The following is a 72089-nucleotide window of genomic DNA, read 5'->3' on the forward strand; positions in this document are numbered from 1 at the left end:
AAGTAGTAGGAAAGTTTATCAAACAAACTCTACATATGAGCTCTATCTATTTTACAATACGTGTAATATGTATTCACAAAATGTCCATTTTCTATATGTGTGAACTTCACATCTTTTTTTTTTTTAGTAAGTTTTAGTGCATGATGAGGTGGTGTTTACCTATAGGATCCACCATCTCTTGGACTGGGCACCATTGATGGTATTTATTGGGCCCCACGTTCTTAAGTAAATCTCAATATTGCTTCAAAAAGGTAGCTATGCATATACAGTTTACAGACAGAATGTTAACATATTAAGCAAGAGTGTGACAACTTATCAGTGCTAAATGTGCCATAAAAAAACCCAGCATGTAAAATTCTTAGCTTTGACAAGTGACAACATACCTGGCAAAATGCATTGTAAACCAAATGTAATTTTTAGCTGCAGTAAATTTTAGACAATCAAAATGATGTTAAAATGTGTGTGTTTCTTACAGTCTAGAGGCTGCTTATTCTGATGGAGGAAAACACTGACAGCATCCTTCATGATCACTGAAAGAACTGTTCTCCTTTCTCCTGCCCCACACTGATCTATCTGATCGGTGCAGTGCAGGGGAGAAAGTCACCAGGACTTGCACGGATGTTGCGCATCCTGTGTAGCTGAAAAAACTTCTGCAAGACTAGCCCTTGGACCTCTTTATGAAAAGAAGAACGACACTCCTGATATGTGAGGTGGCATGGATAGGGTCCCAATCAAACAAAGTTGTTGATTAGCCATTGAACCTTTCAGGTCATGTGATCAGTCACATTCCTGGAAGGAATTTCAAGATGTGGTAATGTATACGATGGATGAGTGTACATATATATATATATAAGTGTTTGTGTGTGTGGAGCTGCATGAGTATATAAGAGAGCTGTTGGTGTATGTAAGAAAGCTGTGTACAAGTATGTAGCAAAACAGTGCGTGTATGTAACAGAGGTGTGAGTGCATACTTCAAAGCTGTAGAAAAGCTATATGTGTTAGAACTGTGTTTGTGTATGGAGGAGAGTTGTGTGTGTATTTCGGAAAATTGCGTGTGTGATAGTAGTAGAGTTGTGTGTATGCAGGAGAGATGTGTGTATGTAGGAAAGAGGGTGGAAACTTATCAATGCTATAGGACCTATGCAAGAACCTAACATGATCAAATTTGACTCATGACAATACAGCTTTAAAAAATGCATTGGCAGCAATTGTACCGATCATCTACTTTCAATGAATTATCAGCAAATTGGTGAAAGTACACCTATTAAAAAACAAATAACAGCCTCCTCCATATCCCCTCTAGCTGTCCTGTCCATCACCAAGATAGGTGCGTTTTCTGCCATTTTAGGTAGAAGTAATGTTCAACCAATTTGCTTCTAATTTAGACAAAGTAGTAGGAAAGTTTATCAAACAAACTCTACATATGAGCTCTATCTATTTTACAATACGTGTAATATGTATTCACAAAATGTCCATTTTCTATATGTGTGAACTTCACATCTTTTTTTTTTTTAGTAAGTTTTAGTGCATGATGAGGTGGTGTTTACCTATAGGATCCACCATCTCTTGGACTGGGCACCATTGATGGTATTTATTGGGCCCCACGTTCTTAAGTAAATCTCAATATTGCTTCAAAAAGGTAGCTATGCATATACAGTTTACAGACAGAATGTTAACATATTAAGCAAGAGTGTGACAACTTATCAGTGCTAAATGTGCCATAAAAAAACCCAGCATGTAAAATTCTTAGCTTTGACAAGTGACAACATACCTGGCAAAATGCATTGTAAACCAAATGTAATTTTTAGCTGCAGTAAATTTTAGACAATCAAAATGATGTTAAAATGTGTGTGTTTCTTACAGTCTAGAGGCTGCTTATTCTGATGGAGGAAAACACTGACAGCATCCTTCATGATCACTGAAAGAACTGTTCTCCTTTCTCCTGCCCCACACTGATCTATCTGATCGGTGCAGTGCAGGGGAGAAAGTCACCAGGACTTGCACGGATGTTGCGCATCCTGTGTAGCTGAAAAAACTTCTGCAAGACTAGCCCTTGGACCTCTTTATGAAAAGAAGAACGACACTCCTGATATGTGAGGTGGCATGGATAGGGTCCCAATCAAACAAAGTTGTTGATTAGCCATTGAACCTTTCAGGTCATGTGATCAGTCACATTCCTGGAAGGAATTTCAAGATGTGGTAATGTATACGATGGATGAGTGTACATATATATATATATATATATATATAAGTGTTTGTGTGTGTGGAGCTGCATGAGTATATAAGAGAGCTGTTGGTGTATGTAAGAAAGCTGTGTACAAGTATGTAGCAAAACAGTGCGTGTATGTAACAGAGGTGTGAGTGCATACTTCAAAGCTGTAGAAAAGCTATATGTGTTAGAACTGTGTTTGTGTATGGAGGAGAGTTGTGTGTGTATTTCGGAAAATTGCGTGTGTGATAGTAGTAGAGTTGTGTGTATGCAGGAGAGATGTGTGTATGTAGGAAAGAGGGTGGAAACTTATCAATGCTATAGGACCTATGCAAGAACCTAACATGATCAAATTTGACTCATGACAATACAGCTTTAAAAAATGCATTGGCAGCAATTGTACCGATCATCTACTTTCAATGAATTATCAGCAAATTGGTGAAAGTACACCTATTAAAAAACAAATAACAGCCTCCTCCATATCCCCTCTAGCTGTCCTGTCCATCACCAAGATAGGTGCGTTTTCTGCCATTTTAGGTAGAAGTAATGTTCAACCAATTTGCTTCTAATTTAGACAAAGTAGTAGGAAAGTTTATCAAACAAACTCTACATATGAGCTCTATCTATTTTACAATACGTGTAATATGTATTCACAAAATGTCCATTTTCTATATGTGTGAACTTCACATCTTTTTTTTTTTTAGTAAGTTTTAGTGCATGATGAGGTGGTGTTTACCTATAGGATCCACCATCTCTTGGACTGGGCACCATTGGTGGTATTTATTGGGCCCCACATTCTTAAGTAAATCTCAATATTGCTTCAAAAAGGTAGCTATGCATATACAGTTTACAGACAGAATGTTAACATATTAAGCAAGAGTGTGACAACTTATCAGTGCTAAATGTGCCATAAAAAAACCCAGCATGTAAAATTCTTAGCTTTGACAAGTGACAACATACCTGGCAAAATGCATTGTAAACCAAATGTAATTTTTAGCTGCAGTAAATTTTAGACAATCAAAATGATGTTAAAATGTGTGTGTTTCTTACAGTCTAGAGGCTGCTTATTCTGATGGAGGAAAACACTGACAGCATCCTTCATGATCACTGAAAGAACTGTTCTCCTTTCTCCTGCCCCACACTGATCTATCTGATCGGTGCAGTGCAGGGGAGAAAGTCACCAGGACTTGCACGGATGTTGCGCATCCTGTGTAGCTGAAAAAACTTCTGCAAGACTAGCCCTTGGACCTCTTTATGAAAAGAAGAATGACACTCCTGATATGTGAGGTGGCATGGATAGGGTCCCAATCAAACAAAGTTGTTGATTAGCCATTGAACCTTTCAGGTCATGTGATCAGTCACATTCCTGGAAGGAATTTCAAGATGTGGTAATGTATACGATGGATGAGTGTACATATATATATATATATATATATATAAGTGTTTGTGTGTGTGGAGCTGCATGAGTATATAAGAGAGCTGTTGGTGTATGTAAGAAAGCTGTGTACAAGTATGTAGCAAAACAGTGCGTGTATGTAACAGAGGTGTGAGTGCATACTTCAAAGCTGTAGAAAAGCTATATGTGTTAGAACTGTGTTTGTGTATGGAGGAGAGTTGTGTGTGTATTTTGGAAAATTGCGTGTGTGATAGTAGTAGAGTTGTGTGTATGCAGGAGAGATGTGTGTATGTAGGAAAGAGGGTGGAAACTTATCAATGCTATAGGACCTATGCAAGAACCTAACATGATCAAATTTGACTCATGACAATACAGCTTTAAAAAATGCATTGGCAGCAATTGTACCGATCATCTACTTTCAATGAATTATCAGCAAATTGGTGAAAGTACACCTATTAAAAAAAAAATAACAGCCTCCTCCATATCCCCTCTAGCTGTCCTGTCCATCACCAAGATAGGTGCGTTTTCTGCCATTTTAGGTAGAAGTAATGTTCAACCAATTTGCTTCTAATTTAGACAAAGTAGTAGGAAAGTTTATCAAACAAACTCTACATATGAGCTCTATCTATTTTACAATACGTGTAATATGTATTCACAAAATGTCCATTTTCTATATGTGTGAACTTCACATCTTTTTTTTTTTTAGTAAGTTTTAGTGCATGATGAGGTGGTGTTTACCTATAGGATCCACCATCTCTTGGACTGGGCACCATTGGTGGTATTTATTGGGCCCCACATTCTTAAGTAAATCTCAATATTGCTTCAAAAAGGTAGCTATGCATATACAGTTTACAGACAGAATGTTAACATATTAAGCAAGAGTGTGACAACTTATCAGTGCTAAATGTGCCATAAAAAAACCCAGCATGTAAAATTCTTAGCTTTGACAAGTGACAACATACCTGGCAAAATGCATTGTAAACCAAATGTAATTTTTAGCTGCAGTAAATTTTAGACAATCAAAATGATGTTAAAATGTGTGTGTTTCTTACAGTCTAGAGGCTGCTTATTCTGATGGAGGAAAACACTGACAGCATCCTTCATGATCACTGAAAGAACTGTTCTCCTTTCTCCTGCCCCACACTGATCTATCTGATCGGTGCAGTGCAGGGGAGAAAGTCACCAGGACTTGCACGGATGTTGCGCATCCTGTGTAGCTGAAAAAACTTCTGCAAGACTAGCCCTTGGACCTCTTTATGAAAAGAAGAACGACACTCCTGATATGTGAGGTGGCATGGATAGGGTCCCAATCAAACAAAGTTGTTGATTAGCCATTGAACCTTTCAGGTCATGTGATCAGTCACATTCCTGGAAGGAATTTCAAGATGTGGTAATGTATACGATGGATGAGTGTACATATATATATATATATATATATATAAGTGTTTGTGTGTGTGGAGCTGCATGAGTATATAAGAGAGCTGTTGGTGTATGTAAGAAAGCTGTGTACAAGTATGTAGCAAAACAGTGCGTGTATGTAACAGAGGTGTGAGTGCATACTTCAAAGCTGTAGAAAAGCTATATGTGTTAGAACTGTGTTTGTGTATGGAGGAGAGTTGTGTGTGTATTTTGGAAAATTGCGTGTGTGATAGTAGTAGAGTTGTGTGTATGCAGGAGAGATGTGTGTATGTAGGAAAGAGGGTGGAAACTTATCAATGCTATAGGACCTATGCAAGAACCTAACATGATCAAATTTGACTCATGACAATACAGCTTTAAAAAATGCATTGGCAGCAATTGTACCGATCATCTACTTTCAATGAATTATCAGCAAATTGGTGAAAGTACACCTATTAAAAAAAAAATAACAGCCTCCTCCATATCCCCTCTAGCTGTCCTGTCCATCACCAAGATAGGTGCGTTTTCTGCCATTTTAGGTAGAAGTAATGTTCAACCAATTTGCTTCTAATTTAGACAAAGTAGTAGGAAAGTTTATCAAACAAACTCTACATATGAGCTCTATCTATTTTACAATACGTGTAATATGTATTCACAAAATGTCCATTTTCTATATGTGTGAACTTCACATCTTTTTTTTTTTTAGTAAGTTTTAGTGCATGATGAGGTGGTGTTTACCTATAGGATCCACCATCTCTTGGACTGGGCACCATTGGTGGTATTTATTGGGCCCCACATTCTTAAGTAAATCTCAATATTGCTTCAAAAAGGTAGCTATGCATATACAGTTTACAGACAGAATGTTAACATATTAAGCAAGAGTGTGACAACTTATCAGTGCTAAATGTGCCATAAAAAAACCCAGCATGTAAAATTCTTAGCTTTGACAAGTGACAACATACCTGGCAAAATGCATTGTAAACCAAATGTAATTTTTAGCTGCAGTAAATTTTAGACAATCAAAATGATGTTAAAATGTGTGTGTTTCTTACAGTCTAGAGGCTGCTTATTCTGATGGAGGAAAACACTGACAGCATCCTTCATGATCACTGAAAGAACTGTTCTCCTTTCTCCTGCCCCACACTGATCTATCTGATCGGTGCAGTGCAGGGGAGAAAGTCACCAGGACTTGCACGGATGTTGCGCATCCTGTGTAGCTGAAAAAACTTCTGCAAGACTAGCCCTTGGACCTCTTTATGAAAAGAAGAACGACACTCCTGATATGTGAGGTGGCATGGATAGGGTCCCAATCAAACAAAGTTGTTGATTAGCCATTGAACCTTTCAGGTCATGTGATCAGTCACATTCCTGGAAGGAATTTCAAGATGTGGTAATGTATACGATGGATGAGTGTACATATATATATATATATATATATATAAGTGTTTGTGTGTGTGGAGCTGCATGAGTATATAAGAGAGCTGTTGGTGTATGTAAGAAAGCTGTGTACAAGTATGTAGCAAAACAGTGCGTGTATGTAACAGAGGTGTGAGTGCATACTTCAAAGCTGTAGAAAAGCTATATGTGTTAGAACTGTGTTTGTGTATGGAGGAGAGTTGTGTGTGTATTTTGGAAAATTGCGTGTGTGATAGTAGTAGAGTTGTGTGTATGCAGGAGAGATGTGTGTATGTAGGAAAGAGGGTGGAAACTTATCAATGCTATAGGACCTATGCAAGAACCTAACATGATCAAATTTGACTCATGACAATACAGCTTTAAAAAATGCATTGGCAGCAATTGTACCGATCATCTACTTTCAATGAATTATCAGCAAATTGGTGAAAGTACACCTATTAAAAAAAAAATAACAGCCTCCTCCATATCCCCTCTAGCTGTCCTGTCCATCACCAAGATAGGTGCGTTTTCTGCCATTTTAGGTAGAAGTAATGTTCAACCAATTTGCTTCTAATTTAGACAAAGTAGTAGGAAAGTTTATCAAACAAACTCTACATATGAGCTCTATCTATTTTACAATACGTGTAATATGTATTCACAAAATGTCCATTTTCTATATGTGTGAACTTCACATCTTTTTTTTTTTTAGTAAGTTTTAGTGCATGATGAGGTGGTGTTTACCTATAGGATCCACCATCTCTTGGACTGGGCACCATTGGTGGTATTTATTGGGCCCCACATTCTTAAGTAAATCTCAATATTGCTTCAAAAAGGTAGCTATGCATATACAGTTTACAGACAGAATGTTAACATATTAAGCAAGAGTGTGACAACTTATCAGTGCTAAATGTGCCATAAAAAAACCCAGCATGTAAAATTCTTAGCTTTGACAAGTGACAACATACCTGGCAAAATGCATTGTAAACCAAATGTAATTTTTAGCTGCAGTAAATTTTAGACAATCAAAATGATGTTAAAATGTGTGTGTTTCTTACAGTCTAGAGGCTGCTTATTCTGATGGAGGAAAACACTGACAGCATCCTTCATGATCACTGAAAGAACTGTTCTCCTTTCTCCTGCCCCACACTGATCTATCTGATCGGTGCAGTGCAGGGGAGAAAGTCACCAGGACTTGCACGGATGTTGCGCATCCTGTGTAGCTGAAAAAACTTCTGCAAGACTAGCCCTTGGACCTCTTTATGAAAAGAAGAACGACACTCCTGATATGTGAGGTGGCATGGATAGGGTCCCAATCAAACAAAGTTGTTGATTAGCCATTGAACCTTTCAGGTCATGTGATCAGTCACATTCCTGGAAGGAATTTCAAGATGTGGTAATGTATACGATGGATGAGTGTACATATATATATATATATATATATATATATATAAGTGTTTGTGTGTGTGGAGCTGCATGAGTATATAAGAGAGCTGTTGGTGTATGTAAGAAAGCTGTGTACAAGTATGTAGCAAAACAGTGCGTGTATGTAACAGAGGTGTGAGTGCATACTTCAAAGCTGTAGAAAAGCTATATGTGTTAGAACTGTGTTTGTGTATGGAGGAGAGTTGTGTGTGTATTTTGGAAAATTGCGTGTGTGATAGTAGTAGAGTTGTGTGTATGCAGGAGAGATGTGTGTATGTAGGAAAGAGGGTGGAAACTTATCAATGCTATAGGACCTATGCAAGAACCTAACATGATCAAATTTGACTCATGACAATACAGCTTTAAAAAATGCATTGGCAGCAATTGTACCGATCATCTACTTTCAATGAATTATCAGCAAATTGGTGAAAGTACACCTATTAAAAAAAAAATAACAGCCTCCTCCATATCCCCTCTAGCTGTCCTGTCCATCACCAAGATAGGTGCGTTTTCTGCCATTTTAGGTAGAAGTAATGTTCAACCAATTTGCTTCTAATTTAGACAAAGTAGTAGGAAAGTTTATCAAACAAACTCTACATATGAGCTCTATCTATTTTACAATACGTGTAATATGTATTCACAAAATGTCCATTTTCTATATGTGTGAACTTCACATCTTTTTTTTTTTTTAGTAAGTTTTAGTGCATGATGAGGTGGTGTTTACCTATAGGATCCACCATCTCTTGGACTGGGCACCATTGATGGTATTTATTGGGCCCCACGTTCTTAAGTAAATCTCAATATTGCTTCAAAAAGGTAGCTATGCATATACAGTTTACAGACAGAATGTTAACATATTAAGCAAGAGTGTGACAACTTATCAGTGCTAAATGTGCCATAAAAAAACCCAGCATGTAAAATTCTTAGCTTTGACAAGTGACAACATATCTGGCAAAATGCATTGTAAACCAAATGTAATTTTTAGCTGCAGTAAATTTTAGACAATCAAAATGATGTTAAAATGTGTGTGTTTCTTACAGTCTAGAGGCTGCTTATTCTGATGGAGGAAAACACTGACAGCATCCTTCATGATCACTGAAAGAACTGTTCTCCTTTCTCCTGCCCCACACTGATCTATCTGATCGGTGCAGTGCAGGGGAGAAAGTCACCAGGACTTGCACGGATGTTGCGCATCCTGTGTAGCTGAAAAAACTTCTGCAAGACTAGCCCTTGGACCTCTTTATGAAAAGAAGAACGACACTCCTGATATGTGAGGTGGCATGGATAGGGTCCCAATCAAACAAAGTTGTTGATTAGCCATTGAACCTTTCAGGTCATGTGATCAGTCACATTCCTGGAAGGAATTTCAAGATGTGGTAATGTATACGATGGATAAGTGTACATATATATATATATATATAAGTGTTTGTGTGTGTGGAGCTGCATGAGTATATAAGAGAGCTGTTGGTGTATGTAAGAAAGCTGTGTACAAGTATGTAGCAAAACAGTGCGTGTATGTAACAGAGGTGTAAGTGCATACTTCAAAGCTGTAGAAAAGCTATATGTGTTAGAACTGTGTTTGTGTATGGAGGAGAGTTGTGTGTGTATTTTGGAAAATTGCGTGTGTGATAGTAGTAGAGTTGTGTGTATGCAGGAGAGATGTGTGTATGTAGGAAAGAGGGTGGAAACTTATCAATGCTATAGGACCTATGCAAGAACCTAACATGATCAAATTTGACTCATGACAATAGAGCTTTAAAAAATGCATTGGCAGCAATTGTACCGATCATCTACTTTCAATGAATTATCAGCAAATTGGTGAAAGTACACCTATTAAAAAAAAAATAACAGCCTCCTCCATATCCCCTCTAGCTGTCCTGTCCATCACCAAGATAGGTGCGTTTTCTGCCATTTTAGGTAGAAATAATGTTCAACCAATTTGCTTCTAATTTAGACAAAGTAGTAGGAAAGTTTATCAAACAAACTCTACATATGAGCTCTATCTATTTTACAATACGTGTAATATGTATTCACAAAATGTCCATTTTCTATATGTGTGAACTTCACATCTTTTTTTTTTTTAGTAAGTTTTAGTGCATGATGAGGTGGTGTTTACCTATAGGATCCACCATCTCTTGGACTGGGCACCATTGATGGTATTTATTGGGCCCCACGTTCTTAAGTAAATCTCAATATTGCTTCAAAAAGGTAGCTATGCATATACAGTTTACAGACAGAATGTTAACATATTAAGCAAGAGTGTGACAACTTATCAGTGCTAAATGTGCCATAAAAAAACCCAGCATGTAAAATTCTTAGCTTTGACAAGTGACAACATATCTGGCAAAATGCATTGTAAACCAAATGTAATTTTTAGCTGCAGTAAATTTTAGACAATCAAAATGATGTTAAAATGTGTGTGTTTCTTACAGTCTAGAGGCTGCTTATTCTGATGGAGGAAAACACTGACAGCATCCTTCATGATCACTGAAAGAACTGTTCTCCTTTCTCCTGCCCCACACTGATCTATCTGATCGGTGCAGTGCAGGGGACAAAGTCACCAGGACTTGCACGGATGTTGCGCATCCTGTGTAGCTGAAAAAACTTCTGCAAGACTAGCCCTTGGACCTCTTTATGAAAAGAAGAACGACACTCCTGATATGTGAGGTGGCATGGATAGGGTCCCAATCAAACAAAGTTGTTGATTAGCCATTGAACCTTTCAGGTCATGTGATCAGTCACATTCCTGGAAGGAATTTCAAGATGTGGTAATGTATACGATGGATGAGTGTACATATATATATATATATATATATATATATATGTGTTTGTGTGTGTGGAGCTGCATGAGTATATAAGAGAGCTGTTGGTGTATGTAAGAAAGCTGTGTACAAGTATGTAGCAAAACAGTGCGTGTATGTAACAGAGGTGTGAGTGCATACTTCAAAGCTGTAGAAAAGCTATATGTGTTAGAACTGTGTTTGTGTATGGAGGAGAGTTGTGTGTGTATTTCGGAAAATTGCGTGTGTGATAGTAGTAGAGTTGTGTGTATGCAGGAGAGATGTGTGTATGTAGGAAAGAGGGTGGAAACTTATCAATGCTATAGGACCTATGCAAGAACCTAACATGATCAAATTTGACTCATGACAATACAGCTTTAAAAAATGCATTGGCAGCAATTGTACCGATCATCTACTTTCAATGAATTATCAGCAAATTGGTGAAAGTACACCTATTAAAAAAAAAATAACAGCCTCCTCCATATCCCCTCTAGCTGTCCTGTCCATCACCAAGATAGGTGCGTTTTCTGCCATTTTAGGTAGAAGTAATGTTCAACCAATTTGCTTCTAATTTAGACAAAGTAGTAGGAAAGTTTATCAAACAAACTCTACATATGAGCTCTATCTATTTTACAATACGTGTAATATGTATTCACAAAATGTCCATTTTCTATATGTGTGAACTTCACATCTTTTTTTTTTTTAGTAAGTTTTAGTGCATGATGAGGTGGTGTTTACCTATAGGATCCACCATCTCTTGGACTGGGCACCATTGATGGTATTTATTGGGCCCCACGTTCTTAAGTAAATCTCAATATTGCTTCAAAAAGGTAGCTATGCATATACAGTTTACAGACAGAATGTTAACATATTAAGCAAGAGTGTGACAACTTATCAGTGCTAAATGTGCCATAAAAAAACCCAGCATGTAAAATTCTTAGCTTTGACAAGTGACAACATATCTGGCAAAATGCATTGTAAACCAAATGTAATTTTTAGCTGCAGTAAATTTTAGACAATCAAAATGATGTTAAAATGTGTGTGTTTCTTACAGTCTAGAGGCTGCTTATTCTGATGGAGGAAAACACTGACAGCATCCTTCATGATCACTGAAAGAACTGTTCTCCTTTCTCCTGCCCCACACTGATCTATCTGATCGGTGCAGTGCAGGGGACAAAGTCACCAGGACTTGCACGGATGTTGCGCATCCTGTGTAGCTGAAAAAACTTCTGCAAGACTAGCCCTTGGACCTCTTTATGAAAAGAAGAACGACACTCCTGATATGTGAGGTGGCATGGATAGGGTCCCAATCAAACAAAGTTGTTGATTAGCCATTGAACCTTTCAGGTCATGTGATCAGTCACATTCCTGGAAGGAATTTCAAGATGTGGTAATGTATACGATGGATGAGTGTACATATATATATATATATATATATATATGTGTTTGTGTGTGTGGAGCTGCATGAGTATATAAGAGAGCTGTTGGTGTATGTAAGAAAGCTGTGTACAAGTATGTAGCAAAACAGTGCGTGTATGTAACAGAGGTGTGAGTGCATACTTCAAAGCTGTAGAAAAGCTATATGTGTTAGAACTGTGTTTGTGTATGGAGGAGAGTTGTGTGTGTATTTCGGAAAATTGCGTGTGTGATAGTAGTAGAGTTGTGTGTATGCAGGAGAGATGTGTGTATGTAGGAAAGAGGGTGGAAACTTATCAATGCTATAGGACCTATGCAAGAACCTAACATGATCAAATTTGACTCATGACAATACAGCTTTAAAAAATGCATTGGCAGCAATTGTACCGATCATCTACTTTCAATGAATTATCAGCAAATTGGTGAAAGTACACCTATTAAAAAAAAAATAACAGCCTCCTCCATATCCCCTCTAGCTGTCCTGTCCATCACCAAGATAGGTGCGTTTTCTGCCATTTTAGGTAGAAGTAATGTTCAACCAATTTGCTTCTAATTTAGACAAAGTAGTAGGAAAGTTTATCAAACAAACTCTACATATGAGCTCTATCTATTTTACAATACGTGTAATATGTATTCACAAAATGTCCATTTTCTATATGTGTGAACTTCACATCTTTTTTTTTTTTAGTAAGTTTTAGTGCATGATGAGGTGGTGTTTACCTATAGGATCCACCATCTCTTGGACTGGGCACCATTGATGGTATTTATTGGGCCCCACGTTCTTAAGTAAATCTCAATATTGCTTCAAAAAGGTAGCTATGCATATACAGTTTACAGACAGAATGTTAACATATTAAGCAAGAGTGTGACAACTTATCAGTGCTAAATGTGCCATAAAAAAACCCAGCATGTAAAATTCTTAGCTTTGACAAGTGACAACATATCTGGCAAAATGCATTGTAAACCAAATGTAATTTTTAGCTGCAGTAAATTTTAGACAATCAAAATGATGTTAAAATGTGTGTGTTTCTTACAGTCTAGAGGCTGCTTATTCTGATGGAGGAAAACACTGACAGCATCCTTCATGATCACTGAAAGAACTGTTCTCCTTTCTCCTGCCCCACACTGATCTATCTGATCGGTGCAGTGCAGGGGACAAAGTCACCAGGACTTGCACGGATGTTGCGCATCCTGTGTAGCTGAAAAAACTTCTGCAAGACTAGCCCTTGGACCTCTTTATGAAAAGAAGAACGACACTCCTGATATGTGAGGTGGCATGGATAGGGTCCCAATCAAACAAAGTTGTTGATTAGCCATTGAACCTTTCAGGTCATGTGATCAGTCACATTCCTGGAAGGAATTTCAAGATGTGGTAATGTATACGATGGATGAGTGTACATATATATATATATATATATATATATATGTGTTTGTGTGTGTGGAGCTGCATGAGTATATAAGAGAGCTGTTGGTGTATGTAAGAAAGCTGTGTACAAGTATGTAGCAAAACAGTGCGTGTATGTAACAGAGGTGTGAGTGCATACTTCAAAGCTGTAGAAAAGCTATATGTGTTAGAACTGTGTTTGTGTATGGAGGAGAGTTGTGTGTGTATTTCGGAAAATTGCGTGTGTGATAGTAGTAGAGTTGTGTGTATGCAGGAGAGATGTGTGTATGTAGGAAAGAGGGTGGAAACTTATCAATGCTATAGGACCTATGCAAGAACCTAACATGATCAAATTTGACTCATGACAATACAGCTTTAAAAAATGCATTGGCAGCAATTGTACCGATCATCTACTTTCAATGAATTATCAGCAAATTGGTGAAAGTACACCTATTAAAAAAAAAATAACAGCCTCCTCCATATCCCCTCTAGCTGTCCTGTCCATCACCAAGATAGGTGCGTTTTCTGCCATTTTAGGTAGAAGTAATGTTCAACCAATTTGCTTCTAATTTAGACAAAGTAGTAGGAAAGTTTATCAAACAAACTCTACATATGAGCTCTATCTATTTTACAATACGTGTAATATGTATTCACAAAATGTCCATTTTCTATATGTGTGAACTTCACATCTTTTTTTTTTTTAGTAAGTTTTAGTGCATGATGAGGTGGTGTTTACCTATAGGATCCACCATCTCTTGGACTGGGCACCATTGATGGTATTTATTGGGCCCCACGTTCTTAAGTAAATCTCAATATTGCTTCAAAAAGGTAGCTATGCATATACAGTTTACAGACAGAATGTTAACATATTAAGCAAGAGTGTGACAACTTATCAGTGCTAAATGTGCCATAAAAAAACCCAGCATGTAAAATTCTTAGCTTTGACAAGTGACAACATACCTGGCAAAATGCATTGTAAACCAAATATAATTTTTAGCTGCAGTAAATTTTAGACAATCAAAATGATGTTAAAATGTGTGTGTTTCTTACAGTCTAGAGGCTGCTTATTCTGATGGAGGAAAACACTGACAGCATCCTTCATGATCACTGAAAGAACTGTTCTCCTTTCTCCTGCCCCACACTGATCTATCTGATCGGTGCAGTGCAGGGGAGAAAGTCACCAGGACTTGCACGGATGTTGCGCATCCTGTGTAGCTGAAAAAACTTCTGCAAGACTAGCCCTTGGACCTCTTTATGAAAAGAAGAACGACACTCCTGATATGTGAGGTGGCATGGATAGGGTCCCAATCAAACAAAGTTGTTGATTAGCCATTGAACCTTTCAGGTCATGTGATCAGTCACATTCCTGGAAGGAATTTCAAGATGTGGTAATGTATACGATGGATGAGTGTACATATATATATATATATATATATAAGTGTTTGTGTGTGTGGAGCTGCATGAGTATATAAGAGAGCTGTTGGTGTATGTAAGAAAGCTGTGTACAAGTATGTAGCAAAACAGTGCGTGTATGTAACAGAGGTGTGAGTGCATACTTCAAAGCTGTAGAAAAGCTATATGTGTTAGAACTGTGTTTGTGTATGGAGGAGAGTTGTGTGTGTATTTCGGAAAATTGCGTGTGTGATAGTAGTAGAGTTGTGTGTATGCAGGAGAGATGTGTGTATGTAGGAAAGAGGGTGGAAACTTATCAATGCTATAGGACCTATGCAAGAACCTAACATGATCAAATTTGACTCATGACAATACAGCTTTAAAAAATGCATTGGCAGCAATTGTACCGATCATCTACTTTCAATGAATTATCAGCAAATTGGTGAAAGTACACCTATTAAAAAAAAAATAACAGCCTCCTCCATATCCCCTCTAGCTGTCCTGTCCATCACCAAGATAGGTGCGTTTTCTGCCATTTTAGGTAGAAGTAATGTTCAACCAATTTGCTTCTAATTTAGACAAAGTAGTAGGAAAGTTTATCAAACAAACTCTACATATGAGCTCTATCTATTTTACAATACGTGTAATATGTATTCACAAAATGTCCATTTTCTATATGTGTGAACTTCACATCTTTTTTTTTTTTAGTAAGTTTTAGTGCATGATGAGGTGGTGTTTACCTATAGGATCCACCATCTCTTGGACTGGGCACCATTGGTGGTATTTATTGGGCCCCACATTCTTAAGTAAATCTCAATATTGCTTCAAAAAGGTAGCTATGCATATACAGTTTACAGACAGAATGTTAACATATTAAGCAAGAGTGTGACAACTTATCAGTGCTAAATGTGCCATAAAAAAACCCAGCATGTAAAATTCTTAGCTTTGACAAGTGACAACATACCTGGCAAAATGCATTGTAAACCAAATGTAATTTTTAGCTGCAGTAAATTTTAGACAATCAAAATGATGTTAAAATGTGTGTGTTTCTTACAGTCTAGAGGCTGCTTATTCTGATGGAGGAAAACACTGACAGCATCCTTCATGATCACTGAAAGAACTGTTCTCCTTTCTCCTGCCCCACACTGATCTATCTGATCGGTGCAGTGCAGGGGAGAAAGTCACCAGGACTTGCACGGATGTTGCGCATCCTGTGTAGCTGAAAAAACTTCTGCAAGACTAGCCCTTGGACCTCTTTATGAAAAGAAGAACGACACTCCTGATATGTGAGGTGGCATGGATAGGGTCCCAATCAAACAAAGTTGTTGATTAGCCATTGAACCTTTCAGGTCATGTGATCAGTCACATTCCTGGAAGGAATTTCAAGATGTGGTAATGTATACGATGGATAAGTGTACATATATATATATATATATATAAGTGTTTGTGTGTGTGGAGCTGCATGAGTATATAAGAGAGCTGTTGGTGTATGTAAGAAAGCTGTGTACAAGTATGTAGCAAAACAGTGCGTGTATGTAACAGAGGTGTAAGTGCATACTTCAAAGCTGTAGAAAAGCTATATGTGTTAGAACTGTGTTTGTGTATGGAGGAGAGTTGTGTGTGTATTTTGGAAAATTGCGTGTGTGATAGTAGTAGAGTTGTGTGTATGCAGGAGAGATGTGTGTATGTAGGAAAGAGGGTGGAAACTTATCAATGCTATAGGACCTATGCAAGAACCTAACATGATCAAATTTGACTCATGACAATACAGCTTTAAAAAATGCATTGGCAGCAATTGTACCGATCATCTACTTTCAATGAATTATCAGCAAATTGGTGAAAGTACACCTATTAAAAAAAAAATAACAGCCTCCTCCATATCCCCTCTAGCTGTCCTGTCCATCACCAAGATAGGTGCGTTTTCTGCCATTTTAGGTAGAAGTAATGTTCAACCAATTTGCTTCTAATTTAGACAAAGTAGTAGGAAAGTTTATCAAACAAACTCTACATATGAGCTCTATCTATTTTACAATACGTGTAATATGTATTCACAAAATGTCCATTTTCTATATGTGTGAACTTCACATCTTTTTTTTTTTTAGTAAGTTTTAGTGCATGATGAGGTGGTGTTTACCTATAGGATCCACCATCTCTTGGACTGGGCACCATTGATGGTATTTATTGGGCCCCACGTTCTTAAGTAAATCTCAATATTGCTTCAAAAAGGTAGCTATGCATATACAGTTTACAGACAGAATGTTAACATATTAAGCAAGAGTGTGACAACTTATCAGTGCTAAATGTGCCATAAAAAAACCCAGCATGTAAAATTCTTAGCTTTGACAAGTGACAACATATCTGGCAAAATGCATTGTAAACCAAATGTAATTTTTAGCTGCAGTAAATTTTAGACAATCAAAATGATGTTAAAATGTGTGTGTTTCTTACAGTCTAGAGGCTGCTTATTCTGATGGAGGAAAACACTGACAGCATCCTTCATGATCACTGAAAGAACTGTTCTCCTTTCTCCTGCCCCACACTGATCTATCTGATCGGTGCAGTGCAGGGGACAAAGTCACCAGGACTTGCACGGATGTTGCGCATCCTGTGTAGCTGAAAAAACTTCTGCAAGACTAGCCCTTGGACCTCTTTATGAAAAGAAGAACGACACTCCTGATATGTGAGGTGGCATGGATAGGGTCCCAATCAAACAAAGTTGTTGATTAGCCATTGAACCTTTCAGGTCATGTGATCAGTCACATTCCTGGAAGGAATTTCAAGATGTGGTAATGTATACGATGGATGAGTGTACATATATATATATATATATATATATATATGTGTTTGTGTGTGTGGAGCTGCATGAGTATATAAGAGAGCTGTTGGTGTATGTAAGAAAGCTGTGTACAAGTATGTAGCAAAACAGTGCGTGTATGTAACAGAGGTGTGAGTGCATACTTCAAAGCTGTAGAAAAGCTATATGTGTTAGAACTGTGTTTGTGTATGGAGGAGAGTTGTGTGTGTATTTCGGAAAATTGCGTGTGTGATAGTAGTAGAGTTGTGTGTATGCAGGAGAGATGTGTGTATGTAGGAAAGAGGGTGGAAACTTATCAATGCTATAGGACCTATGCAAGAACCTAACATGATCAAATTTGACTCATGACAATACAGCTTTAAAAAATGCATTGGCAGCAATTGTACCGATCATCTACTTTCAATGAATTATCAGCAAATTGGTGAAAGTACACCTATTAAAAAAAAAATAACAGCCTCCTCCATATCCCCTCTAGCTGTCCTGTCCATCACCAAGATAGGTGCGTTTTCTGCCATTTTAGGTAGAAGTAATGTTCAACCAATTTGCTTCTAATTTAGACAAAGTAGTAGGAAAGTTTATCAAACAAACTCTACATATGAGCTCTATCTATTTTACAATACGTGTAATATGTATTCACAAAATGTCCATTTTCTATATGTGTGAACTTCACATCTTTTTTTTTTTTAGTAAGTTTTAGTGCATGATGAGGTGGTGTTTACCTATAGGATCCACCATCTCTTGGACTGGGCACCATTGATGGTATTTATTGGGCCCCACGTTCTTAAGTAAATCTCAATATTGCTTCAAAAAGGTAGCTATGCATATACAGTTTACAGACAGAATGTTAACATATTAAGCAAGAGTGTGACAACTTATCAGTGCTAAATGTGCCATAAAAAAACCCAGCATGTAAAATTCTTAGCTTTGACAAGTGACAACATACCTGGCAAAATGCATTGTAAACCAAATATAATTTTTAGCTGCAGTAAATTTTAGACAATCAAAATGATGTTAAAATGTGTGTGTTTCTTACAGTCTAGAGGCTGCTTATTCTGATGGAGGAAAACACTGACAGCATCCTTCATGATCACTGAAAGAACTGTTCTCCTTTCTCCTGCCCCACACTGATCTATCTGATCGGTGCAGTGCAGGGGAGAAAGTCACCAGGACTTGCACGGATGTTGCGCATCCTGTGTAGCTGAAAAAACTTCTGCAAGACTAGCCCTTGGACCTCTTTATGAAAAGAAGAACGACACTCCTGATATGTGAGGTGGCATGGATAGGGTCCCAATCAAACAAAGTTGTTGATTAGCCATTGAACCTTTCAGGTCATGTGATCAGTCACATTCCTGGAAGGAATTTCAAGATGTGGTAATGTATACGATGGATGAGTGTACATATATATATATATATATATATAAGTGTTTGTGTGTGTGGAGCTGCATGAGTATATAAGAGAGCTGTTGGTGTATGTAAGAAAGCTGTGTACAAGTATGTAGCAAAACAGTGCGTGTATGTAACAGAGGTGTGAGTGCATACTTCAAAGCTGTAGAAAAGCTATATGTGTTAGAACTGTGTTTGTGTATGGAGGAGAGTTGTGTGTGTATTTCGGAAAATTGCGTGTGTGATAGTAGTAGAGTTGTGTGTATGCAGGAGAGATGTGTGTATGTAGGAAAGAGGGTGGAAACTTATCAATGCTATAGGACCTATGCAAGAACCTAACATGATCAAATTTGACTCATGACAATACAGCTTTAAAAAATGCATTGGCAGCAATTGTACCGATCATCTACTTTCAATGAATTATCAGCAAATTGGTGAAAGTACACCTATTAAAAAAAAAATAACAGCCTCCTCCATATCCCCTCTAGCTGTCCTGTCCATCACCAAGATAGGTGCGTTTTCTGCCATTTTAGGTAGAAGTAATGTTCAACCAATTTGCTTCTAATTTAGACAAAGTAGTAGGAAAGTTTATCAAACAAACTCTACATATGAGCTCTATCTATTTTACAATACGTGTAATATGTATTCACAAAATGTCCATTTTCTATATGTGTGAACTTCACATCTTTTTTTTTTTTAGTAAGTTTTAGTGCATGATGAGGTGGTGTTTACCTATAGGATCCACCATCTCTTGGACTGGGCACCATTGGTGGTATTTATTGGGCCCCACATTCTTAAGTAAATCTCAATATTGCTTCAAAAAGGTAGCTATGCATATACAGTTTACAGACAGAATGTTAACATATTAAGCAAGAGTGTGACAACTTATCAGTGCTAAATGTGCCATAAAAAAACCCAGCATGTAAAATTCTTAGCTTTGACAAGTGACAACATACCTGGCAAAATGCATTGTAAACCAAATGTAATTTTTAGCTGCAGTAAATTTTAGACAATCAAAATGATGTTAAAATGTGTGTGTTTCTTACAGTCTAGAGGCTGCTTATTCTGATGGAGGAAAACACTGACAGCATCCTTCATGATCACTGAAAGAACTGTTCTCCTTTCTCCTGCCCCACACTGATCTATCTGATCGGTGCAGTGCAGGGGAGAAAGTCACCAGGACTTGCACGGATGTTGCGCATCCTGTGTAGCTGAAAAAACTTCTGCAAGACTAGCCCTTGGACCTCTTTATGAAAAGAAGAACGACACTCCTGATATGTGAGGTGGCATGGATAGGGTCCCAATCAAACAAAGTTGTTGATTAGCCATTGAACCTTTCAGGTCATGTGATCAGTCACATTCCTGGAAGGAATTTCAAGATGTGGTAATGTATACGATGGATAAGTGTACATATATATATATATATATATAAGTGTTTGTGTGTGTGGAGCTGCATGAGTATATAAGAGAGCTGTTGGTGTATGTAAGAAAGCTGTGTACAAGTATGTAGCAAAACAGTGCGTGTATGTAACAGAGGTGTAAGTGCATACTTCAAAGCTGTAGAAAAGCTATATGTGTTAGAACTGTGTTTGTGTATGGAGGAGAGTTGTGTGTGTATTTTGGAAAATTGCGTGTGTGATAGTAGTAGAGTTGTGTGTATGCAGGAGAGATGTGTGTATGTAGGAAAGAGGGTGGAAACTTATCAATGCTATAGGACCTATGCAAGAACCTAACATGATCAAATTTGACTCATGACAATAGAGCTTTAAAAAATGCATTGGCAGCAATTGTACCGATCATCTACTTTCAATGAATTATCAGCAAATTGGTGAAAGTACACCTATTAAAAAAAAAATAACAGCCTCCTCCATATCCCCTCTAGCTGTCCTGTCCATCACCAAGATAGGTGCGTTTTCTGCCATTTTAGGTAGAAGTAATGTTCAACCAATTTGCTTCTAATTTAGACAAAGTAGTAGGAAAGTTTATCAAACAAACTCTACATATGAGCTCTATCTATTTTACAATACGTGTAATATGTATTCACAAAATGTCCATTTTCTATATGTGTGAACTTCACATCTTTTTTTTTTTTAGTAAGTTTTAGTGCATGATGAGGTGGTGTTTACCTATAGGATCCACCATCTCTTGGACTGGGCACCATTGATGGTATTTATTGGGCCCCACGTTCTTAAGTAAATCTCAATATTGCTTCAAAAAGGTAGCTATGCATATACAGTTTACAGACAGAATGTTAACATATTAAGCAAGAGTGTGACAACTTATCAGTGCTAAATGTGCCATAAAAAAACCCAGCATGTAAAATTCTTAGCTTTGACAAGTGACAACATATCTGGCAAAATGCATTGTAAACCAAATGTAATTTTTAGCTGCAGTAAATTTTAGACAATCAAAATGATGTTAAAATGTGTGTGTTTCTTACAGTCTAGAGGCTGCTTATTCTGATGGAGGAAAACACTGACAGCATCCTTCATGATCACTGAAAGAACTGTTCTCCTTTCTCCTGCCCCACACTGATCTATCTGATCGGTGCAGTGCAGGGGACAAAGTCACCAGGACTTGCACGGATGTTGCGCATCCTGTGTAGCTGAAAAAACTTCTGCAAGACTAGCCCTTGGACCTCTTTATGAAAAGAAGAACGACACTCCTGATATGTGAGGTGGCATGGATAGGGTCCCAATCAAACAAAGTTGTTGATTAGCCATTGAACCTTTCAGGTCATGTGATCAGTCACATTCCTGGAAGGAATTTCAAGATGTGGTAATGTATACGATGGATGAGTGTACATATATATATATATATATATATATATGTGTTTGTGTGTGTGGAGCTGCATGAGTATATAAGAGAGCTGTTGGTGTATGTAAGAAAGCTGTGTACAAGTATGTAGCAAAACAGTGCGTGTATGTAACAGAGGTGTGAGTGCATACTTCAAAGCTGTAGAAAAGCTATATGTGTTAGAACTGTGTTTGTGTATGGAGGAGAGTTGTGTGTGTATTTCGGAAAATTGCGTGTGTGATAGTAGTAGAGTTGTGTGTATGCAGGAGAGATGTGTGTATGTAGGAAAGAGGGTGGAAACTTATCAATGCTATAGGACCTATGCAAGAACCTAACATGATCAAATTTGACTCATGACAATACAGCTTTAAAAAATGCATTGGCAGCAATTGTACCGATCATCTACTTTCAATGAATTATCAGCAAATTGGTGAAAGTACACCTATTAAAAAAAAAATAACAGCCTCCTCCATATCCCCTCTAGCTGTCCTGTCCATCACCAAGATAGGTGCGTTTTCTGCCATTTTAGGTAGAAGTAATGTTCAACCAATTTGCTTCTAATTTAGACAAAGTAGTAGGAAAGTTTATCAAACAAACTCTACATATGAGCTCTATCTATTTTACAATACGTGTAATATGTATTCACAAAATGTCCATTTTCTATATGTGTGAACTTCACATCTTTTTTTTTTTTAGTAAGTTTTAGTGCATGATGAGGTGGTGTTTACCTATAGGATCCACCATCTCTTGGACTGGGCACCATTGATGGTATTTATTGGGCCCCACGTTCTTAAGTAAATCTCAATATTGCTTCAAAAAGGTAGCTATGCATATACAGTTTACAGACAGAATGTTAACATATTAAGCAAGAGTGTGACAACTTATCAGTGCTAAATGTGCCATAAAAAAACCCAGCATGTAAAATTCTTAGCTTTGACAAGTGACAACATACCTGGCAAAATGCATTGTAAACCAAATATAATTTTTAGCTGCAGTAAATTTTAGACAATCAAAATGATGTTAAAATGTGTGTGTTTCTTACAGTCTAGAGGCTGCTTATTCTGATGGAGGAAAACACTGACAGCATCCTTCATGATCACTGAAAGAACTGTTCTCCTTTCTCCTGCCCCACACTGATCTATCTGATCGGTGCAGTGCAGGGGAGAAAGTCACCAGGACTTGCACGGATGTTGCGCATCCTGTGTAGCTGAAAAAACTTCTGCAAGACTAGCCCTTGGACCTCTTTATGAAAAGAAGAACGACACTCCTGATATGTGAGGTGGCATGGATAGGGTCCCAATCAAACAAAGTTGTTGATTAGCCATTGAACCTTTCAGGTCATGTGATCAGTCACATTCCTGGAAGGAATTTCAAGATGTGGTAATGTATACGATGGATGAGTGTACATATATATATATATATATATATAAGTGTTTGTGTGTGTGGAGCTGCATGAGTATATAAGAGAGCTGTTGGTGTATGTAAGAAAGCTGTGTACAAGTATGTAGCAAAACAGTGCGTGTATGTAACAGAGGTGTGAGTGCATACTTCAAAGCTGTAGAAAAGCTATATGTGTTAGAACTGTGTTTGTGTATGGAGGAGAGTTGTGTGTGTATTTCGGAAAATTGCGTGTGTGATAGTAGTAGAGTTGTGTGTATGCAGGAGAGATGTGTGTATGTAGGAAAGAGGGTGGAAACTTATCAATGCTATAGGACCTATGCAAGAACCTAACATGATCAAATTTGACTCATGACAATACAGCTTTAAAAAATGCATTGGCAGCAATTGTACCGATCATCTACTTTCAATGAATTATCAGCAAATTGGTGAAAGTACACCTATTAAAAAAAAAATAACAGCCTCCTCCATATCCCCTCTAGCTGTCCTGTCCATCACCAAGATAGGTGCGTTTTCTGCCATTTTAGGTAGAAGTAATGTTCAACCAATTTGCTTCTAATTTAGACAAAGTAGTAGGAAAGTTTATCAAACAAACTCTACATATGAGCTCTATCTATTTTACAATACGTGTAATATGTATTCACAAAATGTCCATTTTCTATATGTGTGAACTTCACATCTTTTTTTTTTTTAGTAAGTTTTAGTGCATGATGAGGTGGTGTTTACCTATAGGATCCACCATCTCTTGGACTGGGCACCATTGGTGGTATTTATTGGGCCCCACATTCTTAAGTAAATCTCAATATTGCTTCAAAAAGGTAGCTATGCATATACAGTTTACAGACAGAATGTTAACATATTAAGCAAGAGTGTGACAACTTATCAGTGCTAAATGTGCCATAAAAAAACCCAGCATGTAAAATTCTTAGCTTTGACAAGTGACAACATACCTGGCAAAATGCATTGTAAACCAAATGTAATTTTTAGCTGCAGTAAATTTTAGACAATCAAAATGATGTTAAAATGTGTGTGTTTCTTACAGTCTAGAGGCTGCTTATTCTGATGGAGGAAAACACTGACAGCATCCTTCATGATCACTGAAAGAACTGTTCTCCTTTCTCCTGCCCCACACTGATCTATCTGATCGGTGCAGTGCAGGGGAGAAAGTCACCAGGACTTGCACGGATGTTGCGCATCCTGTGTAGCTGAAAAAACTTCTGCAAGACTAGCCCTTGGACCTCTTTATGAAAAGAAGAACGACACTCCTGATATGTGAGGTGGCATGGATAGGGTCCCAATCAAACAAAGTTGTTGATTAGCCATTGAACCTTTCAGGTCATGTGATCAGTCACATTCCTGGAAGGAATTTCAAGATGTGGTAATGTATACGATGGATAAGTGTACATATATATATATATATATATAAGTGTTTGTGTGTGTGGAGCTGCATGAGTATATAAGAGAGCTGTTGGTGTATGTAAGAAAGCTGTGTACAAGTATGTAGCAAAACAGTGCGTGTATGTAACAGAGGTGTAAGTGCATACTTCAAAGCTGTAGAAAAGCTATATGTGTTAGAACTGTGTTTGTGTATGGAGGAGAGTTGTGTGTGTATTTTGGAAAATTGCGTGTGTGATAGTAGTAGAGTTGTGTGTATGCAGGAGAGATGTGTGTATGTAGGAAAGAGGGTGGAAACTTATCAATGCTATAGGACCTATGCAAGAACCTAACATGATCAAATTTGACTCATGACAATAGAGCTTTAAAAAATGCATTGGCAGCAATTGTACCGATCATCTACTTTCAATGAATTATCAGCAAATTGGTGAAAGTACACCTATTAAAAAAAAAATAACAGCCTCCTCCATATCCCCTCTAGCTGTCCTGTCCATCACCAAGATAGGTGCGTTTTCTGCCATTTTAGGTAGAAGTAATGTTCAACCAATTTGCTTCTAATTTAGACAAAGTAGTAGGAAAGTTTATCAAACAAACTCTACATATGAGCTCTATCTATTTTACAATACGTGTAATATGTATTCACAAAATGTCCATTTTCTATATGTGTGAACTTCACATCTTTTTTTTTTTTAGTAAGTTTTAGTGCATGATGAGGTGGTGTTTACCTATAGGATCCACCATCTCTTGGACTGGGCACCATTGATGGTATTTATTGGGCCCCACGTTCTTAAGTAAATCTCAATATTGCTTCAAAAAGGTAGCTATGCATATACAGTTTACAGACAGAATGTTAACATATTAAGCAAGAGTGTGACAACTTATCAGTGCTAAATGTGCCATAAAAAAACCCAGCATGTAAAATTCTTAGCTTTGACAAGTGACAACATATCTGGCAAAATGCATTGTAAACCAAATGTAATTTTTAGCTGCAGTAAATTTTAGACAATCAAAATGATGTTAAAATGTGTGTGTTTCTTACAGTCTAGAGGCTGCTTATTCTGATGGAGGAAAACACTGACAGCATCCTTCATGATCACTGAAAGAACTGTTCTCCTTTCTCCTGCCCCACACTGATCTATCTGATCGGTGCAGTGCAGGGGACAAAGTCACCAGGACTTGCACGGATGTTGCGCATCCTGTGTAGCTGAAAAAACTTCTGCAAGACTAGCCCTTGGACCTCTTTATGAAAAGAAGAACGACACTCCTGATATGTGAGGTGGCATGGATAGGGTCCCAATCAAACAAAGTTGTTGATTAGCCATTGAACCTTTCAGGTCATGTGATCAGTCACATTCCTGGAAGGAATTTCAAGATGTGGTAATGTATACGATGGATGAGTGTACATATATATATATATATATATATATATATGTGTTTGTGTGTGTGGAGCTGCATGAGTATATAAGAGAGCTGTTGGTGTATGTAAGAAAGCTGTGTACAAGTATGTAGCAAAACAGTGCGTGTATGTAACAGAGGTGTGAGTGCATACTTCAAAGCTGTAGAAAAGCTATATGTGTTAGAACTGTGTTTGTGTATGGAGGAGAGTTGTGTGTGTATTTCGGAAAATTGCGTGTGTGATAGTAGTAGAGTTGTGTGTATGCAGGAGAGATGTGTGTATGTAGGAAAGAGGGTGGAAACTTATCAATGCTATAGGACCTATGCAAGAACCTAACATGATCAAATTTGACTCATGACAATACAGCTTTAAAAAATGCATTGGCAGCAATTGTACCGATCATCTACTTTCAATGAATTATCAGCAAATTGGTGAAAGTACACCTATTAAAAAAAAAATAACAGCCTCCTCCATATCCCCTCTAGCTGTCCTGTCCATCACCAAGATAGGTGCGTTTTCTGCCATTTTAGGTAGAAGTAATGTTCAACCAATTTGCTTCTAATTTAGACAAAGTAGTAGGAAAGTTTATCAAACAAACTCTACATATGAGCTCTATCTATTTTACAATACGTGTAATATGTATTCACAAAATGTCCATTTTCTATATGTGTGAACTTCACATCTTTTTTTTTTTTAGTAAGTTTTAGTGCATGATGAGGTGGTGTTTACCTATAGGATCCACCATCTCTTGGACTGGGCACCATTGATGGTATTTATTGGGCCCCACGTTCTTAAGTAAATCTCAATATTGCTTCAAAAAGGTAGCTATGCATATACAGTTTACAGACAGAATGTTAACATATTAAGCAAGAGTGTGACAACTTATCAGTGCTAAATGTGCCATAAAAAAACCCAGCATGTAAAATTCTTAGCTTTGACAAGTGACAACATACCTGGCAAAATGCATTGTAAACCAAATATAATTTTTAGCTGCAGTAAATTTTAGACAATCAAAATGATGTTAAAATGTGTGTGTTTCTTACAGTCTAGAGGCTGCTTATTCTGATGGAGGAAAACACTGACAGCATCCTTCATGATCACTGAAAGAACTGTTCTCCTTTCTCCTGCCCCACACTGATCTATCTGATCGGTGCAGTGCAGGGGAGAAAGTCACCAGGACTTGCACGGATGTTGCGCATCCTGTGTAGCTGAAAAAACTTCTGCAAGACTAGCCCTTGGACCTCTTTATGAAAAGAAGAACGACACTCCTGATATGTGAGGTGGCATGGATAGGGTCCCAATCAAACAAAGTTGTTGATTAGCCATTGAACCTTTCAGGTCATGTGATCAGTCACATTCCTGGAAGGAATTTCAAGATGTGGTAATGTATACGATGGATGAGTGTACATATATATATATATATATATATATATAAGTGTTTGTGTGTGTGGAGCTGCATGAGTATATAAGAGAGCTGTTGGTGTATGTAAGAAAGCTGTGTACAAGTATGTAGCAAAACAGTGCGTGTATGTAACAGAGGTGTGAGTGCATACTTCAAAGCTGTAGAAAAGCTATATGTGTTAGAACTGTGTTTGTGTATGGAGGAGAGTTGTGTGTGTATTTCGGAAAATTGCGTGTGTGATAGTAGTAGAGTTGTGTGTATGCAGGAGAGATGTGTGTATGTAGGAAAGAGGGTGGAAACTTATCAATGCTATAGGACCTATGCAAGAACCTAACATGATCAAATTTGACTCATGACAATACAGCTTTAAAAAATGCATTGGCAGCAATTGTACCGATCATCTACTTTCAATGAATTATCAGCAAATTGGTGAAAGTACACCTATTAAAAAAAAAATAACAGCCTCCTCCATATCCCCTCTAGCTGTCCTGTCCATCACCAAGATAGGTGCGTTTTCTGCCATTTTAGGTAGAAGTAATGTTCAACCAATTTGCTTCTAATTTAGACAAAGTAGTAGGAAAGTTTATCAAACAAACTCTACATATGAGCTCTATCTATTTTACAATACGTGTAATATGTATTCACAAAATGTCCATTTTCTATATGTGTGAACTTCACATTTTTTTTTTTTTTAGTAAGTTTTAGTGCATGATGAGGTGGTGTTTACCTATAGGATCCACCATCTCTTGGACTGGGCACCATTGGTGGTATTTATTGGGCCCCACATTCTTAAGTAAATCTCAATATTGCTTCAAAAAGGTAGCTATGCATATACAGTTTACAGACAGAATGTTAACATATTAAGCAAGAGTGTGACAACTTATCAGTGCTAAATGTGCCATAAAAAAACCCAGCATGTAAAATTCTTAGCTTTGACAAGTGACAACATACCTGGCAAAATGCATTGTAAACCAAATGTAATTTTTAGCTGCAGTAAATTTTAGACAATCAAAATGATGTTAAAATGTGTGTGTTTCTTACAGTCTAGAGGCTGCTTATTCTGATGGAGGAAAACACTGACAGCATCCTTCATGATCACTGAAAGAACTGTTCTCCTTTCTCCTGCCCCACACTGATCTATCTGATCGGTGCAGTGCAGGGGAGAAAGTCACCAGGACTTGCACGGATGTTGCGCATCCTGTGTAGCTGAAAAAACTTCTGCAAGACTAGCCCTTGGACCTCTTTATGAAAAGAAGAACGACACTCCTGATATGTGAGGTGGCATGGATAGGGTCCCAATCAAACAAAGTTGTTGATTAGCCATTGAACCTTTCAGGTCATGTGATCAGTCACATTCCTGGAAGGAATTTCAAGATGTGGTAATGTATACGATGGATGAGTGTACATATATATATATATAAGTGTTTGTGTGTGTGGAGCTGCATGAGTATATAAGAGAGCTGTTGGTGTATGTAAGAAAGCTGTGTACAAGTATGTAGCAAAACAGTGCGTGTATGTAACAGAGGTGTGAGTGCATACTTCAAAGCTGTAGAAAAGCTATATGTGTTAGAACTGTGTTTGTGTATGGAGGAGAGTTGTGTGTGTATTTCGGAAAATTGCGTGTGTGATAGTAGTAGAGTTGTGTGTATGCAGGAGAGATGTGTGTATGTAGGAAAGAGGGTGGAAACTTATCAATGCTATAGGACCTATGCAAGAACCTAACATGATCAAATTTGACTCATGACAATACAGCTTTAAAAAATGCATTGGCAGCAATTGTACCGATCATCTACTTTCAATGAATTATCAGCAAATTGGTGAAAGTACACCTATTAAAAAAAAAATAACAGCCTCCTCCATATCCCCTCTAGCTGTCCTGTCCATCACCAAGATAGGTGCGTTTTCTGCCATTTTAGGTAGAAGTAATGTTCAACCAATTTGCTTCTAATTTAGACAAAGTAGTAGGAAAGTTTATCAAACAAACTCTACATATGAGCTCTATCTATTTTACAATACGTGTAATATGTATTCACAAAATGTCCATTTTCTATATGTGTGAACTTCACATTTTTTTTTTTTTTAGTAAGTTTTAGTGCATGATGAGGTGGTGTTTACCTATAGGATCCACCATCTCTTGGACTGGGCACCATTGGTGGTATTTATTGGGCCCCACATTCTTAAGTAAATCTCAATATTGCTTCAAAAAGGTAGCTATGCATATACAGTTTACAGACAGAATGTTAACATATTAAGCAAGAGTGTGACAACTTATCAGTGCTAAATGTGCCATAAAAAAACCCAGCATGTAAAATTCTTAGCTTTGACAAGTGACAACATACCTGGCAAAATGCATTGTAAACCAAATGTAATTTTTAGCTGCAGTAAATTTTAGACAATCAAAATGATGTTAAAATGTGTGTGTTTCTTACAGTCTAGAGGCTGCTTATTCTGATGGAGGAAAACACTGACAGCATCCTTCATGATCACTGAAAGAACTGTTCTCCTTTCTCCTGCCCCACACTGATCTATCTGATCGGTGCAGTGCAGGGGAGAAAGTCACCAGGACTTGCACGGATGTTGCGCATCCTGTGTAGCTGAAAAAACTTCTGCAAGACTAGCCCTTGGACCTCTTTATGAAAAGAAGAACGACACTCCTGATATGTGAGGTGGCATGGATAGGGTCCCAATCAAACAAAGTTGTTGATTAGCCATTGAACCTTTCAGGTCATGTGATCAGTCACATTCCTGGAAGGAATTTCAAGATGTGGTAATGTATACGATGGATGAGTGTACATATATATATATATATATATATATATATATATATAAGTGTTTGTGTGTGTGGAGCTGCATGAGTATATAAGAGAGCTGTTGGTGTATGTAAGAAAGCTGTGTACAAGTATGTAGCAAAACAGTGCGTGTATGTAACAGAGGTGTGAGTGCATACTTCAAAGCTGTAGAAAAGCTATATGTGTTAGAACTGTGTTTGTGTATGGAGGAGAGTTGTGTGTGTATTTTGGAAAATTGCGTGTGTGATAGTAGTAGAGTTGTGTGTATGCAGGAGAGATGTGTGTATGTAGGAAAGAGGGTGGAAACTTATCAATGCTATAGGACCTATGCAAGAACCTAACATGATCAAATTTGACTCATGACAATACAGCTTTAAAAAATGCATTGGCAGCAATTGTACCGATCATCTACTTTCAATGAATTATCAGCAAATTGGTGAAAGTACACCTATTAAAAAAAAAATAACAGCCTCCTCCATATCCCCTCTAGCTGTCCTGTCCATCACCAAGATAGGTGCGTTTTCTGCCATTTTAGGTAGAAGTAATGTTCAACCAATTTGCTTCTAATTTAGACAAAGTAGTAGGAAAGTTTATCAAACAAACTCTACATATGAGCTCTATCTATTTTACAATACGTGTAATATGTATTCACAAAATGTCCATTTTCTATATGTGTGAACTTCACATCTTTTTTTTTTTTAGTAAGTTTTAGTGCATGATGAGGTGGTGTTTACCTATAGGATCCACCATCTCTTGGACTGGGCACCATTGATGGTATTTATTGGGCCCCACGTTCTTAAGTAAATCTCAATATTGCTTCAAAAAGGTAGCTATGCATATACAGTTTACAGACAGAATGTTAACATATTAAGCAAGAGTGTGACAACTTATCAGTGCTAAATGTGCCATAAAAAAACCCAGCATGTAAAATTCTTAGCTTTGACAAGTGACAACATATCTGGCAAAATGCATTGTAAACCAAATGTAATTTTTAGCTGCAGTAAATTTTAGACAATCAAAATGATGTTAAAATGTGTGTGTTTCTTACAGTCTAGAGGCTGCTTATTCTGATGGAGGAAAACACTGACAGCATCCTTCATGATCACTGAAAGAACTGTTCTCCTTTCTCCTGCCCCACACTGATCTATCTGATCGGTGCAGTGCAGGGGAGAAAGTCACCAGGACTTGCACGGATGTTGCGCATCCTGTGTAGCTGAAAAAACTTCTGCAAGACTAGCCCTTGGACCTCTTTATGAAAAGAAGAACGACACTCCTGATATGTGAGGTGGCATGGATAGGGTCCCAATCAAACAAAGTTGTTGATTAGCCATTGAACCTTTCAGGTCATGTGATCAGTCACATTCCTGGAAGGAATTTCAAGATGTGGTAATGTATACGATGGATGAGTGTACATATATATATATATATATATATAAGTGTTTGTGTGTGTGGAGCTGCATGAGTATATAAGAGAGCTGTTGGTGTATGTAAGAAAGCTGTGTACAAGTATGTAGCAAAACAGTGCGTGTATGTAACAGAGGTGTAAGTGCATACTTCAAAGCTGTAGAAAAGCTATATGTGTTAGAACTGTGTTTGTGTATGGAGGAGAGTTGTGTGTGTATTTTGGAAAATTGCGTGTGTGATAGTAGTAGAGTTGTGTGTATGCAGGAGAGATGTGTGTATGTAGGAAAGAGGGTGGAAACTTATCAATGCTATAGGACCTATGCAAGAACCTAACATGATCAAATTTGACTCATGACAATACAGCTTTAAAAAATGCATTGGCAGCAATTGTACCGATCATCTACTTTCAATGAATTATCAGCAAATTGGTGAAAGTACACCTATTAAAAAAAAAATAACAGCCTCCTCCATATCCCCTCTAGCTGTCCTGTCCATCACCAAGATAGGTGCGTTTTCTGCCATTTTAGGTAGAAGTAATGTTCAACCAATTTGCTTCTAATTTAGACAAAGTAGTAGGAAAGTTTATCAAACAAACTCTACATATGAGCTCTATCTATTTTACAATACGTGTAATATGTATTCACAAAATGTCCATTTTCTATATGTGTGAACTTCACATTTTTTTTTTTTTTAGTAAGTTTTAGTGCATGATGAGGTGGTGTTTACCTATAGGATCCACCATCTCTTGGACTGGGCACCATTGGTGGTATTTATTGGGCCCCACATTCTTAAGTAAATCTCAATATTGCTTCAAAAAGGTAGCTATGCATATACAGTTTACAGACAGAATGTTAACATATTAAGCAAGAGTGTGACAACTTATCAGTGCTAAATGTGCCATAAAAAAACCCAGCATGTAAAATTCTTAGCTTTGACAAGTGACAACATACCTGGCAAAATGCATTGTAAACCAAATGTAATTTTTAGCTGCAGTAAATTTTAGACAATCAAAATGATGTTAAAATGTGTGTGTTTCTTACAGTCTAGAGGCTGCTTATTCTGATGGAGGAAAACACTGACAGCATCCTTCATGATCACTGAAAGAACTGTTCTCCTTTCTCCTGCCCCACACTGATCTATCTGATCGGTGCAGTGCAGGGGAGAAAGTCACCAGGACTTGCACGGATGTTGCGCATCCTGTGTAGCTGAAAAAACTTCTGCAAGACTAGCCCTTGGACCTCTTTATGAAAAGAAGAACGACACTCCTGATATGTGAGGTGGCATGGATAGGGTCCCAATCAAACAAAGTTGTTGATTAGCCATTGAACCTTTCAGGTCATGTGATCAGTCACATTCCTGGAAGGAATTTCAAGATGTGGTAATGTATACGATGGATGAGTGTACATATATATATATATATATATATATATATATAAGTGTTTGTGTGTGTGGAGCTGCATGAGTATATAAGAGAGCTGTTGGTGTATGTAAGAAAGCTGTGTACAAGTATGTAGCAAAACAGTGCGTGTATGTAACAGAGGTGTGAGTGCATACTTCAAAGCTGTAGAAAAGCTATATGTGTTAGAACTGTGTTTGTGTATGGAGGAGAGTTGTGTGTGTATTTCGGAAAATTGCGTGTGTGATAGTAGTAGAGTTGTGTGTATGCAGGAGAGATGTGTGTATGTAGGAAAGAGGGTGGAAACTTATCAATGCTATAGGACCTATGCAAGAACCTAACATGATCAAATTTGACTCATGACAATACAGCTTTAAAAAATGCATTGGCAGCAATTGTACCGATCATCTACTTTCAATGAATTATCAGCAAATTGGTGAAAGTACACCTATTAAAAAAAAAATAACAGCCTCCTCCATATCCCCTCTAGCTGTCCTGTCCATCACCAAGATAGGTGCGTTTTCTGCCATTTTAGGTAGAAGTAATGTTCAACCAATTTGCTTCTAATTTAGACAAAGTAGTAGGAAAGTTTATCAAACAAACTCTACATATGAGCTCTATCTATTTTACAATACGTGTAATATGTATTCACAAAATGTCCATTTTCTATATGTGTGAACTTCACATCTTTTTTTTTTTTAGTAAGTTTTAGTGCATGATGAGGTGGTGTTTACCTATAGGATCCACCATCTCTTGGACTGGGCACCATTGATGGTATTTATTGGGCCCCACGTTCTTAAGTAAATCTCAATATTGCTTCAAAAAGGTAGCTATGCATATACAGTTTACAGACAGAATGTTAACATATTAAGCAAGAGTGTGACAACTTATCAGTGCTAAATGTGCCATAAAAAAACCCAGCATGTAAAATTCTTAGCTTTGACAAGTGACAACATATCTGGCAAAATGCATTGTAAACCAAATGTAATTTTTAGCTGCAGTAAATTTTAGACAATCAAAATGATGTTAAAATGTGTGTGTTTCTTACAGTCTAGAGGCTGCTTATTCTGATGGAGGAAAACACTGACAGCATCCTTCATGATCACTGAAAGAACTGTTCTCCTTTCTCCTGCCCCACACTGATCTATCTGATCGGTGCAGTGCAGGGGAGAAAGTCACCAGGACTTGCACGGATGTTGCGCATCCTGTGTAGCTGAAAAAACTTCTGCAAGACTAGCCCTTGGACCTCTTTATGAAAAGAAGAACGACACTCCTGATATGTGAGGTGGCATGGATAGGGTCCCAATCAAACAAAGTTGTTGATTAGCCATTGAACCTTTCAGGTCATGTGATCAGTCACATTCCTGGAAGGAATTTCAAGATGTGGTAATGTATACGATGGATGAGTGTACATATATATATATATATATATATAAGTGTTTGTGTGTGTGGAGCTGCATGAGTATATAAGAGAGCTGTTGGTGTATGTAAGAAAGCTGTGTACAAGTATGTAGCAAAACAGTGCGTGTATGTAACAGAGGTGTAAGTGCATACTTCAAAGCTGTAGAAAAGCTATATGTGTTAGAACTGTGTTTGTGTATGGAGGAGAGTTGTGTGTGTATTTTGGAAAATTGCGTGTGTGATAGTAGTAGAGTTGTGTGTATGCAGGAGAGATGTGTGTATGTAGGAAAGAGGGTGGAAACTTATCAATGCTATAGGACCTATGCAAGAACCTAACATGATCAAATTTGACTCATGACAATACAGCTTTAAAAAATGCATTGGCAGCAATTGTACCGATCATCTACTTTCAATGAATTATCAGCAAATTGGTGAAAGTACACCTATTAAAAAAAAAATAACAGCCTCCTCCATATCCCCTCTAGCTGTCCTGTCCATCACCAAGATAGGTGCGTTTTCTGCCATTTTAGGTAGAAGTAATGTTCAACCAATTTGCTTCTAATTTAGACAAAGTAGTAGGAAAGTTTATCAAACAAACTCTACATATGAGCTCTATCTATTTTACAATACGTGTAATATGTATTCACAAAATGTCCATTTTCTATATGTGTGAACTTCACATTTTTTTTTTTTTTAGTAAGTTTTAGTGCATGATGAGGTGGTGTTTACCTATAGGATCCACCATCTCTTGGACTGGGCACCATTGGTGGTATTTATTGGGCCCCACATTCTTAAGTAAATCTCAATATTGCTTCAAAAAGGTAGCTATGCATATACAGTTTACAGACAGAATGTTAACATATTAAGCAAGAGTGTGACAACTTATCAGTGCTAAATGTGCCATAAAAAAACCCAGCATGTAAAATTCTTAGCTTTGACAAGTGACAACATACCTGGCAAAATGCATTGTAAACCAAATGTAATTTTTAGCTGCAGTAAATTTTAGACAATCAAAATGATGTTAAAATGTGTGTGTTTCTTACAGTCTAGAGGCTGCTTATTCTGATGGAGGAAAACACTGACAGCATCCTTCATGATCACTGAAAGAACTGTTCTCCTTTCTCCTGCCCCACACTGATCTATCTGATCGGTGCAGTGCAGGGGAGAAAGTCACCAGGACTTGCACGGATGTTGCGCATCCTGTGTAGCTGAAAAAACTTCTGCAAGACTAGCCCTTGGACCTCTTTATGAAAAGAAGAACGACACTCCTGATATGTGAGGTGGCATGGATAGGGTCCCAATCAAACAAAGTTGTTGATTAGCCATTGAACCTTTCAGGTCATGTGATCAGTCACATTCCTGGAAGGAATTTCAAGATGTGGTAATGTATACGATGGATGAGTGTACATATATATATATATATATATATATATATATATAAGTGTTTGTGTGTGTGGAGCTGCATGAGTATATAAGAGAGCTGTTGGTGTATGTAAGAAAGCTGTGTACAAGTATGTAGCAAAACAGTGCGTGTATGTAACAGAGGTGTGAGTGCATACTTCAAAGCTGTAGAAAAGCTATATGTGTTAGAACTGTGTTTGTGTATGGAGGAGAGTTGTGTGTGTATTTTGGAAAATTGCGTGTGTGATAGTAGTAGAGTTGTGTGTATGCAGGAGAGATGTGTGTATGTAGGAAAGAGGGTGGAAACTTATCAATGCTATAGGACCTATGCAAGAACCTAACATGATCAAATTTGACTCATGACAATACAGCTTTAAAAAATGCATTGGCAGCAATTGTACCGATCATCTACTTTCAATGAATTATCAGCAAATTGGTGAAAGTACACCTATTAAAAAAAAAATAACAGCCTCCTCCATATCCCCTCTAGCTGTCCTGTCCATCACCAAGATAGGTGCGTTTTCTGCCATTTTAGGTAGAAGTAATGTTCAACCAATTTGCTTCTAATTTAGACAAAGTAGTAGGAAAGTTTATCAAACAAACTCTACATATGAGCTCTATCTATTTTACAATACGTGTAATATGTATTCACAAAATGTCCATTTTCTATATGTGTGAACTTCACATCTTTTTTTTTTTTAGTAAGTTTTAGTGCATGATGAGGTGGTGTTTACCTATAGGATCCACCATCTCTTGGACTGGGCACCATTGATGGTATTTATTGGGCCCCACGTTCTTAAGTAAATCTCAATATTGCTTCAAAAAGGTAGCTATGCATATACAGTTTACAGACAGAATGTTAACATATTAAGCAAGAGTGTGACAACTTATCAGTGCTAAATGTGCCATAAAAAAACCCAGCATGTAAAATTCTTAGCTTTGACAAGTGACAACATATCTGGCAAAATGCATTGTAAACCAAATGTAATTTTTAGCTGCAGTAAATTTTAGACAATCAAAATGATGTTAAAATGTGTGTGTTTCTTACAGTCTAGAGGCTGCTTATTCTGATGGAGGAAAACACTGACAGCATCCTTCATGATCACTGAAAGAACTGTTCTCCTTTCTCCTGCCCCACACTGATCTATCTGATCGGTGCAGTGCAGGGGAGAAAGTCACCAGGACTTGCACGGATGTTGCGCATCCTGTGTAGCTGAAAAAACTTCTGCAAGACTAGCCCTTGGACCTCTTTATGAAAAGAAGAACGACACTCCTGATATGTGAGGTGGCATGGATAGGGTCCCAATCAAACAAAGTTGTTGATTAGCCATTGAACCTTTCAGGTCATGTGATCAGTCACATTCCTGGAAGGAATTTCAAGATGTGGTAATGTATACGATGGATGAGTGTACATATATATATATATATATATATAAGTGTTTGTGTGTGTGGAGCTGCATGAGTATATAAGAGAGCTGTTGGTGTATGTAAGAAAGCTGTGTACAAGTATGTAGCAAAACAGTGCGTGTATGTAACAGAGGTGTAAGTGCATACTTCAAAGCTGTAGAAAAGCTATATGTGTTAGAACTGTGTTTGTGTATGGAGGAGAGTTGTGTGTGTATTTTGGAAAATTGCGTGTGTGATAGTAGTAGAGTTGTGTGTATGCAGGAGAGATGTGTGTATGTAGGAAAGAGGGTGGAAACTTATCAATGCTATAGGACCTATGCAAGAACCTAACATGATCAAATTTGACTCATGACAATAGAGCTTTAAAAAATGCATTGGCAGCAATTGTACCGATCATCTACTTTCAATGAATTATCAGCAAATTGGTGAAAGTACACCTATTAAAAAAAAAATAACAGCCTTCTCCATATCCCCTCTAGCTGTCCTGTCCATCACCAAGATAGGTGCGTTTTCTGCCATTTTAGGTAGAAGTAATGTTCAACCAATTTGCTTCTAATTTAGACAAAGTAGTAGGAAAGTTTATCAAACAAACTCTACATATGAGCTCTATCTATTTTACAATACGTGTAATATGTATTCACAAAATGTCCATTTTCTATATGTGTGAACTTCACATCTTTTTTTTTTTTAGTAAGTTTTAGTGCATGATGAGGTGGTGTTTACCTATAGGATCCACCATCTCTTGGACTGGGCACCATTGATGGTATTTATTGGGCCCCACGTTCTTAAGTAAATCTCAATATTGCTTCAAAAAGGTAGCTATGCATATACAGTTTACAGACAGAATGTTAACATATTAAGCAAGAGTGTGACAACTTATCAGTGCTAAATGTGCCATAAAAAAACCCAGCATGTAAAATTCTTAGCTTTGACAAGTGACAACATATCTGGCAAAATGCATTGTAAACCAAATGTAATTTTTAGCTGCAGTAAATTTTAGACAATCAAAATGATGTTAAAATGTGTGTGTTTCTTACAGTCTAGAGGCTGCTTATTCTGATGGAGGAAAACACTGACAGCATCCTTCATGATCACTGAAAGAACTGTTCTCCTTTCTCCTGCCCCACACTGATCTATCTGATCGGTGCAGTGCAGGGGACAAAGTCACCAGGACTTGCACGGATGTTGCGCATCCTGTGTAGCTGAAAAAACTTCTGCAAGACTAGCCCTTGGACCTCTTTATGAAAAGAAGAACGACACTCCTGATATGTGAGGTGGCATGGATAGGGTCCCAATCAAACAAAGTTGTTGATTAGCCATTGAACCTTTCAGGTCATGTGATCAGTCACATTCCTGGAAGGAATTTCAAGATGTGGTAATGTATACGATGGATGAGTGTACATATATATATATATATATATATATATATATATAAGTGTTTGTGTGTGTGGAGCTGCATGAGTATATAAGAGAGCTGTTGGTGTATGTAAGAAAGCTGTGTACAAGTATGTAGCAAAACAGTGCGTGTATGTAACAGAGGTGTGAGTGCATACTTCAAAGCTGTAGAAAAGCTATATGTGTTAGAACTGTGTTTGTGTATGGAGGAGAGTTGTGTGTGTATTTTGGAAAATTGCGTGTGTGATAGTAGTAGAGTTGTGTGTATGCAGGAGAGATGTGTGTATGTAGGAAAGAGGGTGGAAACTTATCAATGCTATAGGACCTATGCAAGAACCTAACATGATCAAATTTGACTCATGACAATACAGCTTTAAAAAATGCATTGGCAGCAATTGTACCGATCATCTACTTTCAATGAATTATCAGCAAATTGGTGAAAGTACACCTATTAAAAAAAAAATAACAGCCTCCTCCATATCCCCTCTAGCTGTCCTGTCCATCACCAAGATAGGTGCGTTTTCTGCCATTTTAGGTAGAAGTAATGTTCAACCAATTTGCTTCTAATTTAGACAAAGTAGTAGGAAAGTTTATCAAACAAACTCTACATATGAGCTCTATCTATTTTACAATACGTGTAATATGTATTCACAAAATGTCCATTTTCTATATGTGTGAACTTCACATCTTTTTTTTTTTTAGTAAGTTTTAGTGCATGATGAGGTGGTGTTTACCTATAGGATCCACCATCTCTTGGACTGGGCACCATTGATGGTATTTATTGGGCCCCACGTTCTTAAGTAAATCTCAATATTGCTTCAAAAAGGTAGCTATGCATATACAGTTTACAGACAGAATGTTAACATATTAAGCAAGAGTGTGACAACTTATCAGTGCTAAATGTGCCATAAAAAAACCCAGCATGTAAAATTCTTAGCTTTGACAAGTGACAACATATCTGGCAAAATGCATTGTAAACCAAATGTAATTTTTAGCTGCAGTAAATTTTAGACAATCAAAATGATGTTAAAATGTGTGTGTTTCTTACAGTCTAGAGGCTGCTTATTCTGATGGAGGAAAACACTGACAGCATCCTTCATGATCACTGAAAGAACTGTTCTCCTTTCTCCTGCCCCACACTGATCTATCTGATCGGTGCAGTGCAGGGGAGAAAGTCACCAGGACTTGCACGGATGTTGCGCATCCTGTGTAGCTGAAAAAACTTCTGCAAGACTAGCCCTTGGACCTCTTTATGAAAAGAAGAACGACACTCCTGATATGTGAGGTGGCATGGATAGGGTCCCAATCAAACAAAGTTGTTGATTAGCCATTGAACCTTTCAGGTCATGTGATCAGTCACATTCCTGGAAGGAATTTCAAGATGTGGTAATGTATACGATGGATGAGTGTACATATATATATATATATATATATAAGTGTTTGTGTGTGTGGAGCTGCATGAGTATATAAGAGAGCTGTTGGTGTATGTAAGAAAGCTGTGTACAAGTATGTAGCAAAACAGTGCGTGTATGTAACAGAGGTGTAAGTGCATACTTCAAAGCTGTAGAAAAGCTATATGTGTTAGAACTGTGTTTGTGTATGGAGGAGAGTTGTGTGTGTATTTTGGAAAATTGCGTGTGTGATAGTAGTAGAGTTGTGTGTATGCAGGAGAGATGTGTGTATGTAGGAAAGAGGGTGGAAACTTATCAATGCTATAGGACCTATGCAAGAACCTAACATGATCAAATTTGACTCATGACAATAGAGCTTTAAAAAATGCATTGGCAGCAATTGTACCGATCATCTACTTTCAATGAATTATCAGCAAATTGGTGAAAGTACACCTATTAAAAAAAAAATAACAGCCTCCTCCATATCCCCTCTAGCTGTCCTGTCCATCACCAAGATAGGTGCGTTTTCTGCCATTTTAGGTAGAAGTAATGTTCAACCAATTTGCTTCTAATTTAGACAAAGTAGTAGGAAAGTTTATCAAACAAACTCTACATATGAGCTCTATCTATTTTACAATACGTGTAATATGTATTCACAAAATGTCCATTTTCTATATGTGTGAACTTCACATCTTTTTTTTTTTTAGTAAGTTTTAGTGCATGATGAGGTGGTGTTTACCTATAGGATCCACCATCTCTTGGACTGGGCACCATTGATGGTATTTATTGGGCCCCACGTTCTTAAGTAAATCTCAATATTGCTTCAAAAAGGTAGCTATGCATATACAGTTTACAGACAGAATGTTAACATATTAAGCAAGAGTGTGACAACTTATCAGTGCTAAATGTGCCATAAAAAAACCCAGCATGTAAAATTCTTAGCTTTGACAAGTGACAACATATCTGGCAAAATGCATTGTAAACCAAATGTAATTTTTAGCTGCAGTAAATTTTAGACAATCAAAATGATGTTAAAATGTGTGTGTTTCTTACAGTCTAGAGGCTGCTTATTCTGATGGAGGAAAACACTGACAGCATCCTTCATGATCACTGAAAGAACTGTTCTCCTTTCTCCTGCCCCACACTGATCTATCTGATCGGTGCAGTGCAGGGGACAAAGTCACCAGGACTTGCACGGATGTTGCGCATCCTGTGTAGCTGAAAAAACTTCTGCAAGACTAGCCCTTGGACCTCTTTATGAAAAGAAGAACGACACTCCTGATATGTGAGGTGGCATGGATAGGGTCCCAATCAAACAAAGTTGTTGATTAGCCATTGAACCTTTCAGGTCATGTGATCAGTCACATTCCTGGAAGGAATTTCAAGATGTGGTAATGTATACGATGGATGAGTGTACATATATATATATATATATAAGTGTTTGTGTGTGTGGAGCTGCATGAGTATATAAGAGAGCTGTTGGTGTATGTAAGAAAGCTGTGTACAAGTATGTAGCAAAACAGTGCGTGTATGTAACAGAGGTGTGAGTGCATACTTCAAAGCTGTAGAAAAGCTATATGTGTTAGAACTGTGTTTGTGTATGGAGGAGAGTTGTGTGTGTATTTTGGAAAATTGCGTGTGTGATAGTAGTAGAGTTGTGTGTATGCAGGAGAGATGTGTGTATGTAGGAAAGAGGGTGGAAACTTATCAATGCTATAGGACCTATGCAAGAACCTAACATGATCAAATTTGACTCATGACAATACAGCTTTAAAAAATGCATTGGCAGCAATTGTACCGATCATCTACTTTCAATGAATTATCAGCAAATTGGTGAAAGTACACCTATTAAAAAAAAAATAACAGCCTCCTCCATATCCCCTCTAGCTGTCCTGTCCATCACCAAGATAGGTGCGTTTTCTGCCATTTTAGGTAGAAGTAATGTTCAACCAATTTGCTTCTAATTTAGACAAAGTAGTAGGAAAGTTTATCAAACAAACTCTACATATGAGCTCTATCTATTTTACAATACGTGTAATATGTATTCACAAAATGTCCATTTTCTATATGTGTGAACTTCACATCTTTTTTTTTTTTAGTAAGTTTTAGTGCATGATGAGGTGGTGTTTACCTATAGGATCCACCATCTCTTGGACTGGGCACCATTGATGGTATTTATTGGGCCCCACGTTCTTAAGTAAATCTCAATATTGCTTCAAAAAGGTAGCTATGCATATACAGTTTACAGACAGAATGTTAACATATTAAGCAAGAGTGTGACAACTTATCAGTGCTAAATGTGCCATAAAAAAACCCAGCATGTAAAATTCTTAGCTTTGACAAGTGACAACATATCTGGCAAAATGCATTGTAAACCAAATGTAATTTTTAGCTGCAGTAAATTTTAGACAATCAAAATGATGTTAAAATGTGTGTGTTTCTTACAGTCTAGAGGCTGCTTATTCTGATGGAGGAAAACACTGACAGCATCCTTCATGATCACTGAAAGAACTGTTCTCCTTTCTCCTGCCCCACACTGATCTATCTGATCGGTGCAGTGCAGGGGAGAAAGTCACCAGGACTTGCACGGATGTTGCGCATCCTGTGTAGCTGAAAAAACTTCTGCAAGACTAGCCCTTGGACCTCTTTATGAAAAGAAGAACGACACTCCTGATATGTGAGGTGGCATGGATAGGGTCCCAATCAAACAAAGTTGTTGATTAGCCATTGAACCTTTCAGGTCATGTGATCAGTCACATTCCTGGAAGGAATTTCAAGATGTGGTAATGTATACGATGGATGAGTGTACATATATATATATATATATATATATATATAAGTGTTTGTGTGTGTGGAGCTGCATGAGTATATAAGAGAGCTGTTGGTGTATGTAAGAAAGCTGTGTACAAGTATGTAGCAAAACAGTGCGTGTATGTAACAGAGGTGTAAGTGCATACTTCAAAGCTGTAGAAAAGCTATATGTGTTAGAACTGTGTTTGTGTATGGAGGAGAGTTGTGTGTGTATTTTGGAAAATTGCGTGTGTGATAGTAGTAGAGTTGTGTGTATGCAGGAGAGATGTGTGTATGTAGGAAAGAGGGTGGAAACTTATCAATGCTATAGGACCTATGCAAGAACCTAACATGATCAAATTTGACTCATGACAATAGAGCTTTAAAAAATGCATTGGCAGCAATTGTACCGATCATCTACTTTCAATGAATTATCAGCAAATTGGTGAAAGTACACCTATTAAAAAAAAAATAACAGCCTCCTCCATATCCCCTCTAGCTGTCCTGTCCATCACCAAGATAGGTGCGTTTTCTGCCATTTTAGGTAGAAGTAATGTTCAACCAATTTGCTTCTAATTTAGACAAAGTAGTAGGAAAGTTTATCAAACAAACTCTACATATGAGCTCTATCTATTTTACAATACGTGTAATATGTATTCACAAAATGTCCATTTTCTATATGTGTGAACTTCACATCTTTTTTTTTTTTAGTAAGTTTTAGTGCATGATGAGGTGGTGTTTACCTATAGGATCCACCATCTCTTGGACTGGGCACCATTGATGGTATTTATTGGGCCCCACGTTCTTAAGTAAATCTCAATATTGCTTCAAAAAGGTAGCTATGCATATACAGTTTACAGACAGAATGTTAACATATTAAGCAAGAGTGTGACAACTTATCAGTGCTAAATGTGCCATAAAAAAACCCAGCATGTAAAATTCTTAGCTTTGACAAGTGACAACATATCTGGCAAAATGCATTGTAAACCAAATGTAATTTTTAGCTGCAGTAAATTTTAGACAATCAAAATGATGTTAAAATGTGTGTGTTTCTTACAGTCTAGAGGCTGCTTATTCTGATGGAGGAAAACACTGACAGCATCCTTCATGATCACTGAAAGAACTGTTCTCCTTTCTCCTGCCCCACACTGATCTATCTGATCGGTGCAGTGCAGGGGACAAAGTCACCAGGACTTGCACGGATGTTGCGCATCCTGTGTAGCTGAAAAAACTTCTGCAAGACTAGCCCTTGGACCTCTTTATGAAAAGAAGAACGACACTCCTGATATGTGAGGTGGCATGGATAGGGTCCCAATCAAACAAAGTTGTTGATTAGCCATTGAACCTTTCAGGTCATGTGATCAGTCACATTCCTGGAAGGAATTTCAAGATGTGGTAATGTATACGATAGATGAGTGTACATATATATATATATATATATATATATATAAGTGTTTGTGTGTGTGGAGCTGCATGAGTATATAAGAGAGCTGTTGGTGTATGTAAGAAAGCTGTGTACAAGTATGTAGCAAAACAGTGCGTGTATGTAACAGAGGTGTGAGTGCATACTTCAAAGCTGTAGAAAAGCTATATGTGTTAGAACTGTGTTTGTGTATGGAGGAGAGTTGTGTGTGTATTTTGGAAAATTGCGTGTGTGATAGTAGTAGAGTTGTGTGTATGCAGGAGAGATGTGTGTATGTAGGAAAGAGGGTGGAAACTTATCAATGCTATAGGACCTATGCAAGAACCTAACATGATCAAATTTGACTCATGACAATACAGCTTTAAAAAATGCATTGGCAGCAATTGTACCGATCATCTACTTTCAATGAATTATCAGCAAATTGGTGAAAGTACACCTATTAAAAAAAAATAACAGCCTCCTCCATATCCCCTCTAGCTGTCCTGTCCATCACCAAGATAGGTGCGTTTTCTGCCATTTTAGGTAGAAGTAATGTTCAACCAATTTGCTTCTAATTTAGACAAAGTAGTAGGAAAGTTTATCAAACAAACTCTACATATGAGCTCTATCTATTTTACAATACGTGTAATATGTATTCACAAAATGTCCATTTTCTATATGTGTGAACTTCACATCTTTTTTTTTTTTAGTAAGTTTTAGTGCATGATGAGGTGGTGTTTACCTATAGGATCCACCATCTCTTGGACTGGGCACCATTGATGGTATTTATTGGGCCCCACGTTCTTAAGTAAATCTCAATATTGCTTCAAAAAGGTAGCTATGCATATACAGTTTACAGACAGAATGTTAACATATTAAGCAAGAGTGTGACAACTTATCAGTGCTAAATGTGCCATAAAAAAACCCAGCATGTAAAATTCTTAGCTTTGACAAGTGACAACATACCTGGCAAAATGCATTGTAAACCAAATATAATTTTTAGCTGCAGTAAATTTTAGACAATCAAAATGATGTTAAAATGTGTGTGTTTCTTACAGTCTAGAGGCTGCTTATTCTGATGGAGGAAAACACTGACAGCATCCTTCATGATCACTGAAAGAACTGTTCTCCTTTCTCCTGCCCCACACTGATCTATCTGATCGGTGCAGTGCAGGGGAGAAAGTCACCAGGACTTGCACGGATGTTGCGCATCCTGTGTAGCTGAAAAAACTTCTGCAAGACTAGCCCTTGGACCTCTTTATGAAAAGAAGAACGACACTCCTGATATGTGAGGTGGCATGGATAGGGTCCCAATCAAACAAAGTTGTTGATTAGCCATTGAACCTTTCAGGTCATGTGATCAGTCACATTCCTGGAAGGAATTTCAAGATGTGGTAATGTATACGATGGATGAGTGTACATATATATATATATATATAAGTGTTTGTGTGTGTGGAGCTGCATGAGTATATAAGAGAGCTGTTGGTGTATGTAAGAAAGCTGTGTACAAGTATGTAGCAAAACAGTGCGTGTATGTAACAGAGGTGTGAGTGCATACTTCAAAGCTGTAGAAAAGCTATATGTGTTAGAACTGTGTTTGTGTATGGAGGAGAGTTGTGTGTGTATTTCGGAAAATTGCGTGTGTGATAGTAGTAGAGTTGTGTGTATGCAGGAGAGATGTGTGTATGTAGGAAAGAGGGTGGAAACTTATCAATGCTATAGGACCTATGCAAGAACCTAACATGATCAAATTTGACTCATGACAATAGAGCTTTAAAAAATGCATTGGCAGCAATTGTACCGATCATCTACTTTCAATGAATTATCAGCAAATTGGTGAAAGTACACCTATTAAAAAAAAAATAACAGCCTCCTCCATATCCCCTCTAGCTGTCCTGTCCATCACCAAGATAGGTGCGTTTTCTGCCATTTTAGGTAGAAGTAATGTTCAACCAATTTGCTTCTAATTTAGACAAAGTAGTAGGAAAGTTTATCAAACAAACTCTACATATGAGCTCTATCTATTTTACAATACGTGTAATATGTATTCACAAAATGTCCATTTTCTATATGTGTGAACTTCACATCTTTTTTTTTTTTAGTAAGTTTTAGTGCATGATGAGGTGGTGTTTACCTATAGGATCCACCATCTCTTGGACTGGGCACCATTGATGGTATTTATTGGGCCCCACGTTCTTAAGTAAATCTCAATATTGCTTCAAAAAGGTAGCTATGCATATACAGTTTACAGACAGAATGTTAACATATTAAGCAAGAGTGTGACAACTTATCAGTGCTAAATGTGCCATAAAAAAACCCAGCATGTAAAATTCTTAGCTTTGACAAGTGACAACATATCTGGCAAAATGCATTGTAAACCAAATGTAATTTTTAGCTGCAGTAAATTTTAGACAATCAAAATGATGTTAAAATGTGTGTGTTTCTTACAGTCTAGAGGCTGCTTATTCTGATGGAGGAAAACACTGACAGCATCCTTCATGATCACTGAAAGAACTGTTCTCCTTTCTCCTGCCCCACACTGATCTATCTGATCGGTGCAGTGCAGGGGACAAAGTCACCAGGACTTGCACGGATGTTGCGCATCCTGTGTAGCTGAAAAAACTTCTGCAAGACTAGCCCTTGGACCTCTTTATGAAAAGAAGAACGACACTCCTGATATGTGAGGTGGCATGGATAGGGTCCCAATCAAACAAAGTTGTTGATTAGCCATTGAACCTTTCAGGTCATGTGATCAGTCACATTCCTGGAAGGAATTTCAAGATGTGGTAATGTATACGATGGATGAGTGTACATATATATATATATATATAAGTGTTTGTGTGTGTGGAGCTGCATGAGTATATAAGAGAGCTGTTGGTGTATGTAAGAAAGCTGTGTACAAGTATGTAGCAAAACAGTGCGTGTATGTAACAGAGGTGTGAGTGCATACTTCAAAGCTGTAGAAAAGCTATATGTGTTAGAACTGTGTTTGTGTATGGAGGAGAGTTGTGTGTGTATTTCGGAAAATTGCGTGTGTGATAGTAGTAGAGTTGTGTGTATGCAGGAGAGATGTGTGTATGTAGGAAAGAGGGTGGAAACTTATCAATGCTATAGGACCTATGCAAGAACCTAACATGATCAAATTTGACTCATGACAATACAGCTTTAAAAAATGCATTGGCAGCAATTGTACCGATCATCTACTTTCAATGAATTATCAGCAAATTGGTGAAAGTACACCTATTAAAAAAAAAATAACAGCCTCCTCCATATCCCCTCTAGCTGTCCTGTCCATCACCAAGATAGGTGCGTTTTCTGCCATTTTAGGTAGAAGTAATGTTCAACCAATTTGCTTCTAATTTAGACAAAGTAGTAGGAAAGTTTATCAAACAAACTCTACATATGAGCTCTATCTATTTTACAATACGTGTAATATGTATTCACAAAATGTCCATTTTCTATATGTGTGAACTTCACATCTTTTTTTTTTTTAGTAAGTTTTAGTGCATGATGAGGTGGTGTTTACCTATAGGATCCACCATCTCTTGGACTGGGCACCATTGGTGGTATTTATTGGGCCCCACATTCTTAAGTAAATCTCAATATTGCTTCAAAAAGGTAGCTATGCATATACAGTTTACAGACAGAATGTTAACATATTAAGCAAGAGTGTGACAACTTATCAGTGCTAAATGTGCCATAAAAAAACCCAGCATGTAAAATTCTTAGCTTTGACAAGTGACAACATACCTGGCAAAATGCATTGTAAACCAAATGTAATTTTTAGCTGCAGTAAATTTTAGACAATCAAAATGATGTTAAAATGTGTGTGTTTCTTACAGTCTAGAGGCTGCTTATTCTGATGGAGGAAAACACTGACAGCATCCTTCATGATCACTGAAAGAACTGTTCTCCTTTCTCCTGCCCCACACTGATCTATCTGATCGGTGCAGTGCAGGGGACAAAGTCACCAGGACTTGCACGGATGTTGCGCATCCTGTGTAGCTGAAAAAACTTCTGCAAGACTAGCCCTTGGACCTCTTTATGAAAAGAAGAACGACACTCCTGATATGTGAGGTGGCATGGATAGGGTCCCAATCAAACAAAGTTGTTGATTAGCCATTGAACCTTTCAGGTCATGTGATCAGTCACATTCCTGGAAGGAATTTCAAGATGTGGTAATGTATACGATGGATGAGTGTACATATATATATATATATATATATATATATATATATAAGTGTTTGTGTGTGTGGAGCTGCATGAGTATATAAGAGAGCTGTTGGTGTATGTAAGAAAGCTGTGTACAAGTATGTAGCAAAACAGTGCGTGTATGTAACAGAGGTGTGAGTGCATACTTCAAAGCTGTAGAAAAGCTATATGTGTTAGAACTGTGTTTGTGTATGGAGGAGAGTTGTGTGTGTATTTTGGAAAATTGCGTGTGTGATAGTAGTAGAGTTGTGTGTATGCAGGAGAGATGTGTGTATGTAGGAAAGAGGGTGGAAACTTATCAATGCTATAGGACCTATGCAAGAACCTAACATGATCAAATTTGACTCATGACAATACAGCTTTAAAAAATGCATTGGCAGCAATTGTACCGATCATCTACTTTCAATGAATTATCAGCAAATTGGTGAAAGTACACCTATTAAAAAAAAAATAACAGCCTCCTCCATATCCCCTCTAGCTGTCCTGTCCATCACCAAGATAGGTGCGTTTTCTGCCATTTTAGGTAGAAGTAATGTTCAACCAATTTGCTTCTAATTTAGACAAAGTAGTAGGAAAGTTTATCAAACAAACTCTACATATGAGCTCTATCTATTTTACAATACGTGTAATATGTATTCACAAAATGTCCATTTTCTATATGTGTGAACTTCACATCTTTTTTTTTTTTAGTAAGTTTTAGTGCATGATGAGGTGGTGTTTACCTATAGGATCCACCATCTCTTGGACTGGGCACCATTGATGGTATTTATTGGGCCCCACGTTCTTAAGTAAATCTCAATATTGCTTCAAAAAGGTAGCTATGCATATACAGTTTACAGACAGAATGTTAACATATTAAGCAAGAGTGTGACAACTTATCAGTGCTAAATGTGCCATAAAAAAACCCAGCATGTAAAATTCTTAGCTTTGACAAGTGACAACATATCTGGCAAAATGCATTGTAAACCAAATGTAATTTTTAGCTGCAGTAAATTTTAGACAATCAAAATGATGTTAAAATGTGTGTGTTTCTTACAGTCTAGAGGCTGCTTATTCTGATGGAGGAAAACACTGACAGCATCCTTCATGATCACTGAAAGAACTGTTCTCCTTTCTCCTGCCCCACACTGATCTATCTGATCGGTGCAGTGCAGGGGAGAAAGTCACCAGGACTTGCACGGATGTTGCGCATCCTGTGTAGCTGAAAAAACTTCTGCAAGACTAGCCCTTGGACCTCTTTATGAAAAGAAGAACGACACTCCTGATATGTGAGGTGGCATGGATAGGGTCCCAATCAAACAAAGTTGTTGATTAGCCATTGAACCTTTCAGGTCATGTGATCAGTCACATTCCTGGAAGGAATTTCAAGATGTGGTAATGTATACGATGGATGAGTGTACATATATATATATATATATATATAAGTGTTTGTGTGTGTGGAGCTGCATGAGTATATAAGAGAGCTGTTGGTGTATGTAAGAAAGCTGTGTACAAGTATGTAGCAAAACAGTGCGTGTATGTAACAGAGGTGTAAGTGCATACTTCAAAGCTGTAGAAAAGCTATATGTGTTAGAACTGTGTTTGTGTATGGAGGAGAGTTGTGTGTGTATTTTGGAAAATTGCGTGTGTGATAGTAGTAGAGTTGTGTGTATGCAGGAGAGATGTGTGTATGTAGGAAAGAGGGTGGAAACTTATCAATGCTATAGGACCTATGCAAGAACCTAACATGATCAAATTTGACTCATGACAATAGAGCTTTAAAAAATGCATTGGCAGCAATTGTACCGATCATCTACTTTCAATGAATTATCAGCAAATTGGTGAAAGTACACCTATTAAAAAAAAAATAACAGCCTCCTCCATATCCCCTCTAGCTGTCCTGTCCATCACCAAGATAGGTGCGTTTTCTGCCATTTTAGGTAGAAGTAATGTTCAACCAATTTGCTTCTAATTTAGACAAAGTAGTAGGAAAGTTTATCAAACAAACTCTACATATGAGCTCTATCTATTTTACAATACGTGTAATATGTATTCACAAAATGTCCATTTTCTATATGTGTGAACTTCACATCTTTTTTTTTTTTAGTAAGTTTTAGTGCATGATGAGGTGGTGTTTACCTATAGGATCCACCATCTCTTGGACTGGGCACCATTGATGGTATTTATTGGGCCCCACGTTCTTAAGTAAATCTCAATATTGCTTCAAAAAGGTAGCTATGCATATACAGTTTACAGACAGAATGTTAACATATTAAGCAAGAGTGTGACAACTTATCAGTGCTAAATGTGCCATAAAAAAACGCAGCATGTAAAATTCTTAGCTTTGACAAGTGACAACATATCTGGCAAAATGCATTGTAAACCAAATGTAATTTTTAGCTGCAGTAAATTTTAGACAATCAAAATGATGTTAAAATGTGTGTGTTTCTTACAGTCTAGAGGCTGCTTATTCTGATGGAGGAAAACACTGACAGCATCCTTCATGATCACTGAAAGAACTGTTCTCCTTTCTCCTGCCCCACACTGATCTATCTGATCGGTGCAGTGCAGGGGACAAAGTCACCAGGACTTGCACGGATGTTGCGCATCCTGTGTAGCTGAAAAAACTTCTGCAAGACTAGCCCTTGGACCTCTTTATGAAAAGAAGAACGACACTCCTGATATGTGAGGTGGCATGGATAGGGTCCCAATCAAACAAAGTTGTTGATTAGCCATTGAACCTTTCAGGTCATGTGATCAGTCACATTCCTGGAAGGAATTTCAAGATGTGGTAATGTATACGATAGATGAGTGTACATATATATATATATATATATATATATATATATATAAGTGTTTGTGTGTGTGGAGCTGCATGAGTATATAAGAGAGCTGTTGGTGTATGTAAGAAAGCTGTGTACAAGTATGTAGCAAAACAGTGCGTGTATGTAACAGAGGTGTGAGTGCATACTTCAAAGCTGTAGAAAAGCTATATGTGTTAGAACTGTGTTTGTGTATGGAGGAGAGTTGTGTGTGTATTTTGGAAAATTGCGTGTGTGATAGTAGTAGAGTTGTGTGTATGCAGGAGAGATGTGTGTATGTAGGAAAGAGGGTGGAAACTTATCAATGCTATAGGACCTATGCAAGAACCTAACATGATCAAATTTGACTCATGACAATACAGCTTTAAAAAATGCATTGGCAGCAATTGTACCGATCATCTACTTTCAATGAATTATCAGCAAATTGGTGAAAGTACACCTATTAAAAAAAAATAACAGCCTCCTCCATATCCCCTCTAGCTGTCCTGTCCATCACCAAGATAGGTGCGTTTTCTGCCATTTTAGGTAGAAGTAATGTTCAACCAATTTGCTTCTAATTTAGACAAAGTAGTAGGAAAGTTTATCAAACAAACTCTACATATGAGCTCTATCTATTTTACAATACGTGTAATATGTATTCACAAAATGTCCATTTTCTATATGTGTGAACTTCACATCTTTTTTTTTTTTAGTAAGTTTTAGTGCATGATGAGGTGGTGTTTACCTATAGGATCCACCATCTCTTGGACTGGGCACCATTGATGGTATTTATTGGGCCCCACGTTCTTAAGTAAATCTCAATATTGCTTCAAAAAGGTAGCTATGCATATACAGTTTACAGACAGAATGTTAACATATTAAGCAAGAGTGTGACAACTTATCAGTGCTAAATGTGCCATAAAAAAACCCAGCATGTAAAATTCTTAGCTTTGACAAGTGACAACATACCTGGCAAAATGCATTGTAAACCAAATATAATTTTTAGCTGCAGTAAATTTTAGACAATCAAAATGATGTTAAAATGTGTGTGTTTCTTACAGTCTAGAGGCTGCTTATTCTGATGGAGGAAAACACTGACAGCATCCTTCATGATCACTGAAAGAACTGTTCTCCTTTCTCCTGCCCCACACTGATCTATCTGATCGGTGCAGTGCAGGGGAGAAAGTCACCAGGACTTGCACGGATGTTGCGCATCCTGTGTAGCTGAAAAAACTTCTGCAAGACTAGCCCTTGGACCTCTTTATGAAAAGAAGAATGACACTCCTGATATGTGAGGTGGCATGGATAGGGTCCCAATCAAACAAAGTTGTTGATTAGCCATTGAACCTTTCAGGTCATGTGATCAGTCACATTCCTGGAAGGAATTTCAAGATGTGGTAATGTATACGATGGATGAGTGTACATATATATATATATATATATATAAGTGTTTGTGTGTGTGGAGCTGCATGAGTATATAAGAGAGCTGTTGGTGTATGTAAGAAAGCTGTGTACAAGTATGTAGCAAAACAGTGCGTGTATGTAACAGAGGTGTGAGTGCATACTTCAAAGCTGTAGAAAAGCTATATGTGTTAGAACTGTGTTTGTGTATGGAGGAGAGTTGTGTGTGTATTTTGGAAAATTGCGTGTGTGATAGTAGTAGAGTTGTGTGTATGCAGGAGAGATGTGTGTATGTAGGAAAGAGGGTGGAAACTTATCAATGCTATAGGACCTATGCAAGAACCTAACATGATCAAATTTGACTCATGACAATACAGCTTTAAAAAATGCATTGGCAGCAATTGTACCGATCATCTACTTTCAATGAATTATCAGCAAATTGGTGAAAGTACACCTATTAAAAAAAAAATAACAGCCTCCTCCATATCCCCTCTAGCTGTCCTGTCCATCACCAAGATAGGTGCGTTTTCTGCCATTTTAGGTAGAAGTAATGTTCAACCAATTTGCTTCTAATTTAGACAAAGTAGTAGGAAAGTTTATCAAACAAACTCTACATATGAGCTCTATCTATTTTACAATACGTGTAATATGTATTCACAAAATGTCCATTTTCTATATGTGTGAACTTCACATCTTTTTTTTTTTTAGTAAGTTTTAGTGCATGATGAGGTGGTGTTTACCTATAGGATCCACCATCTCTTGGACTGGGCACCATTGATGGTATTTATTGGGCCCCACGTTCTTAAGTAAATCTCAATATTGCTTCAAAAAGGTAGCTATGCATATACAGTTTACAGACAGAATGTTAACATATTAAGCAAGAGTGTGACAACTTATCAGTGCTAAATGTGCCATAAAAAAACCCAGCATGTAAAATTCTTAGCTTTGACAAGTGACAACATATCTGGCAAAATGCATTGTAAACCAAATGTAATTTTTAGCTGCAGTAAATTTTAGACAATCAAAATGATGTTAAAATGTGTGTGTTTCTTACAGTCTAGAGGCTGCTTATTCTGATGGAGGAAAACACTGACAGCATCCTTCATGATCACTGAAAGAACTGTTCTCCTTTCTCCTGCCCCACACTGATCTATCTGATCGGTGCAGTGCAGGGGAGAAAGTCACCAGGACTTGCACGGATGTTGCGCATCCTGTGTAGCTGAAAAAACTTCTGCAAGACTAGCCCTTGGACCTCTTTATGAAAAGAAGAACGACACTCCTGATATGTGAGGTGGCATGGATAGGGTCCCAATCAAACAAAGTTGTTGATTAGCCATTGAACCTTTCAGGTCATGTGATCAGTCACATTCCTGGAAGGAATTTCAAGATGTGGTAATGTATACGATGGATGAGTGTACATATATATATATATATATATATAAGTGTTTGTGTGTGTGGAGCTGCATGAGTATATAAGAGAGCTGTTGGTGTATGTAAGAAAGCTGTGTACAAGTATGTAGCAAAACAGTGCGTGTATGTAACAGAGGTGTAAGTGCATACTTCAAAGCTGTAGAAAAGCTATATGTGTTAGAACTGTGTTTGTGTATGGAGGAGAGTTGTGTGTGTATTTTGGAAAATTGCGTGTGTGATAGTAGTAGAGTTGTGTGTATGCAGGAGAGATGTGTGTATGTAGGAAAGAGGGTGGAAACTTATCAATGCTATAGGACCTATGCAAGAACCTAACATGATCAAATTTGACTCATGACAATAGAGCTTTAAAAAATGCATTGGCAGCAATTGTACCGATCATCTACTTTCAATGAATTATCAGCAAATTGGTGAAAGTACACCTATTAAAAAAAAAATAACAGCCTCCTCCATATCCCCTCTAGCTGTCCTGTCCATCACCAAGATAGGTGCGTTTTCTGCCATTTTAGGTAGAAGTAATGTTCAACCAATTTGCTTCTAATTTAGACAAAGTAGTAGGAAAGTTTATCAAACAAACTCTACATATGAGCTCTATCTATTTTACAATACGTGTAATATGTATTCACAAAATGTCCATTTTCTATATGTGTGAACTTCACATCTTTTTTTTTTTTAGTAAGTTTTAGTGCATGATGAGGTGGTGTTTACCTATAGGATCCACCATCTCTTGGACTGGGCACCATTGATGGTATTTATTGGGCCCCACGTTCTTAAGTAAATCTCAATATTGCTTCAAAAAGGTAGCTATGCATATACAGTTTACAGACAGAATGTTAACATATTAAGCAAGAGTGTGACAACTTATCAGTGCTAAATGTGCCATAAAAAAACCCAGCATGTAAAATTCTTAGCTTTGACAAGTGACAACATATCTGGCAAAATGCATTGTAAACCAAATGTAATTTTTAGCTGCAGTAAATTTTAGACAATCAAAATGATGTTAAAATGTGTGTGTTTCTTACAGTCTAGAGGCTGCTTATTCTGATGGAGGAAAACACTGACAGCATCCTTCATGATCACTGAAAGAACTGTTCTCCTTTCTCCTGCCCCACACTGATCTATCTGATCGGTGCAGTGCAGGGGAGAAAGTCACCAGGACTTGCACGGATGTTGCGCATCCTGTGTAGCTGAAAAAACTTCTGCAAGACTAGCCCTTGGACCTCTTTATGAAAAGAAGAACGACACTCCTGATATGTGAGGTGGCATGGATAGGGTCCCAATCAAACAAAGTTGTTGATTAGCCATTGAACCTTTCAGGTCATGTGATCAGTCACATTCCTGGAAGGAATTTCAAGATGTGGTAATGTATACGATGGATGAGTGTACATATATATATATATATATATATAAGTGTTTGTGTGTGTGGAGCTGCATGAGTATATAAGAGAGCTGTTGGTGTATGTAAGAAAGCTGTGTACAAGTATGTAGCAAAACAGTGCGTGTATGTAACAGAGGTGTAAGTGCATACTTCAAAGCTGTAGAAAAGCTATATGTGTTAGAACTGTGTTTGTGTATGGAGGAGAGTTGTGTGTGTATTTTGGAAAATTGCGTGTGTGATAGTAGTAGAGTTGTGTGTATGCAGGAGAGATGTGTGTATGTAGGAAAGAGGGTGGAAACTTATCAATGCTATAGGACCTATGCAAGAACCTAACATGATCAAATTTGACTCATGACAATAGAGCTTTAAAAAATGCATTGGCAGCAATTGTACCGATCATCTACTTTCAATGAATTATCAGCAAATTGGTGAAAGTACACCTATTAAAAAAAAAATAACAGCCTCCTCCATATCCCCTCTAGCTGTCCTGTCCATCACCAAGATAGGTGCGTTTTCTGCCATTTTAGGTAGAAGTAATGTTCAACCAATTTGCTTCTAATTTAGACAAAGTAGTAGGAAAGTTTATCAAACAAACTCTACATATGAGCTCTATCTATTTTACAATACGTGTAATATGTATTCACAAAATGTCCATTTTCTATATGTGTGAACTTCACATCTTTTTTTTTTTTAGTAAGTTTTAGTGCATGATGAGGTGGTGTTTACCTATAGGATCCACCATCTCTTGGACTGGGCACCATTGATGGTATTTATTGGGCCCCACGTTCTTAAGTAAATCTCAATATTGCTTCAAAAAGGTAGCTATGCATATACAGTTTACAGACAGAATGTTAACATATTAAGCAAGAGTGTGACAACTTATCAGTGCTAAATGTGCCATAAAAAAACCCAGCATGTAAAATTCTTAGCTTTGACAAGTGACAACATATCTGGCAAAATGCATTGTAAACCAAATGTAATTTTTAGCTGCAGTAAATTTTAGACAATCAAAATGATGTTAAAATGTGTGTGTTTCTTACAGTCTAGAGGCTGCTTATTCTGATGGAGGAAAACACTGACAGCATCCTTCATGATCACTGAAAGAACTGTTCTCCTTTCTCCTGCCCCACACTGATCTATCTGATCGGTGCAGTGCAGGGGACAAAGTCACCAGGACTTGCACGGATGTTGCGCATCCTGTGTAGCTGAAAAAACTTCTGCAAGACTAGCCCTTGGACCTCTTTATGAAAAGAAGAACGACACTCCTGATATGTGAGGTGGCATGGATAGGGTCCCAATCAAACAAAGTTGTTGATTAGCCATTGAACCTTTCAGGTCATGTGATCAGTCACATTCCTGGAAGGAATTTCAAGATGTGGTAATGTATACGATAGATGAGTGTACATATATATATATATATATATATATATATAAGTGTTTGTGTGTGTGGAGCTGCATGAGTATATAAGAGAGCTGTTGGTGTATGTAAGAAAGCTGTGTACAAGTATGTAGCAAAACAGTGCGTGTATGTAACAGAGGTGTGAGTGCATACTTCAAAGCTGTAGAAAAGCTATATGTGTTAGAACTGTGTTTGTGTATGGAGGAGAGTTGTGTGTGTATTTTGGAAAATTGCGTGTGTGATAGTAGTAGAGTTGTGTGTATGCAGGAGAGATGTGTGTATGTAGGAAAGAGGGTGGAAACTTATCAATGCTATAGGACCTATGCAAGAACCTAACATGATCAAATTTGACTCATGACAATACAGCTTTAAAAAATGCATTGGCAGCAATTGTACCGATCATCTACTTTCAATGAATTATCAGCAAATTGGTGAAAGTACACCTATTAAAAAAAAATAACAGCCTCCTCCATATCCCCTCTAGCTGTCCTGTCCATCACCAAGATAGGTGCGTTTTCTGCCATTTTAGGTAGAAGTAATGTTCAACCAATTTGCTTCTAATTTAGACAAAGTAGTAGGAAAGTTTATCAAACAAACTCTACATATGAGCTCTATCTATTTTACAATACGTGTAATATGTATTCACAAAATGTCCATTTTCTATATGTGTGAACTTCACATCTTTTTTTTTTTTAGTAAGTTTTAGTGCATGATGAGGTGGTGTTTACCTATAGGATCCACCATCTCTTGGACTGGGCACCATTGATGGTATTTATTGGGCCCCACGTTCTTAAGTAAATCTCAATATTGCTTCAAAAAGGTAGCTATGCATATACAGTTTACAGACAGAATGTTAACATATTAAGCAAGAGTGTGACAACTTATCAGTGCTAAATGTGCCATAAAAAAACCCAGCATGTAAAATTCTTAGCTTTGACAAGTGACAACATACCTGGCAAAATGCATTGTAAACCAAATATAATTTTTAGCTGCAGTAAATTTTAGACAATCAAAATGATGTTAAAATGTGTGTGTTTCTTACAGTCTAGAGGCTGCTTATTCTGATGGAGGAAAACACTGACAGCATCCTTCATGATCACTGAAAGAACTGTTCTCCTTTCTCCTGCCCCACACTGATCTATCTGATCGGTGCAGTGCAGGGGAGAAAGTCACCAGGACTTGCACGGATGTTGCGCATCCTGTGTAGCTGAAAAAACTTCTGCAAGACTAGCCCTTGGACCTCTTTATGAAAAGAAGAACGACACTCCTGATATGTGAGGTGGCATGGATAGGGTCCCAATCAAACAAAGTTGTTGATTAGCCATTGAACCTTTCAGGTCATGTGATCAGTCACATTCCTGGAAGGAATTTCAAGATGTGGTAATGTATACGATGGATGAGTGTACATATATATATATATATATAAGTGTTTGTGTGTGTGGAGCTGCATGAGTATATAAGAGAGCTGTTGGTGTATGTAAGAAAGCTGTGTACAAGTATGTAGCAAAACAGTGCGTGTATGTAACAGAGGTGTGAGTGCATACTTCAAAGCTGTAGAAAAGCTATATGTGTTAGAACTGTGTTTGTGTATGGAGGAGAGTTGTGTGTGTATTTTGGAAAATTGCGTGTGTGATAGTAGTAGAGTTGTGTGTATGCAGGAGAGATGTGTGTATGTAGGAAAGAGGGTGGAAACTTATCAATGCTATAGGACCTATGCAAGAACCTAACATGATCAAATTTGACTCATGACAATACAGCTTTAAAAAATGCATTGGCAGCAATTGTACCGATCATCTACTTTCAATGAATTATCAGCAAATTGGTGAAAGTACACCTATTAAAAAAAAAATAACAGCCTCCTCCATATCCCCTCTAGCTGTCCTGTCCATCACCAAGATAGGTGCGTTTTCTGCCATTTTAGGTAGAAGTAATGTTCAACCAATTTGCTTCTAATTTAGACAAAGTAGTAGGAAAGTTTATCAAACAAACTCTACATATGAGCTCTATCTATTTTACAATACGTGTAATATGTATTCACAAAATGTCCATTTTCTATATGTGTGAACTTCACATCTTTTTTTTTTTTAGTAAGTTTTAGTGCATGATGAGGTGGTGTTTACCTATAGGATCCACCATCTCTTGGACTGGGCACCATTGATGGTATTTATTGGGCCCCACGTTCTTAAGTAAATCTCAATATTGCTTCAAAAAGGTAGCTATGCATATACAGTTTACAGACAGAATGTTAACATATTAAGCAAGAGTGTGACAACTTATCAGTGCTAAATGTGCCATAAAAAAACCCAGCATGTAAAATTCTTAGCTTTGACAAGTGACAACATATCTGGCAAAATGCATTGTAAACCAAATGTAATTTTTAGCTGCAGTAAATTTTAGACAATCAAAATGATGTTAAAATGTGTGTGTTTCTTACAGTCTAGAGGCTGCTTATTCTGATGGAGGAAAACACTGACAGCATCCTTCATGATCACTGAAAGAACTGTTCTCCTTTCTCCTGCCCCACACTGATCTATCTGATCGGTGCAGTGCAGGGGAGAAAGTCACCAGGACTTGCACGGATGTTGCGCATCCTGTGTAGCTGAAAAAACTTCTGCAAGACTAGCCCTTGGACCTCTTTATGAAAAGAAGAACGACACTCCTGATATGTGAGGTGGCATGGATAGGGTCCCAATCAAACAAAGTTGTTGATTAGCCATTGAACCTTTCAGGTCATGTGATCAGTCACATTCCTGGAAGGAATTTCAAGATGTGGTAATGTATACGATGGATGAGTGTACATATATATATATATATATATATATATAAGTGTTTGTGTGTGTGGAGCTGCATGAGTATATAAGAGAGCTGTTGGTGTATGTAAGAAAGCTGTGTACAAGTATGTAGCAAAACAGTGCGTGTATGTAACAGAGGTGTAAGTGCATACTTCAAAGCTGTAGAAAAGCTATATGTGTTAGAACTGTGTTTGTGTATGGAGGAGAGTTGTGTGTGTATTTTGGAAAATTGCGTGTGTGATAGTAGTAGAGTTGTGTGTATGCAGGAGAGATGTGTGTATGTAGGAAAGAGGGTGGAAACTTATCAATGCTATAGGACCTATGCAAGAACCTAACATGATCAAATTTGACTCATGACAATAGAGCTTTAAAAAATGCATTGGCAGCAATTGTACCGATCATCTACTTTCAATGAATTATCAGCAAATTGGTGAAAGTACACCTATTAAAAAAAAAATAACAGCCTCCTCCATATCCCCTCTAGCTGTCCTGTCCATCACCAAGATAGGTGCGTTTTCTGCCATTTTAGGTAGAAGTAATGTTCAACCAATTTGCTTCTAATTTAGACAAAGTAGTAGGAAAGTTTATCAAACAAACTCTACATATGAGCTCTATCTATTTTACAATACGTGTAATATGTATTCACAAAATGTCCATTTTCTATATGTGTGAACTTCACATCTTTTTTTTTTTTAGTAAGTTTTAGTGCATGATGAGGTGGTGTTTACCTATAGGATCCACCATCTCTTGGACTGGGCACCATTGATGGTATTTATTGGGCCCCACGTTCTTAAGTAAATCTCAATATTGCTTCAAAAAGGTAGCTATGCATATACAGTTTACAGACAGAATGTTAACATATTAAGCAAGAGTGTGACAACTTATCAGTGCTAAATGTGCCATAAAAAAACCCAGCATGTAAAATTCTTAGCTTTGACAAGTGACAACATATCTGGCAAAATGCATTGTAAACCAAATGTAATTTTTAGCTGCAGTAAATTTTAGACAATCAAAATGATGTTAAAATGTGTGTGTTTCTTACAGTCTAGAGGCTGCTTATTCTGATGGAGGAAAACACTGACAGCATCCTTCATGATCACTGAAAGAACTGTTCTCCTTTCTCCTGCCCCACACTGATCTATCTGATCGGTGCAGTGCAGGGGACAAAGTCACCAGGACTTGCACGGATATTGCGCATCCTGTGTAGCTGAAAAAACTTCTGCAAGACTAGCCCTTGGACCTCTTTATGAAAAGAAGAACGACACTCCTGATATGTGAGGTGGCATGGATAGGGTCCCAATCAAACAAAGTTGTTGATTAGCCATTGAACCTTTCAGGTCATGTGATCAGTCACATTCCTGGAAGGAATTTCAAGATGTGGTAATGTATACGATGGATGAGTGTACATATATATATATATATATATATATATAAGTGTTTGTGTGTGTGGAGCTGCATGAGTATATAAGAGAGCTGTTGGTGTATGTAAGAAAGCTGTGTACAAGTATGTAGCAAAACAGTGCGTGTATGTAACAGAGGTGTGAGTGCATACTTCAAAGCTGTAGAAAAGCTATATGTGTTAGAACTGTGTTTGTGTATGGAGGAGAGTTGTGTGTGTATTTTGGAAAATTGCGTGTGTGATAGTAGTAGAGTTGTGTGTATGCAGGAGAGATGTGTGTATGTAGGAAAGAGGGTGGAAACTTATCAATGCTATAGGACCTATGCAAGAACCTAACATGATCAAATTTGACTCATGACAATACAGCTTTAAAAAATGCATTGGCAGCAATTGTACCGATCATCTACTTTCAATGAATTATCAGCAAATTGGTGAAAGTACACCTATTAAAAAAAAAATAACAGCCTCCTCCATATCCCCTCTAGCTGTCCTGTCCATCACCAAGATAGGTGCGTTTTCTGCCATTTTAGGTAGAAGTAATGTTCAACCAATTTGCTTCTAATTTAGACAAAGTAGTAGGAAAGTTTATCAAACAAACTCTACATATGAGCTCTATCTATTTTACAATACGTGTAATATGTATTCACAAAATGTCCATTTTCTATATGTGTGAACTTCACATCTTTTTTTTTTTTAGTAAGTTTTAGTGCATGATGAGGTGGTGTTTACCTATAGGATCCACCATCTCTTGGACTGGGCACCATTGATGGTATTTATTGGGCCCCACGTTCTTAAGTAAATCTCAATATTGCTTCAAAAAGGTAGCTATGCATATACAGTTTACAGACAGAATGTTAACATATTAAGCAAGAGTGTGACAACTTATCAGTGCTAAATGTGACATAAAAAAACCCAGCATGTAAAATTCTTAGCTTTGACAAGTGACAACATATCTGGCAAAATGCATTGTAAACCAAATGTAATTTTTAGCTGCAGTAAATTTTAGACAATCAAAATGATGTTAAAATGTGTGTGTTTCTTACAGTCTAGAGGCTGCTTATTCTGATGGAGGAAAACACTGACAGCATCCTTCATGATCACTGAAAGAACTGTTCTCCTTTCTCCTGCCCCACACTGATCTATCTGATCGGTGCAGTGCAGGGGAGAAAGTCACCAGGACTTGCACGGATGTTGCGCATCCTGTGTAGCTGAAAAAACTTCTGCAAGACTAGCCCTTGGACCTCTTTATGAAAAGAAGAACGACACTCCTGATATGTGAGGTGGCATGGATAGGGTCCCAATCAAACAAAGTTGTTGATTAGCCATTGAACCTTTCAGGTCATGTGATCAGTCACATTCCTGGAAGGAATTTCAAGATGTGGTAATGTATACGATGGATGAGTGTACATATATATATATATATATATATAAGTGTTTGTGTGTGTGGAGCTGCATGAGTATATAAGAGAGCTGTTGGTGTATGTAAGAAAGCTGTGTACAAGTATGTAGCAAAACAGTGCGTGTATGTAACAGAGGTGTAAGTGCATACTTCAAAGCTGTAGAAAAGCTATATGTGTTAGAACTGTGTTTGTGTATGGAGGAGAGTTGTGTGTGTATTTTGGAAAATTGCGTGTGTGATAGTAGTAGAGTTGTGTGTATGCAGGAGAGATGTGTGTATGTAGGAAAGAGGGTGGAAACTTATCAATGCTATAGGACCTATGCAAGAACCTAACATGATCAAATTTGACTCATGACAATAGAGCTTTAAAAAATGCATTGGCAGCAATTGTACCGATCATCTACTTTCAATGAATTATCAGCAAATTGGTGAAAGTACACCTATTAAAAAAAAAATAACAGCCTCCTCCATATCCCCTCTAGCTGTCCTGTCCATCACCAAGATAGGTGCGTTTTCTGCCATTTTAGGTAGAAGTAATGTTCAACCAATTTGCTTCTAATTTAGACAAAGTAGTAGGAAAGTTTATCAAACAAACTCTACATATGAGCTCTATCTATTTTACAATACGTGTAATATGTATTCACAAAATGTCCATTTTCTATATGTGTGAACTTCACATCTTTTTTTTTTTTAGTAAGTTTTAGTGCATGATGAGGTGGTGTTTACCTATAGGATCCACCATCTCTTGGACTGGGCACCATTGATGGTATTTATTGGGCCCCACGTTCTTAAGTAAATCTCAATATTGCTTCAAAAAGGTAGCTATGCATATACAGTTTACAGACAGAATGTTAACATATTAAGCAAGAGTGTGACAACTTATCAGTGCTAAATGTGCCATAAAAAAACCCAGCATGTAAAATTCTTAGCTTTGACAAGTGACAACATATCTGGCAAAATGCATTGTAAACCAAATGTAATTTTTAGCTGCAGTAAATTTTAGACAATCAAAATGATGTTAAAATGTGTGTGTTTCTTACAGTCTAGAGGCTGCTTATTCTGATGGAGGAAAACACTGACAGCATCCTTCATGATCACTGAAAGAACTGTTCTCCTTTCTCCTGCCCCACACTGATCTATCTGATCGGTGCAGTGCAGGGGACAAAGTCACCAGGACTTGCACGGATGTTGCGCATCCTGTGTAGCTGAAAAAACTTCTGCAAGACTAGCCCTTGGACCTCTTTATGAAAAGAAGAACGACACTCCTGATATGTGAGGTGGCATGGATAGGGTCCCAATCAAACAAAGTTGTTGATTAGCCATTGAACCTTTCAGGTCATGTGATCAGTCACATTCCTGGAAGGAATTTCAAGATGTGGTAATGTATACGATAGATGAGTGTACATATATATATATATATATATATATATATAAGTGTTTGTGTGTGTGGAGCTGCATGAGTATATAAGAGAGCTGTTGGTGTATGTAAGAAAGCTGTGTACAAGTATGTAGCAAAACAGTGCGTGTATGTAACAGAGGTGTGAGTGCATACTTCAAAGCTGTAGAAAAGCTATATGTGTTAGAACTGTGTTTGTGTATGGAGGAGAGTTGTGTGTGTATTTCGGAAAATTGCGTGTGTGATAGTAGTAGAGTTGTGTGTATGCAGGAGAGATGTGTGTATGTAGGAAAGAGGGTGGAAACTTATCAATGCTATAGGACCTATGCAAGAACCTAACATGATCAAATTTGACTCATGACAATACAGCTTTAAAAAATGCATTGGCAGCAATTGTACCGATCATCTACTTTCAATGAATTATCAGCAAATTGGTGAAAGTACACCTATTAAAAAAAAATAACAGCCTCCTCCATATCCCCTCTAGCTGTCCTGTCCATCACCAAGATAGGTGCGTTTTCTGCCATTTTAGGTAGAAGTAATGTTCTACCAATTTGCTTCTAATTTAGACAAAGTAGTAGGAAAGTTTATCAAACAAACTCTACATATGAGCTCTATCTATTTTACAATACGTGTAATATGTATTCACAAAATGTCCATTTTCTATATGTGTGAACTTCACATCTTTTTTTTTTTTAGTAAGTTTTAGTGCATGATGAGGTGGTGTTTACCTATAGGATCCACCATCTCTTGGACTGGGCACCATTGATGGTATTTATTGGGCCCCACGTTCTTAAGTAAATCTCAATATTGCTTCAAAAAGGTAGCTATGCATATACAGTTTACAGACAGAATGTTAACATATTAAGCAAGAGTGTGACAACTTATCAGTGCTAAATGTGCCATAAAAAAACCCAGCATGTAAAATTCTTAGCTTTGACAAGTGACAACATACCTGGCAAAATGCATTGTAAACCAAATATAATTTTTAGCTGCAGTAAATTTTAGACAATCAAAATGATGTTAAAATGTGTGTGTTTCTTACAGTCTAGAGGCTGCTTATTCTGATGGAGGAAAACACTGACAGCATCCTTCATGATCACTGAAAGAACTGTTCTCCTTTCTCCTGCCCCACACTGATCTATCTGATCGGTGCAGTGCAGGGGAGAAAGTCACCAGGACTTGCACGGATGTTGCGCATCCTGTGTAGCTGAAAAAACTTCTGCAAGACTAGCCCTTGGACCTCTTTATGAAAAGAAGAACGACACTCCTGATATGTGAGGTGGCATGGATAGGGTCCCAATCAAACAAAGTTGTTGATTAGCCATTGAACCTTTCAGGTCATGTGATCAGTCACATTCCTGGAAGGAATTTCAAGATGTGGTAATGTATACGATGGATGAGTGTACATATATATATATATATATATATATATAAGTGTTTGTGTGTGTGGAGCTGCATGAGTATATAAGAGAGCTGTTGGTGTATGTAAGAAAGCTGTGTACAAGTATGTAGCAAAACAGTGCGTGTATGTAACAGAGGTGTGAGTGCATACTTCAAAGCTGTAGAAAAGCTATATGTGTTAGAACTGTGTTTGTGTATGGAGGAGAGTTGTGTGTGTATTTCGGAAAATTGCGTGTGTGATAGTAGTAGAGTTGTGTGTATGCAGGAGAGATGTGTGTATGTAGGAAAGAGGGTGGAAACTTATCAATGCTATAGGACCTATGCAAGAACCTAACATGATCAAATTTGACTCATGACAATACAGCTTTAAAAAATGCATTGGCAGCAATTGTACCGATCATCTACTTTCAATGAATTATCAGCAAATTGGTGAAAGTACACCTATTAAAAAAAAAATAACAGCCTCCTCCATATCCCCTCTAGCTGTCCTGTCCATCACCAAGATAGGTGCGTTTTCTGCCATTTTAGGTAGAAGTAATGTTCAACCAATTTGCTTCTAATTTAGACAAAGTAGTAGGAAAGTTTATCAAACAAACTCTACATATGAGCTCTATCTATTTTACAATACGTGTAATATGTATTCACAAAATGTCCATTTTCTATATGTGTGAACTTCACATCTTTTTTTTTTTTAGTAAGTTTTAGTGCATGATGAGGTGGTGTTTACCTATAGGATCCACCATCTCTTGGACTGGGCACCATTGATGGTATTTATTGGGCCCCACATTCTTAAGTAAATCTCAATATTGCTTCAAAAAGGTAGCTATGCATATACAGTTTACAGACAGAATGTTAACATATTAAGCAAGAGTGTGACAACTTATCAGTGCTAAATGTGCCATAAAAAAACCCAGCATGTAAAATTCTTAGCTTTGACAAGTGACAACATACCTGGCAAAATGCATTGTAAACCAAATGTAATTTTTAGCTGCAGTAAATTTTAGACAATCAAAATGATGTTAAAATGTGTGTGTTTCTTACAGTCTAGAGGCTGCTTATTCTGATGGAGGAAAACACTGACAGCATCCTTCATGATCACTGAAAGAACTGTTCTCCTTTCTCCTGCCCCACACTGATCTATCTGATCGGTGCAGTGCAGGGGACAAAGTCACCAGGACTTGCACGGATGTTGCGCATCCTGTGTAGCTGAAAAAACTTCTGCAAGACTAGCCCTTGGACCTCTTTATGAAAAGAAGAACGACACTCCTGATATGTGAGGTGGCATGGATAGGGTCCCAATCAAACAAAGTTGTTGATTAGCCATTGAACCTTTCAGGTCATGTGATCAGTCACATTCCTGGAAGGAATTTCAAGATGTGGTAATGTATACGATGGATGAGTGTACATATATATATATATATATAAATGTTTGTGTGTGTGGAGCTGCATGAGTATATAAGAGAGCTGTTGGTGTATGTAAGAAAGCTGTGTACAAGTATGTAGCAAAACAGTGCGTGTATGTAACAGAGGTGTAAGTGCATACTTCAAAGCTGTAGAAAAGCTATATGTGTTAGAACTGTGTTTGTGTATGGAGGAGAGTTGTGTGTGTATTTTGGAAAATTGCGTGTGTGATAGTAGTAGAGTTGTGTGTATGCAGGAGAGATGTGTGTATGTAGGAAAGAGGGTGGAAACTTATCAATGCTATAGGACCTATTCAAGAACCTAACATGATCAAATTTGACTCATGACAATACAGCTTTAAAAAATGCATTGGCAGCAATTGTACCGATCATCTACTTTCAATGAATTATCAGCAAATTGGTGAAAGTACACCTATTAAAAAAAAAATAACAGCCTCCTCCATATCCCCTCTAGCTGTCCTGTCCATCACCAAGATAGGTGCGTTTTCTGCCATTTTAGGTAGAAGTAATGTTCAACCAATTTGCTTCTAATTTAGACAAAGTAGTAGGAAAGTTTATCAAACAAACTCTACATATGAGCTCTATCTATTTTACAATACGTGTAATATGTATTCACAAAATGTCCATTTTCTATATGTGTGAACTTCACATCTTTTTTTTTTTTAGTAAGTTTTAGTGCATGATGAGGTGGTGTTTACCTATAGGATCCACCATCTCTTGGACTGGGCACCATTGATGGTATTTATTGGGCCCCACGTTCTTAAGTAAATCTCAATATTGCTTCAAAAAGGTAGCTATGCATATACAGTTTACAGACAGAATGTTAACATATTAAGCAAGAGTGTGACAACTTATCAGTGCTAAATGTGCCATAAAAAAACGCAGCATGTAAAATTCTTAGCTTTGACAAGTGACAACATATCTGGCAAAATGCATTGTAAACCAAATGTAATTTTTAGCTGCAGTAAATTTTAGACAATCAAAATGATGTTAAAATGTGTGTGTTTCTTACAGTCTAGAGGCTGCTTATTCTGATGGAGGAAAACACTGACAGCATCCTTCATGATCACTGAAAGAACTGTTCTCCTTTCTCCTGCCCCACACTGATCTATCTGATCGGTGCAGTGCAGGGGAGAAAGTCACCAGGACTTGCACGGATGTTGCGCATCCTGTGTTGCTGAAAAAACTTCTGCAAGACTAGCCCTTGGACCTCTTTATGAAAAGAAGAACGACACTCCTGATATGTGAGGTGGCATGGATAGGGTCCCAATCAAACAAAGTTGTTGATTAGCCATTGAACCTTTCAGGTCATGTGATCAGTCACATTCCTGGAAGGAATTTCAAGATGTGGTAATGTATACGATGGATGAGTGTACATATATATATATATATATATAAGTGTTTGTGTGTGTGGAGCTGCATGAGTATATAAGAGAGCTGTTGGTGTATGTAAGAAAGCTGTGTACAAGTATGTAGCAAAACAGTGCGTGTATGTAACAGAGGTATAAGTGCATACTTCAAAGCTGTAGAAAAGCTATATGTGTTAGAACTGTGTTTGTGTATGGAGGAGAGTTGTGTGTGTATTTTGGAAAATTGCGTGTGTGATAGTAGTAGAGTTGTGTGTATGCAGGAGAGATGTGTGTATGTAGGAAAGAGGGTGGAAACTTATCAATGCTATAGGACCTATGCAAGAACCTAACATGATCAAATTTGACTCATGACAATACAGCTTTAAAAAATGCATTGGCAGCAATTGTACCGATCATCTACTTTCAATGAATTATCAGCAAATTGGTGAAAGTACACCTATTAAAAAAAAAATAACAGCCTCCTCCATATCCCCTCTAGCTGTCCTGTCCATCACCAAGATAGGTGCGTTTTCTGCCATTTTAGGTAGAAGTAATGTTCAACCAATTTGCTTCTAATTTAGACAAAGTAGTAGGAAAGTTTATCAAACAAACTCTACATATGAGCTCTATCTATTTTACAATACGTGTAATATGTATTCACAAAATGTCCATTTTCTATATGTGTGAACTTCACATCTTTTTTTTTTTTAGTAAGTTTTAGTGCATGATGAGGTGGTGTTTACCTATAGGATCCACCATCTCTTGGACTGGGCACCATTGATGGTATTTATTGGGCCCCACGTTCTTAAGTAAATCTCAATATTGCTTCAAAAAGGTAGCTATGCATATACAGTTTACAGACAGAATGTTAACATATTAAGCAAGAGTGTGACAACTTATCAGTGCTAAATGTGCCATAAAAAAACGCAGCATGTAAAATTCTTAGCTTTGACAAGTGACAACATATCTGGCAAAATGCATTGTAAACCAAATGTAATTTTTAGCTGCAGTAAATTTTAGACAATCAAAATGATGTTAAAATGTGTGTGTTTCTTACAGTCTAGAGGCTGCTTATTCTGATGGAGGAAAACACTGACAGCATCCTTCATGATCACTGAAAGAACTGTTCTCCTTTCTCCTGCCCCACACTGATCTATCTGATCGGTGCAGTGCAGGGGAGAAAGTCACCAGGACTTGCACGGATGTTGCGCATCCTGTGTTGCTGAAAAAACTTCTGCAAGACTAGCCCTTGGACCTCTTTATGAAAAGAAGAACGACACTCCTGATATGTGAGGTGGCATGGATAGGGTCCCAATCAAACAAAGTTGTTGATTAGCCATTGAACCTTTCAGGTCATGTGATCAGTCACATTCCTGGAAGGAATTTCAAGATGTGGTAATGTATACGATGGATGAGTGTACATATATATATATATATATATAAGTGTTTGTGTGTGTGGAGCTGCATGAGTATATAAGAGAGCTGTTGGTGTATGTAAGAAAGCTGTGTACAAGTATGTAGCAAAACAGTGCGTGTATGTAACAGAGGTGTAAGTGCATACTTCAAAGCTGTAGAAAAGCTATATGTGTTAGAACTGTGTTTGTGTATGGAGGAGAGTTGTGTGTGTATTTTGGAAAATTGCGTGTGTGATAGTAGTAGAGTTGTGTGTATGCAGGAGAGATGTGTGTATGTAGGAAAGAGGGTGGAAACTTATCAATGCTATAGGACCTATGCAAGAACCTAACATGATCAAATTTGACTCATGACAATACAGCTTTAAAAAATGCATTGGCAGCAATTGTACCGATCATCTACTTTCAATGAATTATCAGCAAATTGGTGAAAGTACACCTATTAAAAAAAAAATAACAGCCTCCTCCATATCCCCTCTAGCTGTCCTGTCCATCACCAAGATAGGTGCGTTTTCTGCCATTTTAGGTAGAAGTAATGTTCAACCAATTTGCTTCTAATTTAGACAAAGTAGTAGGAAAGTTTATCAAACAAACTCTACATATGAGCTCTATCTATTTTACAATACGTGTAATATGTATTCACAAAATGTCCATTTTCTATATGTGTGAACTTCACATCTTTTTTTTTTTTAGTAAGTTTTAGTGCATGATGAGGTGGTGTTTACCTATAGGATCCACCATCTCTTGGACTGGGCACCATTGATGGTATTTATTGGGCCCCACGTTCTTAAGTAAATCTCAATATTGCTTCAAAAAGGTAGCTATGCATATACAGTTTACAGACAGAATGTTAACATTTTAAGCAAGAGTGTGACAACTTATCAGTGCTAAATGTGCCATAAAAAAACGCAGCATGTAAAATTCTTAGCTTTGACAAGTGACAACATATCTGGCAAAATGCATTGTAAACCAAATGTAATTTTTAGCTGCAGTAAATTTTAGACAATCAAAATGATGTTAAAATGTGTGTGTTTCTTACAGTCTAGAGGCTGCTTATTCTGATGGAGGAAAACACTGACAGCATCCTTCATGATCACTGAAAGAACTGTTCTCCTTTCTCCTGCCCCACACTGATCTATCTGATCGGTGCAGTGCAGGGGAGAAAGTCACCAGGACTTGCACGGATGTTGCGCATCCTGTGTAGCTGAAAAAACTTCTGCAAGACTAGCCCTTGGACCTCTTTATGAAAAGAAGAACGACACTCCTGATATGTGAGGTGGCATGGATAGGGTCCCAATCAAACAAAGTTGTTGATTAGCCATTGAACCTTTCAGGTCATGTGATCAGTCACATTCCTGGAAGGAATTTCAAGATGTGGTAATGTATACGATGGATGAGTGTACATATATATATATATATATATATATATATATAAAAGTGTTTGTGTGTGTGGAGCTGCATGAGTATATAAGAGAGCTGTTGGTGTATGTAAGAAAGCTGTGTACAAGTATGTAGCAAAACAGTGCGTGTATGTAACAGAGGTGTAAGTGCATACTTCAAAGCTGTAGAAAAGCTATATGTGTTAGAACTGTGTTTGTGTATGGAGGAGAGTTGTGTGTGTATTTTGGAAAATTGCGTGTGTGATAGTAGTAGAGTTGTGTGTATGCAGGAGAGATGTGTGTATGTAGGAAAGAGGGTGGAAACTTATCAATGCTATAGGACCTATGCAAGAACCTAACATGATCAAATTTGACTCATGACAATACAGCTTTAAAAAATGCATTGGCAGCAATTGTACCGATCATCTACTTTCAATGAATTATCAGCAAATTGGTGAAAGTACACCTATTAAAAAAAAAATAACAGCCTCCTCCATATCCCCTCTAGCTGTCCTGTCCATCACCAAGATAGGTGCGTTTTCTGCCATTTTAGGTAGAAGTAATGTTCAACCAATTTGCTTCTAATTTAAACAAAGTAGTAGGAAAGTTTATCAAACAAACTCTACATATGAGCTCTATCTATTTTACAATACGTGTAATATGTATTCACAAAATGTCCATTTTCTATATGTGTGAACTTCACATCTTTTTTTTTTTTAGTAAGTTTTAGTGCATGATGAGGTGGTGTTTACCTATAGGATCCACCATCTCTTGGACTGGGCACCATTGATGGTATTTATTGGGCCCCACGTTCTTAAGTAAATCTCAATATTGCTTCAAAAAGGTAGCTATGCATATACAGTTTACAGACAGAATGTTAACATATTAAGCAAGAGTGTGACAACTTATCAGTGCTAAATGTGCCATAAAAAAACCCAGCATGTAAAATTCTTAGCTTTGACAAGTGACAACATATCTGGCAAAATGCATTGTAAACCAAATGTAATTTTTAGCTGCAGTAAATTTTAGACAATCAAAATGATGTTAAAATGTGTGTGTTTCTTACAGTCTAGAGGCTGCTTATTCTGATGGAGGAAAACACTGACAGCATCCTTCATGATCACTGAAAGAACTGTTCTCCTTTCTCCTGCCCCACACTGATCTATCTGATCGGTGCAGTGCAGGGGAGAAAGTCACCAGGACTTGCACGGATGTTGCGCATCCTGTGTAGCTGAAAAAACTTCTGCAAGACTAGCCCTTGGACCTCTTTATGAAAAGAAGAACGACACTCCTGATATGTGAGGTGGCATGGATAGGGTCCCAATCAAACAAAGTTGTTGATTAGCCATTGAACCTTTCAGGTCATGTGATCAGTCACATTCCTGGA

This window comes from Phyllobates terribilis, unplaced genomic scaffold, assembly GCF_046119375.1.
Source record: "Phyllobates terribilis strain yellow unplaced genomic scaffold, ASM4611937v1 Scaffold_662__1_contigs__length_863905, whole genome shotgun sequence".
NCBI lineage: Eukaryota > Metazoa > Chordata > Amphibia > Anura > Dendrobatidae > Phyllobates > Phyllobates terribilis.